Here is a 72,089-nt window from a genome sequence, read left to right on the forward strand (position 1 = left end):
ACCCTTTATTCCCTCTTGGATGCGAATCAGAGCTTTGTCTCGTTGCAGCAGCCCTGTCAGAAAAGTACAAGCCTAGCCCTGTGACCAGGAAGAACAGGAGGAATAGTCAGTCATTGAAATGTGCAGTTTCCTATATCACACATTCATTGCCAACAGAAAGCACCTAATGCAGGAGGACAGAATGACCTATGTTTAGAATGCCAGCCATATTCCTTCTTCAGTGTCCCAGTGTTTGTGCAATTACTAGATAGGCCATGGTGGCAGATACATAAGAAAGAGCTCAAAAACATAAGCTCCCCTTCACCAAGGCTGATCTAACAATTGTCACTGCCAATGCAAATCTGCCAGCAGCAAAGACCAAGGAGAAATTTCTCAAGGGTACCTACCAGGCAATCACTTACTAGCATCAGAATCCTTCTACTTTGGAGGAGGAAGTAATTTATCTTTAGTGCAATTGACACATACTCCAGATATTGGTTTAGCCTCCCTTCTTATTGAGCCTATCCCATTAGCACCATCTGAAAGCTTACACAAAGTCTTATCCATTGATGTGGGTCCAACACAACATTGCCTCTGATCAAGGGGGTCATTTTATAGCAAGGAAAGTGTGACAATTGGCTTATGATTATGAGCGTCTGGTCTTACTATACATTCTATCACGTAGAATCAGCCAGCCTGATATGAGAAGGGAATCACCTATGCAGACTCAGTTAAGGCGCTGACAGTGTGATGATACTTCACGATGTGGCTTATATCTTTGGTAGTACTTTGTCCTGTTTGACTAAAGTACATTGTTCTGGGAAATAAGAAATAAAAGTGGAAGTGGCCACCCCAACTCTCATGCCCAGGGATCCACTGTGGAATCTGTACTTCCATTCCCTTAATCTTAGGCTCTGTCAGTTCACAGAATTCCATTCCGTGGTGGAGGCAAACTCTTTTCCAGGGAATAGAGTTCTACTAAACTGGATGCTATAACTACCATCAAAACCCTAAGGAATCCTCATATATCAGTAGATCAATGGGCTGAGAAGAGTATTACTGTACTGACTACACTAATTTATCCTGTCACTATAAAACAAAAGGGTGACTACTATACTGAAGAGCTATATATAGAATCTAGACGAGTCACCGAGGTGTCTCTTTGTACTTCCATGCCTCGTTAAGACTATGGCCAATAATAGCAAACATACCTGAACAAAGGAGGAGCAACGAAGTATGCAGATCTCTTAGGGATTAGAGTCTGGGTCACTCTATTAGGCAAATAATTGAAACCAGATAGCATTCTAGATAAGGGTGGGAGGAATCTAGGATGGATAGTTGATGGAATTAATAAATATTAATTTTTCCTTCTAGAAAAACTACAGCAGTAAACTGTAGCTTGTTTCATAAACTCTTGCTTTAGTCTTTCAAGAGATCACAAGTGGCTATCATGTTGAATGACAGTCATTGAACTTGCACTTTACTGTTAGAGAATTAGCAAGAACAACTCCATTTTAAAAAATGGAGCTAGATTATACTCTTGGAGTTTCTTATGACACGAGAGAATGAATGGATCTGAGTAGTACAAGAGGTTGTCAGTACTCAAAGTAAACCTTTTTAGTAGTTCAACAGTACCTTGGACTTAACAGTCCCTGGTTGAACGTTCTCAATCCATTCCTGTTTTTCTTTGTGAATTTATCCCAGATGCTTGCAGCGAGCTCACACTATAACTGGTTGCAAACAGACACATAACCTAAGAATCTTTTGTTAGCTTACTAATAATCAGTACCCTAATTCAACCTCTATCTCATAACTATATAGCCTTGGTCTTAAAGGATACTTAGAAATAAAGCAGCACAGCAGGAAAGATAACACAGAACACTGATTTGCTTGTGGTACGTCACTAGACATTTTATCAATCATTAAGTGCCAGACATTGAATGTTATAACAATATACAATAAGGACAATTTCTACACATAATAAGGCAGATCTTACAAAGGTGATAAGAATAATGGCAATATAAGCTCAAAAGATTCATACTCTGTTACAGACTGGAGAACAGAGTACTTCAGAATTTCTCAGGGTCTCAGAAAAGACTACAATGGAGAGCTATTTAAAAAAACTGGCAGCTGTAAATATACATTTAATTGTTGGAGTTTTGAAAGATGACATGGAGATCCTAAGGTAGGCAGAAAGTTTCTATTGGCTAAAATGTTTCATTAAGACATGCTGGTGTACTTTGGAGTGTTGCGAGATCCTTCTGATCTTTCAAGTAAGAACAGCTACTTTCTGTGTGCTCTCCAAGGGACATTTATTGACATCTCAGACAGATAAGTCCTCTCATCAAGTTGTGTGCTGTGATGGGTAGGGGGAAGCTGAGCCCAGTGGCTCTCTAGCTGGCAGAGCCCTTCGTGTGAGCTGAAGAGACTCAGTTTTGAATCCTCATTAGCACCAGTTGCTGGTAGCCATTTCAGACCATTTCAGGTTTCATTGTTCCAGTTTGGAGCTTACGTAAAACTCAACATGAAGACAAACATTATAGGAGAAAGACTGGTACCAAATGTATCTTTCATACAGATAAGGAAAGGACATTTGACTACTGTTTCTTAATATAGCTTTCTAATTTCTATTTAGACTTACGAATTCGTTTCAAAGTTTACTTTTATTTCTCCCACCACCTCCTTTTTCATCAACATGTACATTAGACAATTAATTGTTATTACTCTGTTTTACCTCACCTATCCAACTCTGAGAATGATGGAATTGGAGGAGACAAATAAGAAAAGGTAAAAATCTGTTCATGGCAGAGTTAGGCAGGGTATGAAGTACAAGAAAGTTACCAGGATGTTGGCTCCTGCTTTAAGGCCATGTGGCTGCCAGCTAAACACTAGCTCTCATTTCACATTTATCACATCTGTGGGACACAGTTCTAAGAATGACCCAATGATCCTCATCCTTGTATAATACCCTTTCCCTTGAAGGTGGGTAGAACCTGTGGCTATAAGCTATCACTTCCATGATTATACTATATTTTTTTATGTGGCCAAAGGAAATGATCTGTGCGGGTCTAATATAATTATATGAGCCCTTTAAAAGTAGAGAGTTTTCTCTGACTGGTATCAGAAGAGGTCAGAGAGATTATAACCTGAGAAAGACTCGATGTACTGTTACTGGCTTGAGGGGCTCTATGATGAGAAATGTGGGTGGTTTCTAGGAACTGAGTAGAGCCCCAAGTGGCAGCCAGGGAGAAAATGGGACTTCAATCCTACAACTGCAAGAAATTGAATTCTACTAGGAATAAGGTTAACCTTGAAATAAGTTCCTGAGTTCCAATAAGAGAACATAACCGACTGATATTATTTCAGCCTGAGCAGAAAACCTGGCCATACTATACTAGATTTCTTCCCTCTGAACTCTGAGATAATGAGAGGGTATTGTGTTAATCTCCTAAATATTATGTTTGGGGTTTTTTTAGCAATGGAAAATGAATGCAATGTCCAAGGGTGGAAATAGCTTGACTTACAGATGTACAGTCAAACGTGGGTTAGTCTGAGCATCATTTCTTACACGCTGGATGACTTTGAATTAACTTCTCTAAATATTTACTTCCATATCTGTAAAAGTGATAGAATACTACTTATCTGATTCCTAGAATTGTTGCCACAACTAATTGAGATATAATTTATAGAATGCCTAGTACACAATAAATGTTATTTCCCATTCCCCAATAAGACTGAACATGGCAATCAATTCAGGACTGATAGAAACAGACCATGATAAATATTATGACTTACAGGAATTGGAACCATAGACTTCTCTAAAAGGGAAGCAGGAAGAGGCCCAGGAGAGGAACATTTGGGTTCAAAGTTGGAAAATCACATCATACTCCCCATGGTTTGGAACTGGTCTAGAACCCAAGAATTCTAGGGTCACTGCTGAAACTTAGTGACTCAAAGCCAGTTGTCATAGAGTCCCACATGTCATGGTCTAAATGTGACTGAGAAATCTACAGACTGGCAGTGGCTCCAGCTTGCTCCCCCCTGGGAAAAAGTTTATTTATTTACTTATTCTTCAATTTACCAAATATTAATGGAGCACCTATATGGAGCGTAGTGTGGTAACTGTTCAAGATACTGGATTACAGCAGTTAACAAAGCAGGTGAAATTATTTGCCCTCCTGAAGTTACACTTTAGTGAGGATAGGCAGGCAATAGACAAGATCTTTTGTCTCGTGGTGATAAGTGCTAAGGAGCAAAGTAAGTCCAGAAAGAGGAATAAGACATATAAGAGAAGAGTTCTCTTCATAACAATTGTAAATAAAGTAGTTAATGTATGTGTTACAAAGCAGGGACCATGAGGCAAAGACCCAGGGAGTGAGCTAGATGAGTTATTTGGGGGGGAAAGCCTTCTTTTTTTTTTTTTTTTTGTATTTTTCTGAAGCTGGAAACGGGGAGAGACAGCCAGACAGACTCCTGCATGCGCCCGACCCGGATCCACCCTGCACGCCCACCAGGGGCGATGCTCTGCCCACCAGGGGGCAACACTCCGCCCCTCCGGGGCGTCGCTCTGCCGCGACCAGAGCCACTCCAGCACCCGGGCAGAGGCCAAGCAGCCATCCTCAGCGCCCGGGCCATCCTTGCTCCAATGGAGCCTTGGCTGTGGGAAGGGAAGAGAGAGACAGAGAGGAAGGGGGGGGGGTGGAGAAGCAAATGGGCGCCTCTCCTATGTGCCCCGGCCAGGAATCGAACCTGGGTCCCCCGCACGCCAGGCCGACGCTCTACCGCTGAGCCAACCGGCCAAGGCGGGAAAAGCCTTCTAAAAAGAGGGCACCTGGTTCAAAAGGTTTGCATAATCTGGTTTCTGGTAAGCAAAAAAGTAGTATCAGAACCAATTCTTGTCACAGTGCCTGGACAAGCTTTACAGATCCATTGAAGTAGGTGTGTAAGCAACATTACCCAAGTTTAAGTAGAGCAAAGGATTGGGTTTTTGTAACATCTCCAAAGCCCATTCAGCTCAATATATCCTGTACCAGGCATTTATTACACTTGTTATGTGACAGACAGTGACATTAGTGCTGAGAACAACAGATAGGGTCGATTAAGGAGTAAACGAGACAGACATTTAAAAAAAATAACAAATTGTACTGATTGTGATGAAGACAGGAAACGAGAAAGAGCCTGGAATAGAGACTAGCAGGGCAAGGAACTGCTTTACACAGGAACTCTGAGACAATAAACTTGGAGCTGGTCCTGCAGCGAGGGAGTGGAGCTGGCAGCCGGTGCAATGAGGCCCTTGGGAAAAGTGGGGGGTTCTTAAAGCCTTTCTCAAGACCTGACAAATAGCTTTGAGCAGATCTAAAGTGATCTCTAAGCAGCACTAGTCATAATAACCAAGAGCTGGAAACAACCCAAATGTTCATCATGAACAAACAAAATGTTGATGAATGAACAAACAAAATGTTGAATGTCCATTTGATGGAATATAATTCAGCTATATAAAGGAACGAAGCACTGAATTGTGTGCTACAGTGTGGATGAATATTGAAAACATGGTGCTGAGTGAAAGTCACCAGTCCTGAAAGACCAACTATTGTATGGTTCCATTTATACAAAGTGCTCAGACTAAGTAAATCTGTAGAGGCAGAGGAGAGATGAGTGATTGCTAGGGGCTGGGGACAGGGAGAAATGGGAAATGACTACTACTGGATATGGCGTTTCCACCTGGGGCGAAGAAAAGTGTCTGGAACTCGGTAGTGGTTATGGGTGCACAACATTGTAAATGTTATGCTGTTGAACTATATAGCCTTCAAAATGGTGAAAATAGTTATGTATATTTTATCACAGTATAAGCATATTAAAGAAGTGATCTCAAAGGCAGACCTGTCCATAACAACTGTTGAACTCTCCAGTTTCCCTGAATTCTTACACTTCATGTCAGGCACCTGAGAGGCAGACAGCCACTGGCAGCGGAAGTGGGCAGACTACCTTTTTTGTCCCTTCCAAATCACTTCTTTCTTGACGTGAAACAAACTACAAAACTTTGAAACTAAAGAAAATGGTACAGTTTCCACCCCTTCGCTCATGAAAAAACATGTGAGCAGGGCAACACTGCACCTCCCTAGAATTGTAACACAAAGAGTGAAAGCCAGAAAAAGTTTATCATTTACCACTTGCTCATGCTTTATGTCTTCTGTGGGCACCTAGAAGCCTCTCCCAGGTCTTACTGGTTTTACTTTTATTGAACTGATTTTTTTTTAATGTTTGTGCCTCTAATTCTTAATTGGAAGGTCAACGTCTTTCCTGACTGGTACCATAAATGTTTAACCAGTATGAGTAAACTGTTTCTGGTTTTCTACTTTTATTTTCCAGCATGTGTCAGAAAGCATGCTGGCAGGAAATCAAACACCCAGGTTTAACGCTTTGAAGTTGATGTCATGGTAGATGTTGTAGAGGCAGAGACCCAATACCTTCTTGCAAGATGCTAAAACAGGAGAACGCAAGGATATTAACCCTATAGAGACTGGGCAGCCGTGTCTCCTTGATTCACATGTTCCAGGGCACCAGCTCTACCTTTTTCTGCATCAGCATGGGGCTGTGGAGTCAGACAGGTATTTTCTAATCCCAGTTCACTTACTCAGATAGCTGTTGGACAGTAGGCAAAAAACTAAATTTTCTTGAACAATTTCTTCCTTTATTATATGGAGAGGGTTGTTAAAAGAAGTAAACAGTAGGTATCAAAAGCAGCTAATATAGCATAATAACTTATAGAAAATACTCAATAAGAGGACTTAATAATTTTTTAAATTTATTTTTAAAATTTTTTATTAATTTTAATTTATTGGGTTAACATGGATTCAAATGTTCCACTCAATATAACACCCTCATCCCCCACCAATGTGTCCACCATTACACACCCTTAGATCCTCTCCTCCTAACTCCCTCCCACCTCCCATCTGGGATTTGCTGCCCTGTTATCTGTATTTATGTGTTATGTATATATAATTTCACTCATCCCTAAAAGGACTTAATATTGACCATAGAAATAATCAGGAACTTCTTTCCAGAGAAGAAAGTGAGTAGATGTTTGAAATGGTGAGTCACCAACGTAGAGCAGACAAGAACCAGTTCTAGCCAGACTCAATGTCCTTAATAGATGTAGGCCTATTCAGATTGTTTATTTCTTCTCCTGTGATTTTGGAAAATGTATCTGTCAAGTTACTGGCCCATTTCATCTAAGTTATCAAATTTGTGGGCATAGAATTAATTGTTCGTAGTGTTTTTGTATTTTTCTTTTAATTTCCATTGTCTCTATTGTGATATTCTCTCTTTCAAAATGGACTGTTCATTTAAAGATTAAGAGAGAAGGGATATACGAGGGGAAAAGCAAACTCCAAGTTTTGGACTGGTTAAATCTGAGGTATAAACCCCCTCCCCCCAAAAAACCAAAAAACAAATCTATCTAAATGGAGAAGTTGAGTAGAAGTTGAATAAATAAGTTGCCGTTTCGCGTGCCCTGTCAGCCGACTGTATTACGGAAGAGGGTGGGATGAACTACATCAAATGCTGCTGGTAGAGCAATTAAGATGCGAATAAGATTTAATCTTTCAATTTACCATTTAATCTTTCAGTTTAGCAATGTTGGAGTTAAGGATGTTCTTGACAGGAACAGTTTCAGTGGAGTTCTGGCTTAAAAACTTGATTAGAATGGAGAGGAATTGGAGACTGAGAAAAGTAAACTCTTTAAAGAAGTGCATTATTAGTCCTCTGAGGAGCAAGCTTCATGATGAGATTAAATGTGCAAGAGTTTTATTATAGGGTATACCTGTGTTAGAAAAAAATGGAGAGCGAGCTTTAAAAGATTAAAGTAGTTAGTCCTCTTACTGCCTTGTAAGTCTGATCCTGCATGTAGAATGGGACAGAGGTTGTATGGACACGTCATAGACTGCTATGCAGCTTAGGGACATTACCACAGGCTTTCAAAGAGTCCTTGAACCAAATTCAGGCATCAGAGGAATTCCATTTTAGTGAACGCAGTGTCCCCTGTTGTACTCAGCCATGAATTAAGAGTAGTTGGCGGGAAATACGGTCTTGGGGAAAATGTAGAGGTAGATTCAGAGCATAGCAAATGGGCTTTTGGTCAGTTATACTTCTTGTAGTTGGAGATCAGTACATGCTTTCTCATGGACCCATCTCTTTTATTTTATTTTTTTGTAAAAGGGGAGAAAATAATACAGTACATGAAGGAAAGCCTGTCCTCTTTTTAAAATGGGAAAATTTGAATGCCTATGTGATTATGAAAATTGATGATGTAGGAAATAAATGGAGAATTGCTGGAGCTGTGTCTTTGAGTAGTTGACAGGAAATGGGATCTGGTGTAAAGTGAAAGGGTTGTGGTCTAAACGGGGCATAAAGAGTTTATGTATCAAAACAGAAGCTAACGGAGAAATAAGTGAATATATTTTGTAATGTGAGCTTGTTAAAGGTATATTGTGATTACTTCTTTCTCCTGAGGGAAATAGTAAGCAAGGTGTTAAGCTGAAAGGAATGTCGGAGTAGGCAGAGTGACTTGAAGAGGGACAAAAGGGTGTGGAATTGTCATATTTATGAGAGTATGAAAGTGAGTGAAATCAACATGATTACCAAGCAAACTTTTTAGAATTGTGCTTGAGTTTAATTTATCTTTCTACTAGTAACTTCTCACTGTATTAGCCTCATTGTGGTCAGAGGATATATCACCTTTTTGGTGACCAATTGAAATTGGTTGAGATTGTTTTATGGCCTACACATAATTTTTCATAAAAGGTCCAAATATGCTTAAACAGAAGGTGTACTCTCTAATGTTGATGAAAGATTCTTTGTAAGTATGTTCTATCAAGTTTGTTAGTTGTGCTTTTCAAATTTTTAAAATATTTACCCATTTTTGTGCTTAATTTTACACAGATACTTGTTAAAATATTCTAATAGGTCTTAGATTTACCCATTTCTTTCTAAAGTTTCACTTTTTTTTTCTTATGTATTTGAAGGTCATTTTCTGAAGTGCATAAGACAGAATCATTAAAATTACAAAGGAATTAAAACTTTTAATATTCTATAGTAGTCTTTTTTATTTTTGAAAATGCTTTTGGCCTACATATAAGTTTTTTTTTAATTTTGATAAAGCTGACTTAAGTTTTTATTAGATAGTATTTACCTAAGAAATTTTATTCCTTCCATTTCATTTTAACTTTTTAGTGTCCTATGCTTTACTTAAACTATTTTTTTAATTAAAAAAAATTTTTTTCCAGACTTGATTCATTTTAAAGAGGAAAGAGAGAAGGGGGGAGGAGCAGGAATCATCAACTTCCATTTGTGCCTTGACCAGGCAAGCCCAGGGTTTTGAACCTGCGACCTCAGCGTTCCAGGTTGACGCTTTATTCACTGTGCCACCACAGGCCAGGCTTTTTTTTTTTTTTTTTTTTTTTTTCATTTATTGATTTTAGAGAGAGGAGAAGGAGAGAGAGAAAGGCTGGGGTGGTAGGGAATGGGAAGTATCACCTTGCTTCCCTTATGTGCCTTGACTGGGCAAGCCCGGGGCCTTCAACCTGGGACCTCAGCATTCAGGTCGACGCTTTATCCACTGTGCCACCACAGATCACGCCACTTCAACTATTTATAAATAAGTTGTATTAGCATTTTTAAAAATCCAATCTGAAAAATTTTGCTTTTACTTAGAAATTTTAATTCAGTCACAATTTTAGTTATTGATATGTTTAGATATAGGTTTAGCAACTTTTTATGCTTTTTGTTAATTTTACTTTTTCTATGTATTTATGAAATTTAAATATGGTCACTTTATGAAACTTAAATATGAATTTTAAAATCTAAATTATATTTAAATATTTATACTTGAAGTCTAAATTATAATTAATATGTTTATCCCCTTGAATAATATATGCATCTTAAAATATTCTAATGGTTTAACAACCAATTTACATGGTGTTTTTATAATATTTTAGCTTCAACTTATTTTATTTTAAACCTACAATTTGAAAATTATTGTTTCATAGAGTCAGTGTGTGCTTTTATTTTCCAAATGTTAACCATGTTCTTTGCTCAGTATTCCTTCTTATATCTTCAACTTTTTTGTAGGGCTAGTCTCCTTTTATCCTGACATACCTCTTTTATAAGTCCCTTTATGGAGATTCTGTGGGTGATAAACTTAGTTTTGTTTACCTGAAAGCCTAATTTTCCTTGATCTTGACAAATAGTTTCATTGGGTATACAGCTCTAAATTTCCAGTTATTTTCTCTTAGTCTTCTAGATATATTTTTCCCATTCTTTTTAGTTTTTGTAATGGTTTTTGAGAAGCTAAGTGTCAGTCTGATTACTGTTTCCTTGTAGATGAGTTAACTCTTCCCTTTATTTACTTTTAAGATTGGTCTTTATCTTTAATGCTCTTTTCTGTTACTATGACAGTATAGGTATAGATTTGTTTTATTTATCCAGCTTCAGATCCACTGGACTTCCGTCATCAACGTTCAGTAATTTCTAGTGATTGTCTCTTCAACTATCCTCCCCTCTTTTATTAAAAAAATTGTCTTTGACAGAAGTATAATTAGAAATATATTAGACCTCCTCATTTTATTCCCATGCTCTCATTTGTATTGTGCATATCTTAGTATGTATGTATTACATTGTAAGTAATTTCATTAGATGCTTCTCCAATTCATTCAGTCACTCTTTAACTATCTTATCTGATACTTAATATATTAAGTTTTTACACTCACTTATTATATATTCAACATTTAGAATTTAAAAAAAAAAGATTTATTGAGCCTGAACTATGGTGGCACAGTGGGTAAAGCATTCAAACTGAAGTGTTGAGGTCACCAGTTAGAAACCCTGGGCTTGCCCAGTCAAGGCACATATGGGAAGCAACTACTATGAGTTAATGTTGCTCACTCCTCCCCACCCTCTTTTCTCTCTCTCTCTCTAAAAATAAATAAAAAATATAATCTTTTAATAATTTTATTGACTTTATTGGAGTAACATTTGTTAATAAAATTATACAGGTTTCAGGTGTACAGTTCTATAATACATCCTCTGTATACTGCATTGTGTATTCACCATCCCAAGTCAAGTTTCTCTTCATCACCATCTATCCGCCCTTCCCAGCTCCGCCTCCCCCCTTTCCCTCCTGCCATCCCAACACTTGTCTGTATCCATGAGGTTTTTTTCTCTTTCTTTGCTCATTTCCAAGCCTCCTGGTTCATTTCTAATAATTGCTTGAACCTTACTTTAAATTCTTCTTTCATTTCTTTAAACATATTGAAAATACTTATGTATGAGGTCTTTGAGGGTTATTTTTGCTGTGAGTATTTTCTGCTGACTCTTACTCATATTGCTTTTGCTTTGTAATTTTTTGTGCTCTGTGTTATATGTAACTTAGGCATGTTTATTATGAACTTACATTTGTTGGGGTTTTACACTTGGGATTTCCATAGGACCTGGATAAAGTGTGTTTTTTTCAAGAGAGGAATTTTGTTTGCTTATTTTAAGTCCCTGAAAATACTCTTTATACAGCACAGCTTTAATTTAAATTCTTAAGTTTTGGTTCTGGGAATAATGATACTGTTGATATCCTTGAGAATGGCAACCACACAAAACTGGTGTTAAAATGAAAGGCAGAAACAGTCTTGGTACCTGATGACTGTGTGAAGTTACCATACTAATCCTGAATGCCTATATTATGATATATTTTATGTGAAAAATAAATTTCTATCAGTTATGCTGCTGATATGTCTATTCTGTGCTACCATCAGCCAGATACAGTTCCTAACTGATATATTCCGAATTCAGCATCCTTTGCAGGAATGTAGGTGACTAAACCCCTTACAAATGCTTATGCCTAGAAATTGCTATTGGGAAAATTCACAGAAATACCGAGAGAATTTTCCAGCTGGACCCCATTCCCAAGGTGGATCTCAAAGGCAGTTTTATACCAACCATGTAACCTGGAGGAATTCCAGATGCCTTTTAGAGAGAGAGTGGCTGCTGTTGCTGCTGATACGGCTGCAGTTTAGTGAAAACTGAAAGGCTGGAATGATGACCTTTCAAGAAGAACAAATGTTATTAAATAATGGATTTTGTCCCACCTCCTACAACAGTCAAGAGCAAAAGGATGAAAAGGGAATCCTATTCTTCTATTAATAACTTCTTAGTCAGTCTCATGCTGACAAAGCAGAAATCAACTGTAAAATTAGCAATTTTGCCTACAAATTAGCCCCTTGCAAAGCCATAAAAAAGAAGAAAGGAATTAAGAAAAATTCTATTAATGGAGTCAAGGATGGAAAAATCACAAGTGATAGAGCATAAATACCCAGACAACTGACACTTATTTTAAGGAAGATATTACCCAGGTTTTAAATAGCTGCTTATAGCTGTGTAGGAGGAAAGTGTTAATTTATAGCCCTTGGATCAGTGGCCTTTCTTAATGGCTCCTTGGAGCAAATCTATCAGAATTTGAGGAGCACAAGGTTTAAGTTGATGTTAATAAAAACTACCCCATCCACTCCTCTCTGAGATATTGCTATCTCACTTTAGAAAGGCAGTGCAGTCAGTGGGAAGAGGTTAAACTTCAGAGGCAGGCGGAGTTAGGTTTGAATCTTGTTGGGCTCCCTCACTGGCCTTGGGAATGTCTTTTCACCATTCTGGGCCGGGCCTCTTACTTTGTCTTTCCTCAAAGCAGAGGGTGACTGTGCTTCATTGTGTTAGTAGCATGTGAAGAATTTGGTTCCTAATAGGTTGTTAGCAAATGTTACTCTCTTTCTTCTCTCCCTTCAAAATCAGAGGACCAGGAAGAAAAAACCTTCTTGCATACCCATGCAAAGCAGTTCCATTTAGCTCTGTGACATTCTCCTCATAAGAAGATCAATCCATAAGGAGGAGCTAAACATGTTTTCATAATTTATGACTGGTCTCTGTCAACAGGCTCCCATTTGCAATTTTATGAAAATGATAAATCAATATCCAATAGTGGGAGCAGATAATCAAAAGAAAGAAACTGAGATCCTTTTAATACTGAAAAGGCAGGGGCCCCATTTCTAAGATGGGACATGTACTCACTCTGCTGGAGCCCCCTGGTCAAGGTAGATATGAGAAAGCAGTCAATGAACAGCTAAGGTTCATTAGCTGTTAATGCCTCAACAAAGAATTAATGCTTCTCATCTCTCTCGCTTCCTGTCTGTCCCTATCTTTCTCTCTCTCTCTGACTCTGACACGTGTGTGTGAACACACACACACACACACACACACACACACACACACACACACACACACAGAATGGCCCTATAAGGCTGGTGGCCATGGCCATGTAGGTTCCCATTGTATTAGGGCAGACAGTAAAGGAATTGTGGAACCATAGATGGTGGGCCATTCAGTTTATTAGACTCTTGCAACAGAGGGCCAGCAAGTAGGCAATAAAAACTGTTTCTCTCTCTCTCTTTCTTAGGACTCACAAGCAAAACAGGAGGAGGGTGGGAGGGAACCCTTCTCCAGCAAACAATGGCCCCTCCCAATGGTGGCAGGTAATCTGCTGCCCTGAGAGCAACCGTACATAGACTATACACACATGGTGCTGTCCAGTGCTCATGCACAATCAGGCAAAGTGCAAGCGAGCAAGCCTGACACACTTTTTGCCCAACAGGCCTTAAAGCGCAAGGGAAATGATGATGGCAGTTTGGATATGTCAAAGAAAAGCCGTAAGTTCTTCCTATAAGTGAAAAAGTGAGTATAGTATGAGAAGATTTTGAGAGAGACCATGTTCACATAACTTTTATTATAGTATTCAGTATTGTTTTAATTGTTCTATTTTATTATTAATTGTTTTTAATCTCTTATTGTGCCTAATTTATAAATTAAACTCTAACACAGGTATGTTTGTGTAGAAAACAATATATATATAAAATTTGGTACTATCCATGGTCTCAGGCATCCACTGAGGGTCTTAGAACATATCTCTGTGGTTAAAAGGGGACTACTATACCACAAACTAGGTGACATTAACAACAGAAGATAATTGTGTCACAGTTCTGAAGGCTAGATGTTGGAAATCAAGGTGTTGGCAGGACCATGCTTCCTCTGAAACCTGTAGGGGAGAGTGTCCTTAGACAGCTTTTCCAACCCCCTTAGTGAGCAAGACCAGGACATTCTGAGCATGTGTGGGTCAACATAAGAAACTTCCATACCTATAAGAATTTTTTCTGAGTTTATTTGAACCAAACTGTTGACAGTTGCCAGGAAGCAAAGTCTCAATGGATTGAAAAAATGCTCCAGAAAATGGTGGTTTCACCACTTATTTTATTTTATTTTTATTTTTATTTTTATTTTTATTTTTATTTTTTTCTCTTTTTCTGAAGCAGGAAACAGGGAGAGACAGTCAGACAGACTCCCGCATGCGCCCAACTGGGATCCACCCGGCATGCCCACCAGGGGCGACGCTCTGCCCACCAGGGGGCGATGCTCTGCCCCTCCGGGGCGTAGCTCTGCCGCGACCAGAGCCAGTCTAGAGCCTGGGGCAGAGGCCAAGGAGCCATCCCCAGTGCCTGGGCCATCTTTGCTCCAATGGAGCCTTGGCTGCGGGAGGGGAAGAGAGAGACAGAGAGGAAGGAGGGGGTGGGGGTGGAGAAGTAAATGGGCGCTTCTCCTATGTGCCCTGGCCGGGAATGGAACCCGGGTCCCCCGCATGCCAGGCCGACGCTCTACCGCTGAGCCAACCAGCCAGGGCCTCACCACTTATTTTATACATGAGAATCAAAGGGAGAAAAAAAAGTGGGGAAATCTCTGGGATTGGATAAAAAGTAAAAATGTACTGTATGGCCAGTGGCCGCCACCCTCGTGGCCATTCACGTGCAGGTTCACATTGGATTTCGGCAGACGGTAAAGAAACAGTGGAGCCAAAAAATGGTGGGCTATTCCTTTATTCTAGCTTTGAATGGGCTGATGAGTAAACACACACCCAGAGAAAACACTTCCCTTTCACTCAGAGCTCACAAAGCTACTGACACATCCAGTTTTCCTAGAATCCAAGGCCCCCACCAGTCTGTCACCTCTGGTTCTCCATCTGCACACCTTCTCCCTTCTCCTCTCTGCACAAACTGGCTTCTCCTTCAGCACCCTGCCATCCTGGCTTGCTTCTTCCTTCTCATTCTTCTTTTTTTCTTTTTAAAATTTTTTGGCGTGAAAGACCTCCTCCAGCAAACATTAGCATAACAGTGGTCCTTCCCAAGTAAGAAGGTGATCCACAATTTGCCATCAACTGCCCTGCTCTGAGGGCAAGCACACACATGGCTGCCCAGTGCCATTTTTAACAATAAAAGTGAGCAAACTAAAAAAACACAAATTTTAAAAACTTATTTGCCCAAGATGTATCCACTGAAACTATTTTTACACAGGCAGAAATAAGATAGTAGATAATTAATATGATAATAACAGTGAGGAGGTATGTTGGTTCCTGCTCAGGTGAGATGCCAGCCCCGAGAAGGGCCGGAAAAGATTATTACCCTTATTTCAAAGGCATGTTTTCAGGTACCTTATTGTAGATGCAAAAGACAATAGACAGGCTCAATTAAGGTAAGCACTGACCTTTGTTTAGAGAAAAATACCTCCCTAGGACGTGACTACCCACCACGAACTGCTTTTAGTTAGAAAGTTTTCATTTCAGACCATCCTGTGTGGTTACTTTAGGTCTCTGAGTTTGCAAGGCCACCATGCAGGGCTCATCTGAGCTTGTCAGGATTAGTCTGTGGCCCTGTCTTTTTTCTTTTTTTTTTTATCCACAACGGTGACAGTGCTGGGCATGGCCATGAAGCGGAAGGATGCCGTCAATCAGAAAAAGGTGAAATAGATCCAAAAGTTCTTTTTTTTTTTTTTTTTTTTTTTTGTATTTTTCTGAAGCTGGAAACCGGGAGGCAGTCAGACAGACGCCCGCATGCGCCTGACCGGGATCCACCCGGCATGCCCACCAGGGGGCGATGCTCTGCCCATCTGAGGCGTCGCTCTGTTGTAACCAGAGCCAGTCTAGTGCCTGAGGCTGAGGCCATGAAGCCATCCCCAGCGCCCAGGCCATCTTTGCTCCAATGGAGCCTTGGCTGCGGGAGGGGAAGAGAGAGACAGAGAGGAAGGAGAGGGGGAGGGGGTGGAGAAGCAGATGGGCGCTTCTCCTGTGTGCCCTGGCCAGGAATCGAACCCGGGACTTCCGCATGCCAGGCCAACGCTCTACCACTGAGCCAACCGGCCAGGGCCAAGATCCAAAAGATCTTGAGTGAACCCTTTAAAAAGTTTGGCAGTGTCTTCCCAAGCTTCAGTATGGCAATGAAACAGCCGAAGCAGGCCTTACAGGGCTGTAGGAGATTGAAGGCCAAGGTGGAGAAGTATAAGGAAAAGGAAAAGACAGAGCCAGTGCTGGCTAAACTCCACCAGGCCCAAGATGAGCTTCAGCTTCTGCAGGATAACTTGGAAGCCAAGCTCAAGCAGCGCCTGGATGAGATGCTGTGTTTCTACAACAGCCAACTTGACAACTTCCAGTCCAGCTTTGAGTTTCTGGTCCCAACACAGATGGTACACTACTCTAAAATGCCTGAGATCTTTGGAGACCTCACCCAACACCTTGACCAGCCTGACCACCCAGATAAGCAGCAGGATTGGGAGAATGTGATCAAACTGAGTGAGCCCAGAGCCCTCTTATTATGGCTAATGACTGAATGGCCTGTTACCCTGGGAAGACTCCTGGGACATAAATTAGTTTCTTTAGTCTTTTCAAGCTTAATTCCAGGCAGCCAAGCAAAAACACCATCCCCGAGGGAAAGGATGGCAGCTGGAGGACTGGGGACAGAGGTGGCTCCTGCTCTACCTCACCAGCTCTTTAGAATGAGCCCAGTACCAGGAACCCCAAGTAGGCTACTCTTTCTACACCCAATAGCAAAAGCCTGCTGACATAGGTAAGCTGTGTAGAAAATCCCCAGGGGCTTTCTTATTTCTTACTTCCCAAAATATTCATCCAAAATGCATCCTGGACCAGGGCCAAAGCTTCCAGCCTTTGAACGAACGGCATGGGCTTTGTCAGCTCACTTGAGGTCTTAACCTTGCTTGAATGGCTGGGATCACATCTATCTCCATAAGAGTGTTGTGGGGAGTCCACCCATTCTCATTTCCTTTTTCCACTTCAAAGGCCCTTTTTTTTTTTTTTTTCTGGGAGAGGCCTTGGATGCTACCCTGGGAAATGTGAGAAAACCTGGTCTTTCCATTTAAAAAGATTCAGCCTCCAAGGTCAACAAAGGTGGTTGAGCCCACTTCTATACCTTAGGTCGAGTATAGGGGAGAGCCCCAAGTCTTGCAGGTTTCTTAGGTAACCTGGAATTAACTCACATAAATGCCCAAGCACAGAAAATGTCACAGATTAATTTACAGGCCTCAACATGAAAACAGTGAATTTGTGCTGGGCCAAATAGACAGAATAATGCCCTGAGGCTGTTCTTCTGGGGAGGAACAGGCAGTGGTTGTTCCCTGGGAAGAATTCTAGATACCAGGGAGCAGCCGGGGGCAACAGCTGCCCCCAGGATTTGCAATGGATGGGTGCCTCAGTGCCTCAGATTAGAATCCCAGAGAACCTTGCCAGAAGCCGGTGTTGCTCCTCCCTCCTTGGGGCTTTGGCCTGCTGTGTTCTGTTGATTAACGACAATGAAGGAGGGGTTCTAGCCTAAAGGCCAAACAGCATCTTTGCAGTGACTGGCCTCACAAGGTCAAGACTGGGCTGACAACTTGCTCCATATTTTTGCCCCTAACCCCCACTTTAGGACCAACAGGGGAAAGTCAGATATGCTCCCCCTCGGCAATTATGTTGTATGCCTCTTTCTTTCTTTTTTTTTTTTTTTTTGTATTTTTCTGAAGCTGGAAACGGGGAGAGACAGTCAGACAGACTCCCGCATGCGCCCGACCGGGATCCACCCGGCATGCCCACCAGGGGGCGATGCTCTGCCCCTCCCGGGCGTCGCTCTGCCGCTACCAGAGCCACTCTAGCGCCTGGGGCAGAGACCAAGGAGCCATCCCCAGCGCCCAGGCCATCTTTGCTCCAATGGAGCCTTGGCTGCGGGAGGGGAAGAGAGAGACAGAGAGGAAGGAGGGGGGGGTGTGGAGAAGCAAATGGATGCTTCTCCTGTGTGCCCTGGCCGGGAATCGAACCCGGGACCTCTGCACGCCAGGCCAATGCTCTACCACTGAGCCAACCGGCCAGGGCAGTTGTATGCCTCTTGTAGTCAGCCCACCGCCTGGCGAACGACCTTGCTTTAGAACAGACCTTCCTCCTTTGCCACTCTGAAGCTTTCTTACTCCTCAGCCCACCTTCCATTTGAGTCTCAGCCAAATACAAATGCTAGCGGTCACCGATGCTCTTGCTGTCAATAAGTAACACTTGTGCTCATTGGGTGATCTTTGTTTAGCTCTGCAGAGGTTATTGGCTCAAGGAGCAAATAAAGCCCTCAGAAAAATACCTCTACCCTCCAAATAGGAAAAAAAACCCCACCCCATCTAGGTAGGTTTTATTATACTATCATTATTGATGAAATAGTTCCATTTATGAACTTTTATATGCCAAAAAGTTTTGAATTTGACCAGGCTATCTATTAATTCATCTCTGAAAAAAGTTAGTGGCATTTAATTTTAGCTTCTATATCCTACAGTATTGAAAAGCTTATGCGTTAGGACCATTTCTGAGAATGTTGTTCTGTGCAGTGGCCTAAGGCGGCGAAGTCAATCACCTGACCCAGATTCACACTGATAGGCCTCATTTGAGGGCTATTAGTGACAGAAGTACTCTCAGCCTGAGTTTCCTACCAGCAATGGGGACTTATTGCTCTGAGATCTGGTTTTCTCTGTCACATTTTGTAGTACCCATGAAGACATGCTGCTGATTGTAACTTTGCATTAGAGCACCACATCTGTCTGATGGTGGTGGCAGCCATTATGATTATATCCAGGTAAATAAAGGCCTATTTATTAAAATGCCAATCTGAGGTACAAGCTATGGGTTTAACATACTCACCATTGAGTTTTGAGCAATCTGGTGTCCCGAATGCTCCCAGGCTCTATCGGTTGCCAGCCACTGTTGGCATTCCTTGGCCTCTCTCCAGCCTTGGCCTCTGTCATCACATGGCCATCTTCTTCCTGTGTGTTTCTCTCCTCTTATTATAAGAATGCCAGTCATTGTGAAGGGCCCATCCTATTACAGTATGACCTTATTTAAACTAATTACATATGTAATAACTTAATTTCCAATAAGTTCACATTCTGAGGTACTTGGGTTTAGGACTTCAGAATGTCATATCGGGGACACAGTTTAATTTGCAAGAAGAGATAAAGATAATTAATGATTGGTTCTTGCTTTAGATAGCCCCTCATGCTTTAGTTTACAGACATGCTGGCTTAGAAGTTAGACAAACAAGGCTTTGGAGCTCAGCCAAACCCGCTTAGTAGCCATGTGACCTTAGCCAAGTTCCTAAAGCCACAGTTTTGTCTTCCAAAATATGGGACAGAATTTTGAGAAAATTAAATAAATCAAAGGCTAGAGAGTGTGTATCAAAGTGATTAGCAAAGGGAAGACACCGAATAAATGCTAATTTTTTCTTTCCCGATACCATAACTTTATCATCTAATCAGTTTATTCAACCATACTGACATTCTTTCAGCAAAGATTTATTTAGCACCCACTATATGCCAAGCACTAAGATAGCATTTGTATAGTATAGAAAAAGACAGACAGGATCCCTTCTCTCACAATGATTTCCATTCAACTCTAACCTGGATTTTAATTGAAAAGTTTATTTAGTAAAATACCAAAAAAATATATATATTCAAGATAATAAGAATGATCACTAACCCACAGCCTGAATATTGAAAAGTCAGAAAGAGAACAAGAATTAACATTTATTGAGTGTTTACCATGTAGCATACACTATTACTAGATGAGTTATATATTATCTCATTGAATCCTAAGTCAACCTGGGGAAGTAGTTGTTCAGTTTAGTAAACTGGGACTCAGGGAAGTGAAGAAACCTGCCTGTGAACACTCAGCTAGTAATTACCAAGAGCCTTTACCCCCATTGCTGCACCTAGGAGTCATGCTGTTGGTCAGACATTTTGTTGTCAACTTGAAAATAAATGCAGGATGCGGAAGTGAGTGAGGACAAACAGTGGCTTAGTCTTCCTTTGCCAAAACTATTGACTCTATGCTTTTATATGGCAGTTTATCTTCAAGGAAACTCCCAGGCCATTTTTCTACTCAGTTCTGACTTCTTCTCTTTCCAGATTACATATGAAAGCAATGCAAGCAAAGCTTAAATTGTGCCAAACTCTGTTTACTTTACACTGAGTGGATTTGGAGAGGTCCACCCACACGCTTTAACTACTGTCTCTTGAAATCAGAGTGGCAAGCGATGTAGTCAGTGATCACAAATCAGGACCCTTTGCAAGATGTTGTTTGCCTTAATTCTGTGTTCTAAGAAACCAGACACCTATGCATTAGCTGAAAGTGATTCCTCCAGCTTTACAGTCTTCCCCACTGACTGCCAGCATCTTCCCAAGGCCCTGCCTCGCTACCTAAGGCCTCATAAACACTAGTGCCAGGTAACAAGCTCTCCATATGGTTTGTCATTTCAGAGAAATCCTAGGAGATCAGCAGCTTGGAAGACCACGAAAGCCGTAGAGTTGACGTCTGTTTCTACATTCTTTTCCTTCATTTTATTGTCTGTGTGGTTTGTATATTCTCCTGGACGCCAGCAGGAATTTTAAAAGCCTTTCAAAAATAATATATTCCTTCTGTTCCTTGGGGTAATCTACTTCAAAACTCTTACAGGTATTTTATTCTGAATTTGCTGAGGTTTAACATGTAGGTTTTACTTGATTCATTTGTCCACATGCGGTGGTGAATCAAAGTCTATTCAATATTGAAAAGGAAGACTTCTTACTGGCCCTGTCAATGAGGATCTGCATTGAGAAACTAAGCAGCAGGAACCCTCTACAGCAGTGGATCCTAACCAAGGGCAATTTTGCCATGCCCATCCATGGGACATTTGGCAATGTTGGAAGATATTTTTGGTTGTCATAACTGGTATGCATATGGGTGCTATTGGTATCTATTGGGTAGAGGCAAAGGATGCTGCTAAACATTCTACAACAGGACACTCTTCCATAAGGAAGAGTAATCTGGTCCCAATATCAATAATACAACACTGAGAAACCCTGACCTAGAGGAATATTTTTTCTCCTACAGTCTTTAGGAATCACCTGGAAAACTCTATGACCTGTTCTCCAGGCTCAGATCAACTATTTATAATTATTTTAATATGGCCAAATGGCTTGATACTTTTGGACATCAGCTTGCTTGTATGTAAAACGAGGAAAGTGGCTTTGGGGAAATAAACTGGAACAAGTTGAGCCACTAACTGTATTTTATGGCCAAAGGAAAACAAATGTTTAATATTTATGGATGTTCATTGAAGAATTATTTGTCATAGTTAGTATTATAAAACAGCTCTGTTTAAATGAGAGCTCATTTAGTTCATAAAACATTGTGAGGACCATACCAAAAACGAAATAAACCCCACAAAGACCAGTTCTCATAATATGGAAAATGCCTTTACTGTAATGTTAAGAAAAACAGAAATGGGATTCAAATTTGTATGTAAAGTAGAGTAGAGAGAGATTTGTTACTTCATTTGCTGAGCTGCCTCTACCCATGTTTCTTACTCTTGCATTCATCACCACATCTGCGATACACTTGTTTATGTGTGTGTCTCCACGACCAGACTGTATACTCTTGAGTGGAGGATAGTGAGGTCTTCATCACCTCTGTTTCCCCAGTGTCCTGTGCATAACTGACTGCATGGTGTCTTGTGAGACAGGTAAGTGCTTCATGCTTTGGTCTTCTCATCTGAAAAAAGCAGACAAAATTTTGTATACCTCAGAGTTGATGAGAACAACAAATGAAGCAATACTTATAAAGATCATAACATACTATATCTGATACATAATAGCCATTCACTAAAATTAGTTCTCCTCATTACCTGTATACCAGCTCTGCCAGTAACAACATATGTAACCTTGGCAAAGTAAATTCAGATCTTGTCTTGTCTTTTTTGTTTTCTGACCCCCAACCTTGTAAGTGTTGACCTGTACTAGACTTTCTCAATTCTCTTTTCCAGAGTCTAGATTCTTATGTTCTTTGATTCTAAGTATTAAAGGTTTCAGGAGCCTTGTTGGAAGTCTATTCCTGTGCACACCTGATAGAGCTTAAAATGGTTCCATTAACCATGGTCCAAGGAGGCTTTGAGGCTGGAGCAAGTCATCAGGAGAGAGAATGGTGGCAGGTGAGTGGGACAGTGTGGTGCAGGGGGGAGAACACTGAGTTAGGTGTCAGAGAACTGGGATCTAACTCAGGTATTGTGTGGCTGCATATATCATTTCTCCACTGTAACTTCCAAATTTCTCACCAGTGATATCAGCACAAAACACATAGCAAAGTCAAGGACTCTCCCAGCTTTTACCTTGTCTGATTTTGCCATATTCATGTCCTGCCAGTCATGTTATTCTGAATTTGTTCTTATGAGTAGTGGTTTTCCCCCAACCCACCATGTGGTTGCCCTTCTCCCACAATCTGTGTCTCTAGGTTTTTAAGACAACTTGTGTTGTCTTCTTGTTTAGACGCTAGCTTATTAACTACTCTTGTCTGCTGCATAGAAATCCCAGACTATTACATGGTATTGGCCTGAATGTCTTAGGGTGCTTCCTTTCTGCATCAGAATGACTATAATGAGACTCAAGGGACTAACTTAAAGAAAAACATCTGATTCTGAGAAATCAAAGCAGTGGGAAAATCCTTCACGGGAACCAGAGATGTTACAGAAATAACAGATCAGAAGCCCCCTGGAAACTGATTAATAATAATGAATAAATCATTAAGTCTTTGACTTATCTAGTCTTACTCCTTAAAGAACAACAAATTGATGAAGGCAAATGTAGACTCAGTGTTTGAGTCAAATTTATAACAACTGTCATTGTATAAAACAATGAAACCAACTACCTTTCATGTAAGGAAGGAGACTCAGGCTAGAGAGTAGCAAGTTTTAATGCTGGAGAAGATTCTTGCTTCTGATGAGAGAAAAGATTTGTTTCCAGAGCCTTTTTTTTTTTTTTTTTTTTAGCTCTGAAACAGTGGTTTTGCCCCTGAATATAGCAATGCTCAGAGAGGACAGATCTTCCATGGAACAGCCTTGGTGTCAGGTGCCAGACAGGATGCTAGAAGAAACCTTGACATTTTTACAATGACTCTAAAAAAAGGGCTTAACAATTCCATTTTTGCAGGCAAGAAAATTATGGCTCAGACAGGGCGACTAAGTGTTTTTCCCAAGTGTGTCCGAGTTGCAGTAGGGCAAAGAATCCTTAAGAAGCCAGAAATCAGCAGCTCTCACTGATTGACTGCACTGGTTTGGGCTCCTGGACTTCTCATAGGCGCCCCAATTAAACAGCAGATTGTTAGCTCCTTTGCACATAGAAGAGGGAAGAATAAGTTTACTTCTTGACAATGAGGAAGAAGGAGGATTTCTGAGGTGAAATGTCTGTCTGGGAGCTCCTGCCACCTGGAGCGACTCATTTCAGCCCCTTGGAAGCTGGACTTCGGGCCCGTGCCTGCCTGCCAGTACAGAATCTGGCTAGCAGAGCACTCAGGCTCTCAGACACAAGAGCCGGCCCACAGGTTACCCTGCAAGATGGGGGACCCCGGAGCAGAGAGCATTGGCCAATCCCAGCAGTCAGCAGGGGAAAGAGGAAAAGGAAGGGAGGACTGAAATCTGTACATTGTGTCTACCTTGCGCTAAGCACTGAGTTGTGCTCAGTACTTTTTAAATATTTCCTCTTTTCATTCCTCTCCACAGTCCTATTAAGTAGGCATTATGTTCTTCATTTTTCTAAAGGAAGATGTTAAGACAAAAGCAGTTTAAGTAAATTGTCTTACATTATTTAGTAGGCCTTGGGGTTTAATCCAATTTTATTTGACTCCAAATTCCACGTTTTCTAACAAATTATGGCTTACCAAATTCTATTCGTGGCTGTTTCCTTTCATGTTTCACCATGTCTATATAGCATTTATTCTTATATTTAACACTTTCCTGTATATCAACTGCTCTCCTTAAATTTTATTTACATAAATGCATTTCACAAAAAAATAGATGTATAATGTCATCATAAATGGGAAGCAATTTTACTTGCCATAAATTATGAAAATAACAAAAATATATAAATGAAAACAAAATAGTGTTATTAAATTCTTGCAATAGAGTCTATGTCTGGAAGTCTCTGTGCCTAAGTTATACTTTCTTTGTGAAAAATAAAAATTAGCACAGTGTTAGAGAGGCACTAAAAATAGGAAGCACTGATCTCATGTTGTCCCCTTTGGTATGATTGAATGAATTGAAAGATAACCAAAATTCATATCATGTATTTCAGAGCTACTTTTGTTAACTCACCCTACACCATCTTGAGGACCATCAGTCCGTATTTCATGTGCACACTTTGGGAAGCTCATCATGATTGTAGTGATAATATCAGCTTCTGTTCTGATATCAAGCAAGTGCTCACTTTGAATACCATCTCCTGGAGTGAAACCACACAGATTATTAGATAGGAAGCAAAGGATGCAGAAAATAAATAGATTTGGATTGTTGCAGTAATTGCCTAAATTATTTCCTTACCCCAAGTCTTCCATCCAGTGTATTACAATTAAAGATCATGACAATTTTCTAGGCAGAAACGTGAGATGCTTTGTTGTTGCAAATATGAGAAATTCTCAAGCCCTTAGCTTGGAATTTCAGCTTTGCAGAGTTCTGTTACACCCCCATCACTAGCACTGTAGTTAGGGCAGAGTGAGCCAAAACGAACCACTCATCATTTCTCTTATGTGTCCTCAAAATGTCCAATCTCCATATTATTACTAATCTGTTCTTATCTTTAGCGAACCTCTCCCTATTCGTACATTGTACAAAATACCTATGTGTGCAAAGGTTTTGGACAGAGATAAAGAAGCCTTTAAGAGTAAGAACAGTGTAGTGTGTGAAGGTCTGAAAGATTACTGTTGGCATTTGTTAGTATCGAATTTCTGAGAAACTGTTGCTGGGATTATGTATGATGGGGATGCTGGTGGACGGAGGCGTAGATGGAAGCTGAGTCACTGGAGACAGCAGGAGCATGTGACTGGGACCAAAGATAAAAAATGAAGTGCTGGAGGAACACAGGAGAGCCTAGAGTAGGTTTTGAGGTTTCAATTTGGCTCCTTTTTGGAGGAGGCCAAAAGTTGGAGAGAAAGGAGCTAAGATCTCAACTTAGAGAACTGGGGAGGGAACAGAATCAAAAGGAAATGTGAAGGGCTGGGCCTTGTCCTCGGGGAAGGACACTTGGTGAAGCTCACAGCGCAGAGATGACTCTCTATAAACGGAGTTAGCACAGTGAATTTGTAATGTACACTTACCACCAAGTAGCCGGAGAGTCAGGCTCTCTCTGGATTGCTGCCATTCAATACATAATATTAGGAGAGTCAGCCTGCTAATACTCACGTGCACTCACAGGACACTGAAGGGGGAAGGAAGTCCCGTCCTTGACCTTGTGCTTGGATCTGCGTCACAGAGAGGAAGCTACTCTCTGAGCTTCAGTGTCAGGAGGTTCATTTCTGTACGAAACATTCCATTTTCAGAACGCCATAAGTAGCTGAAAGTCCTCTTCCTAAATAAAAGCAATGTTGATCTCCCTGTCAAATGGTGCCAGTTTTGCTCTCAAAAAACCCCCCAGGACTTGACTTCCTCCTCAAATGTTTCCCCTTAAACTAAAAGATTAGGTTATTCATCCCTTTTCCATATAAAATGATTTCAAAACCATTCACTGTCTCACGGATTCTTTTTTTGGATATACCAAGATCTGTTTAAGTTGTAATGTCAAAAATTAAAAATATCATCCCAACTATGGTTTGAGCAGGAAAAAATAGTGAAGTGTTCATTGTAGGCACAAGATTTCATTAAGCCCAGCCAAGTCGCTGCTTGAGATTTATGGAGTACTTATCACATGCAGGCAATTTCTTAAGAGTTTTAATGCATCATCTTATTTAATCTTTTCAATAACCCTATGAGATAGAAACTATTAATATTCCATTTTAGGAATTGATCATTGGGAGCCAAGATGGGCTAAATAATTTTCTCAGTGTCACTAACCCAGCAAGTAGCTAGGTTGGGATTTGAACTCAAGTTTGCTTGACTTGACTACATTATGATCTCCTCATGTATTGGTGCATTTTTATTCATTCCCCTTCCAGGTATAGGTTTTGTGAACCAAGTGCTTAGCAAAGAATATGGCATACTGAAACTCTTATTAAATGTGGGTTGAATCTTTATGGTGTAGATGTTACTAGATCCCATTTTGCCAGTGAGAAAACTGAGGCTCAGATTAATAACAAATACTTACTGAGAGCCTGCTAAGTACCAGACACAACACTGCTGACAACGGTATGACAAAAGTAAGCCAAGAGTTGTACTGAAAGAAACAGTCCTACCTCTAGACTTCAAAGTCAACACTATTTCCATAACACCACAGCTTATCATCCCACAAAATTGCTCAGAATCAGTCTATAAGAATGGAGCTTTCCCTCTTTGTGGAAAAAATTAAATAAAGAAACAACAGAAAAACTGTTCAGAAAAATGAGTATGTGTTTAGAGAGAGAAAAGGGACTCTAATAAGGGAAACACAATAATGGATATGTCAAGGGGTAGAGGCTCTCTTTACCCTCTCCTCACAAATCTAAGTTTTTTAATAATGCCCTCCCCCCCACCAGCAAATATGGTATTCTTTTAAGTATGCACTGAAAGTGTAAATCAGAGTAAAGACCATATTTCACGCCAAGTGGCTTGTATATCTATCAGGTATTTATGGCACTGATGTTAGCCAACTCCTCCATCTGGGATGTCTTGAGCCATCTTTCATCTGGTACACCTATTAGAAGAACTCCAGAGCCATCCATAACAAAGGGGCTCATCTTTTAGAACTCCTTTGGCAGGAAGGAGAAAACCAAAGTTTTCCCATAAAGCCTGTGTTTCACATTGTGTTTAAAGCAATAGTTTGATATGATAATGTCTTTAGGGGAAAACTTGGCCCTGCCTCTCAAGTATAATAGAACATGATTATTTTATTCTGCTGTGTCTAATGAGGAAACATCTATTAAAAGCACGAGGGTTTGTCTAATCTACAAATTATGAAGAGATTGCTGATCTTCTCTGCATTCCTCCTCCCTAACCCAACAAAGCTAAAGCTTTGGCCAAAAATAAATAAATAAAAGAAAAGTTTTTTTTATCCATTCTAAATGAATTAATGAATACCTGCTCTGACCTGAAGCTAGTTTAAAAAAGAACAGAAGAGAAAAGATTTAATGGACTCTCCCATTAAATATGATCAAATATTCCTGGAACCAAGTTGTTTCCCATATACTTTCCGCTTTGAGTCTGTTCAAGTAAAGCTGAAATCTGAAATCTAAACAAGAGTGCTTTCGTGTTTTTTTTTTAATTTTAATAATCATTTTGAAAGAGTGATTCCTATGCATCACTGGGGGAAAAAAAACAACAGCTTTAATTGTCACTTTGAACACCACAACACCATCTCATTAATCCCTTAGTGGAATGCCTCATTATTAAAATAATATGTGGGGAGTTTATAGTCCAAAAAAGCCAGGAGACAAATCCACTGCTAAAATGTTCCAGAATGTCTCAGAGAGAAATAAAACTACCAGAACTTTTATCCTGTTCCAAACATAGACACAATATCCATGAGGAACTATAATTCATTTTGACATGACTACTCAGATGGTTCCAAACACACGAAGTCGTGGTGGAAACCACTCTGACTGTTCCCACCTTCAGCCTGGATGCAGAGACACAGGGCTGCAAGTGTCTCTTATCAATTAGACGTTCAGAACACAGAAGGGCTGGCTAAATGCATGGGGGTCGAGGAAGCTGCAGGATTTTATGCCTTATTAATTGGACTTTGCTATTTAAACTCTCGATGACTCCAAATGGCTTTGGCATACAGTCAGAACCATAAAATAAATGGTCTTAAGAAGTGAAAAGGAATACTCTGAGCGAGGCCATTTCCTGTTCCTCCCTAGAATCCTAAACTGTAGCTGGTACCAGAATTTCAAGCTCAAATCTCAGCTGAGCACTCAGCCATCCATTAAATACTGCTGCAACTGTAATCGAGACTTTTCTTCCTCTACTTTTAGTTCTGGCCTCTTCAAGAGATGGTGAAATGAATAAATAACCACCTCGATTTATAACAGGTCAACAGGTACGCATATGTTGAAAGCATTTGCTCAGCAAAATAAAACCTCACTCCCCCCTCCCCTTTTTGTGGCTAGTATTTTTGTCAAGCAATAGTGCTTCTTCTGCCTATCATATCAGTCTTTTGGAGTAAATCACCCCAGAAAGAAGGTTACCTCTGGCATGAGAAAAATTCTGTTTTGGGAGAGAAGGTGGTGGGAGAGATCAGCGTACGTTTCCTTCTGTCCTTGCCTCCTTGAGAATGAAGACAGTCTCCTGAGACTAGATTGCTTTATTACACGAAAATGAGCAGGAGTCAGAACACAAAGCAGACACCTCTGTCATTAGCATCACCCCTATCACTGCCCCTCTTCATGCTTGTGCAGCACATTACGTTTCACACCTGGTCCATGTATGGTGGGCTAACAGAGACCTTGAGAGTAAAAGTGGGGAAGCCACATTATAGGTTGATGGCATGCTAATTAGAGTATCAAGAGATAAATTGACTGGAACTACTAGGAAACATTAGAGGTAAGAAGAACACTGCACCACTAAGTCCAGTTCAGGGGATCCTCAGTAGAGGCTCTGCTAAGGAAGATTAGAGAGGGAAGAAATAAACAACCTTTCTTACACACCTGCTGTACACCAGAGGGTCCCTTAAGAGCTTCACAGACATTGTCACATTTTAAAAATAAGTAAATAAATAAATAATTTGTTTATTTAATTTAGGTGAGAGAAGGGGAGATAGTGAGACAGACTACTGCATGTGCCCCAACTGGGATTCACCCAGCAACCCAGTCTTGAGCCGATGCTTACAACTGAGCTATTTTTAGTGCTTAAGGCTGATGCATTCAAACCAACCAAGCTATCCTCAGCACCCGAGGCCAATGTTCGAACCAGTCAAGCCACTAGCTACAGGAGAGGAAGAGAGAGAGAGAAGAGAGTGAGAAGCATGTGGTCACTTCTTCTGTGTGCCCTGACTAGGAATCAGACCAGGGATGTCCATACACCAGGCCAATGCTCTATTCACTGAGCCACTGTCCAGGGCCATTGTTATATTTAAACCTCACAACAGCATTTTGAGAGAGGCATGTCTGTCCCCATTTTATAGATGAGGAAACTGAGGCTTAGACATTTTAAATGATGTGCTCAAGGTGTGGACCTTAAGGTTGAAAAATATGTCTGTGTATCCCCCAAATCCTGGCAGTTACCTCCTCAGGCTCTTTGTGCCACGTCCTGTGGACACCAGCGCACGCAACCCCATGCTTCCCACTTTCCCTGGTATTTGTCTTCACCAGATCTCTTCTCAGTGCTTCATACTGGGGTCTGCTTGGTGTCTCAGACCACCAGGCCTCGGCTCTTTGTCTTAGTGTTGGTAACCAATATTCTTTTCCCTCCAAATAAAACTTCACATCGGCCCCAACATTCTGCTTCCCTGCACTGTGTTGGCACACTGTGAGCACGAATAAGCCCAGGCAACAGGCAGGAAAGTGTTCTGTAGTTTCCAACCTACCTCTAAATACTTTTATTAACTTACAGTATAGTTGTCTATTAAGACCATGGGCTTTGGGTTTACTCAGAACTGGGTTCAAATTCTGAAATCATTTCTCATTAGGTGGGTCACCTTGAACAAGTGTCTATGTCCATTGGCCTCAGTATTCTCATCCACAAATTGGGGATGGAAATGAATTTCTCACAGATCTATTAAATTATGTGAGACAATATCTAAAAGCACTAAGTTTAGTGTAGAGTGCTTAATGACTACTTAATAAACGGAAGCAATTATTTAGGGTAGACATTTAAAGTTAAATGGTCTCCATATTTATTTTAGAGTTGATAAATAATGCTAATATTCCAGGGAATGAATGAGACAATACGATTAGAAAATACTGACCCACCCTCCCTTTAGATGCTGCAGTGGCAATAATTCCTTGCACTGCATTTTTTCACGTCTTGCAAGGTGCAATCAATACAATTGATTTAATGATTAATTTATTGTGTTTCTTGGTAAAAGCCCTGCATTGACTTCTTAAAATGGAATCTTACTGCATTTCAGACAAACAAAACTAATTGGCAGTAATCATTTAAAGGGGAAGAACAAAGTGTTCTAAATACACATAAACAAAACCAATAATGAAAAAAAAAAAAAAAAAAGGAGCCTTGTACTATTTTGAGAATGCAAAAGTGGAGAGATGAGTTAGAGTGTCATAGTGGTTTCTGAGCTGCTGAGCCACCAAGAAAGCTCACGGGGGCCAGAGATGCTGCTCTGTGCACTGACATTATTCGTGACCTTCATGTCTTGCCTCCTCAGTGAGATTGTCAGGGTGGGGTTTTTTTCTGGCTGTTAGTATTAGGAATAGTTGTGTTCCTCTTTGACTTACGGTTTGTTTGTATCTCGTAGACTAACCAGTGAGGCCTCCATCCTTCCACTGGCTTGTAGAAGAACCTGAGACAAATATGTGTCCTTTCCATATTCCGGGATGGCATTTTGCAGTTATGCATCTTGTACACGTGTCATTGCTGGATCTGTGCTTCCACGTCTCCCACTGTCTACTTCGCTTCATCTTACCCACCCAATTATAAAATGGATAACCAAACTGAAGGTCCATGTGTCTTTTTAAGTGGCCTATAAGTATATTTGGAATAAGGTAAAAGATATATAAACTGGTGCATAAACAAAACAGAAATTAGCTGGGGTTGGGGGGGGAATTAATTTCCTGTTCACCCTTGTCACAAACCAGCTTTGTCATCAGTTGCAACAATATTTACCTTCTGAAGAGAACAAAGTGGACTCTACCAGCAGCTATCCTAACCCAGGTATTGGTTCCATCTGCTCAGGGGTGAGTGCCCCCTTTCTGAAAGTCTGAGAGGGCTGGTGGGCCCCCCACCTGAGGTGGTGGGAGAGGGGATCGGGGATGTCCCAGGGAGGGCTCACTTGGCCGCAGGGTGTCAGTGTTGCGGCACTGGAATGAGGCGGCTGGACCTCGTCTTTGGCAGCAGAAAATGCTTCCTGCTTTTCTCACACAGCTAAGTCTTAGGTGAACCAGGATAAAATAGCATACATTCGATTTTTATCCTGCTCCAGATAAGAAATCTCTTTGATATATGCTTTCCCAACTGCTGTGAGTGTTAAGTTTAAGGCAATGGAAGAGTCAGTGATTTTTAAAATTAATTTTTTTTCACCAGGAGGCTGTCTTGATGGGATTGTCTATCCAGCCCCACACTGACAGAGCCTGCTGAGACAGCCAAGTGCCTTAGCCAAATCCTATACTTAGGAGCCTGGCAGGCTTGGGTTTGCATTGGATATTCTTACCTCCACACACACTGGTACCCGTACTAGCAGTGTGGCCATAAACAATTTGAAACATTCTGTGCCTCAGTTTCCTCGTCTCCAAAATGTAATGAATCATACCTATTTCAGAGGAATTTTATGAGAATTAAATTGGGTAGGCATATAGAACAAAGGCTCATAATTGGTATTCAGTAAATTAGGCTATTATTGATAAAATGTGAGCTATTTGGTAACTCAAATATTTTTCCGTGTCCACAGACACTAGGCAGATGGTGTGTGTGTATATGTGTGTGTGTGTGTGGAGAGAGAGAGAGAGAGAGAGAGAGAGAGAGGATTGAAGAGAGAGGAGAGAGAGAGTGGCTTTCAAATACAGTGATTAAATAATTAAACACAGTTTCCCTAAAGGTAAGAATCAGGTATATTAAACCTATGCTGCACATCCTATATACTCATCTGGTCTTGGCCAAAATTTCCTAGTGCAATTATGTGATATGAGCCCTTTGGGATGCTTAGTTAGAAAAAAAAAGTTTTGGAAAAAGTGGAATGTACTCTCTCCCTTAAAGGCTCACAATAAAAATCGGCATATTAAAAGCTCTAGTTCTAAACAAATCTACTCAAACTTTGTATGTAGTTCAACTCCATATTTCCAAGTCATAACTGACCATGAAATAAAAAAAAAAAATCTTTCATCCCATAGAACAAGTGTTTTATGAATTTTACTTCAAATTTCAGACACAAACACTGTTCTGGATACTTTCTTGGTTTTCATCTTTGATCTTTGCCACCAGCCAGTGACATAGACATTATTTAAAATCATTTTATGATAAGAAAACTAGGACTAGGAAAGATAAGGGAATTTTTTCAGACTCACTGAGTCAATATGCCTTACTTTTCACTTTATGTTTTTAATTTTTCATATATCCGCTGTAAGTCCTTCTTCTGTACCTTCATTCACAGTGTTCCCACCTGGAATTCGGTTCTCGCCATTCCTGCCTGGGATATCTTCCTCATCGCTTCAGATCTAGGTCAGCGATCACCCCCGTTGTGCCAAGGGTTTCTCCTCTCTGCTCTCATGTCACTGTTTTTACTTCTATCTGAATATTGCCAACTTTATTTTGAGGGTGTTTATTTATGTACCTCCTCTTCCCAAAAAGTTATGAGCTCTGTAAGAGCAGGTGTGTGTCTTCATTTTTCCTTGTATAACTACTCACAAACTTAGTGTTATCATGTAGTCAGCTCACATTTATTAATACTCCTGGCATAGAGGTTTAATGTCTTTCTGTTGCACTGAATTGAACTGAACTGAACTGAAGCCAGTTTTCTCATCTTCAAAGCCTTAAACATTTCCCATTATACCTCACTGCCTCCCATCCTAGCTGTAAAAGTTCTACTATGTTTTGGCCCAAATAAACAATGGACCAGTTTTGCCCCCATGCTAGTTGGTAATATTGTGGAGAATTATAAGGAGCAAATTTGGAAAGAGACTTTCCACCTAAACTCAAATTTGTATTACATCAAAGATTGCAATAGGAGGCTATATATAAATCTCTTAGTGCAAGGCTAAGAACAAAAAAAAGCTCTCAGTAAATATTAGCTCTTATTTCAACTAATACAGTTTCAGAGAATGGGTTCTGTCATTGTCAATAATATATATATTTTTTTCATGCCTTGAGTTAAAGATTACAGGGTAAAAGGGGTCAAATACAAGGTGACAGAAAAAGACGAGACTTTGGGTGGTAAGCACACAATAGAGTATACAGATGTTGCATTATAAAGTTGTTCACCTGAATTTTACATAATGTTATTAACCAATGCTACCCCAATAAATGTAATGTAAAAGGTTAGATTACAGCATTTGTTGTTGATGAAATCCTTGGTTGGGTAGATTCAATCTGAAAGTTAAGATTCTAGTAGTGCTCAGAGTGAATACAAATGAATCAGAAGCCAGTGGTGGGGCTTCTGATACAAGCAGGTTTATTCTCTCTGATTGGGCCATCAACTAACACTGGGCACTATAGTATGAAATGGAAGTGTCATTAGGACTGGACAGAGGATTCCATCTGGAAGTCAAGTTCAATCTCCCTCTCTGTCTGCCTTGCCACACACTTGCCCATCAGGAGAACAGGAGTCTGAAGCGTAAGCTTGTCCATATCTTTTTGCAATGTTGCCAGAATAATTCTTTAAGAATAGATTTATAGAATTTTACTGTTTGCATATTTATGCATCCCTTTCCTTTTCACTGAAGGCTTTGAGGCATACTCTTCTCTCTCTGCTTCTTCTCTCCCCATATCTGTCACTAAACCATGAGATTATTCATAAATAGCCCCCACTCCTGGTCTCTGGCTTGTTCATAGTCTTATCTTATATTTTCTGAAAAATTGATAGAAGCTCTTGACTTTTCTTCCTGCCCTTGATTATATTACAATGAATCATGCCATTTATAAGACGATTAGTGACATTGAGTATCTTTTTATATGTCTATTGGCCATTTGTTTGTCCTCTTTAGAAAAATGTCTATTTAGGTCCTTTGCCCATTTTTTAATTGGATTGTTTTTTTGGTATTGAGTTTTTTAGTTCTATATATATTTTGGATAAAACCTCTTATCATATGTATTGGTGAATACGTTCTCCCATTCTGTGGGTTGTCTTTCCATTTTGTTGATAATTTTCTTTGCTGGGCCAAAATTTTCTAGTTTGATGTGGTACCATTTGTTTATTTCTTTATTTTAGTTTGTTTCCCTTGTCCAGTGTGATATATCAAAAAAATATCGCTACAAGAAATGTCTGAGATTTTACTGCCTATGTTTTATTCTAGGATTTTATATGGTTTCAAGTCTAATATTTAAGTCTTTAATCCATTTTGAGTTTATTCTTGTATATGGTATAAGAAAGTAGTCTAGTTTCATTTTTTGCATGTATCTGTCCAATTTCCCCAACACTATTTACTGAATAGACTATCTTTACCATATTGTATCTTTTTCCCTCCTTTGTCGAATATTAGGTGACCATAAAGGTGTGAGTTTATTTCTAGGCTCTCTATTCTGTTCCACTGATCTATATATCTGTTTTTATGCCAGTACCATGCTGTTTTGATTACTATGGCCTTGTAATATAGTTAGGGGTAGTGTGATTCCTCAAACCTTATTTTTTCTCAAGATTACTGTGGCCATTTGTGGTCTTTTGTAGTTCCATATAAATTTTTAGAGTATTTTTTCTAGTTCTGTGAAATATGCCTTTGGTATCTTGATAGGAGTCATATTGAGTCTATAGATTATTTTGGGCAGTATAAACATTTTAATGATGTTAAATCTTTTGATCCATGAAGATGGTATATGCTTCAACTTATTTGTATCTTCTTCAGTTTTTTTTTAAGTACAAGTCTTTTACATACTTGGTTAATTTTATTCCTAGGTACTTTATTCTTTTTGAAGAAATTGTAAATGATTGTTTTCTTGGTTTTTCTTTCTGGTAGTTTATTATCGGGGTATAAAAATGCAACTGATTTCTGGATATTTATTTTGTATTCTGCTACTTTACTGAATTCATTTATCAGTTCTAGTAGTTTTTTGGTAGAATCTCTAGGGTTTTTTATATACAGTATCATGCCATCTACAAATAATGACAATTTAACTTCTTTCCAATTTTGATGCCTTTTATTACTTTTTTCTGACTGATTGCTGCAGATAGGACTTCTAGTACGATGATGAATAAGAGTGGTGAAAGCAGACATTTCTATCTTGTTGCTGATAATAAAGGAAATGCTTTGACTTTTTGCTCATTGAGTATGATGTTGGCTGTGGGTTTGTCATATATGGCCTTTATTACATTGAAGTATATTGCCTCTATTGCCATTTTGCTGAGTGTTTTAAACATAAATTGGTGCTGGATTTTATCAAATGCTTTTTTCTGCATTTATTAATTTGATTATGTGGTTTTTATTTTTCATTTTATTTATATGGTATATCATGTTTATTGATTTGTGGATATTGTACCAACCTTGAATCCCGGGATAAATCCCACTTGATCATGGTGTATGACTCTTTTAATGTATTGCTGAATCTGGTTTGCTAATATTTTTTGTTTTGGTTTGGTTTGGTGTACTAGTGTTTTGTTGAGGATTTTAGCATCTGTGTTTATCAGGGATATTGGCCTATAATTTTCTGTCTTTGTAGTGTCTTCACAAAGCTGAATTCACCTCACAAGGTTGGTGTCTTTCAAGTTCTCCCTTTGGATATGCTGCTTGTGAAGCATATTGGATCCTACTCTGTTGTTTTCGAAATCTGGCCTCTGGGTATGTTATTTCTGGGACTCTTGAGAAGAACTTCAGTGTTGGCCAATATCAGACACTGCTTGTACCTGGTCCTTGGTAACCTGTTTGAAGCTATAAGCAATCCACAGTTTGTGGCTGCCTTTGCTGGGCTTGGGTTCATGTTAGAGAGATCAAGCTGTGCATCAACACCTGCTTTTATCAGCATTAGACCTGGGGGCAGGTCTGCAAAAGTCCCAAGGCACACCAAGATTTGCATTCAGCTGCTTCCACCAGGAGACTGCCTGTAAGACTCAGTCACTGAAAAAGCCTCTGGATTTGGAGGATGGTGCTTGTGGATTTTCAATTATTAGGAGTTGTTCATCTGACTCCAGTGAAGGTGGTGGGTGTAGCCTCTGCCTCAGAGTCACAGGACTCAGTCTATCCCAGATTTTTCCTCCAACCTCATCAGGGAAGGGCCACTAGGAGTTGGAAAGGTGAGGCCTCTGAAGCCCAGAGTATTGGTCTTTGGGAAGCCAGGAAGGTGGTTCTAACAGATCTCTTATGAGGGGGGAAATGCCAGTCAGATTTATGGGAAAGTGGGGGGAATTGCCCTTGTCTTGAAGCCAGACAACTCAGTCACCAACACGCCCCTGAGGCGGCCCATCCCTTTATGTCCTGGCTAAGGCAGCTGTCTCCTCAGCAAGCTCTACAGAGTGGGATAAGAGGGAGCACAGAGTGTGGAGCACTTGCTTTCCCTCTGGCTGATGCCACATAAAAGGGAAATAGCATCTGTGGTATTGAATAATGACTCAGCACAGGGATCCTGTGGCAGTCCCCCAAGGTTTCTCCTCAGAGCCACAAACCCCAGACTCTCCTCATACAACTCTAGTGAGTTCCACCCTTTCTTCACCAAAGACCAGGTGAGTGGCTACGAAGTAAATTTTTTGTGTTGACCTTTAAAGAGGGTGCTTATGTCTTTAGCAGTCTCCCTCCTCCTGGCTCTGGTGCTCTGGCTTAAGGTTTAGGTCCTGCACTTCTCAGGGGGAACCCCTTGCTCTGTGGGATCTCAGCTGCCACCTGTAGGAGCAACACCAGCCCTTTTCACATTTCCGTCCTTCCTACCAGTCTCAATATGGCTTCTTCTGAGAATCCTTGGTTATAAGATTCCTTTTCAGCTAGTCTTCAGTTGGTTATTCAGTATGACTGTTCTTTAATTAGTAATTCCAGTTTGGTCCTGGGAGAAGGTGACTGTAGCAAGATGGCCGCCTACTTTGCCACCATCTTGACTGGGATAGCAACATTATATGATACTTTCTCCCAACATTTCTATTTCCAGATCTCTTCTCACTTGCCTCCTTCTCCCTATCCAGGTACCTAGCTGCACATTGAAATTTTTTTTATTTCTTATTCTGTGCATCTAAACATTCCTGACAGTAGAATTCTCTTCTTTACTGTAAGTCTGGCATTTCCTACTTGTCCCTCAAATGCTCCTCATCTGTGCAGCATCTCCTTAAAGGCAGTGTGCATTGCCATTACTCTTGGCTTCTAGAGAGACCTCTGCACCTAGAGTCCTCTCCTCTTTTTAATTTTTTTAATTAGAAGGAGAGTTCTGGTGATGTATGAAGAACCTTTCATTGGTGGAAAAGAGAGGACAAAATGATTACTTGCCATGTGACACTCTCTCTCCTATTCTGTGGCTGGAATGTAAAAATTGGGCTGAGTAAGCCTTTTGCTAGGGAGTTTCTAAAACTCAGAGGGCAAGATGGGACCATCTGGCTACCATGAGCAATTGAAAAAGAAGAAACTAGTTACTTAGATTGATTCTAGGCTCTGTCTTAGAGTTACCCCTCAAGTTTACTTTTGATTCTCTTATTCCACATAGGATTTATCCCAGATATCTAGAGTAGTCAGGGATTCGGACAAAAACCATGTCAAAGAATAACCAGGGCACACATGGTTGGTATTATTCATGTTATAGTTTCTCAGGAGGATTAAGTGAGCAGGGATTTGGGATCCTGGCTCTCTTGCAACCACACATTATAACATCCAGCATATTGAGTGATATTTGTTTCTGTGTCTTTCTTCCCTATTAGACTATGACCTCATCGTGTGTAGGGTTTGGAGCATAATTGCCATCATTCTAATCTTATCCTGGGCTCTGAAGCTATCTCAGCAAAAAAAGAACAGAGCAAGGCTGATGGCTAACAGTGTGGACTTTGGAGATAGCCGAGATTTGATTCTCAGTTGTACCATTAATGAGATGTACATCAAACAGGTTATATAAGTTTTCTGTGCCTCAGTCTCTTCATGCATTTAGTGAGAATAATAATAGTCTTCCCATATTATTGTTGAGATGATCCAATGAACTGCACAGAAAATTTGTGCCTACCACAAAGCAGACATTGAATAGATGCTAGTTATACATAATTTTATTCTTCCAGGGCATAATATCTTATCAGCATATAGTAGACATTTCATAAATGTAAACAAATAATAGAACATTAGATGGAAAGTGTTTCAAGGCACTGTGTAAATTGGTGTGAGGCAAGGTGGTGTTCTCTAAAGAACATGGTTTGGCCTGACCAGGCGGTACACAGTGGATAGAGTATCGGACTGGGACACAGAGGACCCTGGTTTGAAACCCCAAGGTCACAGGCTTGAGTGCGGGCTCATCTGGTTTGAGCAAGGCTCACCAGCTTGAGTCCAAGGTTGCTGGCTTGAGCAAGGGGTCACTTGGTCTGCTGTATTCCAATGGTCAAGGCACATATGAGAAAGCAATCAATGAACAACTAAGGTGCTGCAATGAAGAATTGATGCTTCTCATCTCTGTCCCTATCTGTTCCTCTCTCTGTCTCTCTCTGTCCATGTCACAAAACAAAACAAAAATAAAAAGAACATGATTTGGAAGTCAGAATGATGAGTTTGAATTATAGCTCTGCCTTCTTCTACCTTTTTTATGAACAAGTCATGCAGTCTGTCTTAGCCTGCAGAATCCATTATTTAATCTTAGAGGTAGGTGTTATTTTTATCTTCTATTTTATTTGTGTCCCTGCACACTGTCTGGTGCCCTGTTCTCCAGACAGAAAGCCACTTCCTTATAAACTGGAGCTTTTGCGACAGGGCTTAAAGAGCAGGGAGCAGAGTGAGGCCAGTGCACATTTCCAATGACCAGGAGATGCCAGGACTCCTAAATTCTACCTTTGAAGTGGATACACTTTGTGTAACCATGCCCCATTAAAACAAAATTGGACATTGGTCTTAGTAAAATAGTAAACAGATAAAGCTTATGCATCTTACTTATCTCTGCCACCGCAGGTATTAGGGGTACCATTTACCAAAATTGTTCATTTTAACATATTTTAGAAAAGGGCCTTTTGATTTTGTTAAAACCTCTGAGAATGTTTAAAAAATGCAGTTATTGTAATTTTTTTTAATTTATTCATTTTAGAGAGGAGAGGGAGAGACAGAGAGAGAGAGAGGGGAGACAGAGAGAGAAGGGGAGGAGGAGCTGGAAGCATCAACTCCCATATGTGCCTTGACCAGGCAAGCCCAGGGTTTCGAACCGGCAACCTCAGCATTTCCAGGTCGACGCTTTATCCACTGCGCCACCACAGGTCAGGTGCAGTTATTGTAATTTTATCTTTATCCAGTAATTTTAACAATCCCAAATAGAGATTTTGGAAACTATTTTGGTGAAGAGATGAAACAGTTAAAACTAATTGGAGCCTGGGGGTGGGGCCCGGCGGTGGCTGGGTGTTAAGGCATTAAAGTTTATTGAGTGCTTATTTTATGCCAAGTCTTTTCATTATCTGTCATCCTAATGACCACCCTGTTAGGCATTATTAGGTCCATTTTATAGTTTAGGAAACTGGCATAAAATCACAGACTCAAATAGTAACAGTTTCAAAATTTAAAACCCGATTCCTGCTCTTTGGACTTGACCACATTGGTTTATGAAGCAGCAACTATGACTCTCTGACAGGACTGGCACATGGGAGGGGTTCCGTAAATACTTCTGGCATGATGGGTGAGTGGATTTGTGGATGGGTGGATGGGTGGATGGATGGGTGGATGGATGGATGGATGGATGGATGGATGGATGGATGGATGGATGGATACCTGGATGGATACTCCCAAAATTCCCAGCAAGGTAAAATGTGTTAAAAGTCACAAGAAGAACAAAGAGATTTAGAGAGGCAGAAAATGTTTCAGCCTCTAGGTTAAGTACCAAGTAACTGAGAGAAGGATGCTCCCAAGTTCAACAAGTGTGGACTGAACCCCCAGACATCTGTGAGGAAAGGAGCAAGCATTTCAGATGCCTCCCCTCCAGCCCCATTTGCTTAGTTGACAAGTTAATTACTCAGCTATCAGGAGATAACTTGGTAGTAGTAACACGTGTAAGTGTGTAATTATCAAGGGTTCCAGTAGTCGCTGTGTAATTATCAAGTAGTTTTCATGAAACAACATGTGTTTGCTTGTAAATATACAATTAAGTGGTGTTGCCACAGTTAACTATAAAACGAAACCAGCATCTGGCATTTAAGGTACCAGCTGTGGGTCCCTACAATTAAACTTACCTTTAAATAGGACTAACTTTATAAAAGGCGCCAAGTCCCCAAAATTCACAGAAGCACATTGGATACCACCATTCTGTTTCTTTTGCCTGACATGATACTTTCTATTTTCCTTTCATACTTTAAAAAATATAATCTGTTCTTAAGGTCAAGCTTAAACGCTCACTCTTTTCCTTGTATTTTGAAGATTTTTTTAAAACAAGATGTAATTTCTGCTTTCCTAAAGTCGCTAAATGTCTTTTTACCTCTTATGACTTTTAATACATTCTACCTAGCTGGGAATTGTGAGCATACCATATATCAATCATGTCACAAATATTCATTGCTCCCATTTATGTGGCAGGCCCTGGGCTAGGTAATGGAAATAGAATCATAGATATGGCCTTTGTCACCACAAACTTTATAGTATAGGAGGAAAGCCATGTATCAAATAATTACCAGTGTGATAAATCTTGGAAAAGATGAAGCAAGGTTTAGTGCTATGGATGTTCATTCTCATTTAGCCTAAGTTACTTGAGGGTAATGGTTCCAGGTTCCATTACCTCAATTGTTTAATAATTACTTGTTTAGCACATACTTTGTGCTATTTGCCATGTTATATGCAAAGGACTTCATAATATATAAGATAAGAATTACCTCTGCTTATATGTCTAAACTCCCAAGTTATCTACCTCAGAAACTGGAGCATATCAAGTACTCAGTGTATATTTGCTCTTGCTTCTGAACAAATATAATCTAACAACCCTAATATAAAATAATTAGCATCATGTTGACCAAGAGAATCTGGTAACATGTATTGTGAATATTTGTATTATTAATACTTATAAATTAATATATAGAGTATACCTTATATTATTGGTCATATGCTATATTGACCTAGAACTAAAAACTTAGATTTATAATTTGATAATATATTTTCTTAAAATTCCCCTACTTATTATAAAAGTCAAGACTTGAAAAAATATACAAAAATAAAAAATGATCACACAAAATTCTTTCATTCAGAGAGGCCTGTTAAGATTCATTTCCTCCCTGTTTTTAACTCATATTTTATTCCAAAGGTGAAGATTTCGTGTCTTTTTTTTTTACTTAGCACTAGAGTATTATCATTTCTTCATATTATTAAATATTATTTCCATTTTTATTAACTGTTTTGAATTCTATCATAAGTATGCCATTGTTTTTTAACATTTTCTTGATGCCTGAATATATCATTCATTCATTCGACTTTATTTAGTGACTTTGTCAGCTCTGTTCTGGACACTGGAACTATAGTAAAAGTTAACACTGAAAAGAACCCATAAGGCATTTATATTCTAGAAGATGGATCATAAACAAAACAGCAACTACATACTGTGGCAGATGATGTAAAGAAAGGTAGAGTATATTGGGGAGGTACTGTTTTCCATGGCGTGGTGAGAAGAGTGTCGCTGAGTAGGGGATATTTGAGAAAGACCTGGAGGAGATGTAGTTCACATGCAGGAGTTTGGGGCAACAGAGGGAAAAGCAAGTGTCAAGGGCCCATGGTGGGAGTATGCTAGGCTTGTTCCAGGTTCAGCAAACAGATCAGCATGTCTGAAGCAGAATCAGCTAAGAGAAGAGTAGTAAATGGTAGTGATGGTGTATGGGCCTTGTAGGCCACTGAGATCTTTATGTCAAAAGGGGAGCTAAAATGCTTACATTTTAACAGATCATTCTAGTTGTCATGTTGAGACTAGATCGTAGGAAAGAAGAGTGGCACAGGACGTACAGTTAGAAGACTATACCGAAGATGCAAAACTATTTCTCTTGCCTTTGAAATAGAAGTAACTTTTAAAATATTTGAGTAGAGCAAATAAAGACCTTTTTTAAAAAAAGCTTAAAAATGACACTAAAAACTTGAATCACACAGGAAATCAAAAACCAGCTAAAATAACAAGCTCTCCACCATCACCTCCTAACATTCTTCCCTTCAGCAAAACAAAGGGTATAAAGTGAGGGTGCAGGGAATGCTTATTCAGGTACTACTGGAGGGTAAGCAAACGGACTCGATGTAGCGGGACCTTTGGAATTATATTCCCTGTGATAGGAACTCACTCCACCCTTTTGGTGTTCCTTCCAGCATTATTTAGATTGCATAAAAATTGGACCATCGTTGGTGCCCAACTTCTTTGAGGTACTTTTACTTAGTGTTGAATCACATCCATGAATATGAATTATAGTCTGCCTGATGTTCTGTGATTCATCGATACTAGATCTGTCTTCCAGTCAGTCCCATCTCATGCATATAGTGGTACCTTCCCTGGAGCAAGTTGACTGTTTAATACTTGTCTAGATCTGCCAAACCTCTATTTGGAAATTGCAATTTGATTTCTGGTTCTCATCTTGATCCCCAAATGTCATCAATCAGCAGGTAATCTCTAGTCAGATTTAAAGCAGATAGTCATTGGGTGATATGTATATTTTCCCTGAGACCTAGCATTCCAGTGTTCAGAATCCATCTAGTCAGAAAGCCACAAATCTTGGTACTTCTTGGGGCCCTCCTCCCATATCTAATCCATTAACAATTCCTATTAAGTTTACCACTAAAATTTTTCCAGTCTGCTTACTTCTCTTTACCATTACCTAACTCTATTCCATCATCACTTTTTTCTCTAGATTACCTTCTAACTGGGTCTGTCTACTTGCACACATGTATTTCTTCAATCCATTCTCCATATGGCACCAGGAAAAATATCCTTAAATGCAAATCCAAATATGTTCCTCCCCTGCTCAAAACCATTTAGTGTCCTCCCATTGATCTTGGATAAAAGTCATGGTCTTAAGCCAATGTATGACCTGCCTTCACCTGCCTCTCACCCCAGTCCAGCCCGCCCCATCCCACCCCATTCCTTTCCACGCCACGCCATGCCATGCCATGCCATACCAATCTATCTTGTATTCTTGGCCAGCTCCAACCACTGTGCCTTCCCTTCAGTTTCTCATCCTGGCATCGTTCCCGTCTACCAGAGGAGCTATGTATATATTGGAACACTTTGCCCCCATCTAGTGTAAAGGACAATGCTAGTCTTACCCCTACTTCCTAGTAACGATTTCTGTCACTTCTTTGCACCTTCTCCTTCTGTGTGCTTTCACACCACACAGCACCTTCATCTCCTGTGGAGGATTGCCCTCTGGTTACTGTGGCTACTTTGCTGGCAGGAAGTACCTGTGAGTTTAAGCCCCCTTTTACAGGGGCCTTTAATCAATGCCTCTAAGTGAGAATTTGAAAGACCCATAACCTTTTCATAGATTGGGACAACTCTGAGGCAAGACTTAAAATCAGAGCCCCTGAAGAGTCTGGCTGAAGATGTTCTCTGCACAGCTGTGCCTAAGATCACACTAGTCAGACTTTCTCTTGTTCTCTGTCCTCCTCCTCCTGCCCTTGTCGTCTCTCTGTGATGAATCTTTAGCAGGAACCTGTGTCTCTGGGCCTGCTGATAGGGAGTCCCTTCTAAGACACCTAACAGCTTGTACTCATTCTTTAGATCTCAGGTCAAGTGTCACTTCTTAGGAATTCCTGACTATCTCATGTTCTCCTTCCATCCACTCTAACTGATGAAAGTCTCTCCTTCACAGCACATCCCAATAAATGTTTTATATGTATTGGTGAGAGTCTTTGATCATAAGCGACATAAGGCAAGGACTATGTGTCTTTGGCTTATCCTTGCATCCTCAGTGCTTGGCATAGTAGCTCAAGAACAATCAATAAAGATTTATTCAATAAATAAATAAAAGTTGACACACTATAAGTGATGAATGTTATAGTAACAGATAAAAATGTTGCATTATTCAAACTATTTTTACTGAGTGGCTGTTATATGCCAGGCACTGAAGTATTAAATACAAGTTTTCATATTTTCTTATTCATAGTAGGCACTCAGTAAATATTTGCGAAAAGAACAAATGAATACATAATGTATAAATGAGTCATATAACAAAAAATTATAATGTAGTTGAAAAACATAAAAACATAGTTATGGAAAATTTTTTTAAAGCTCAAGATTTAACATATCCCTGAGGTTGTTTAGTTGGTCTTAAAGTTACCTTAATAAGGGAAGAGTTTATTCTCTTTGAATGTCAGCCAAATGGGCTATTGCCAATGTTATTTGAACACATGTAGCTGAATAAGGTGGCTAAGATGGTAAGGCTCATTATGGCCCACGATTCTGTTCCTTCACCCTTACTTCTGAGGTTTTCCTCGGCAGAATCTCCCTTTACAACTGCCTGGAATTGAAAACAGTTGAAGTTTCATAAATTTATGGTTAGTTGTTTTTAAAGAGTATAGGTAAATTTGACAAACTGTTAGTTGTAAGATTCCCATACCTATATTTTAAGGTATTCTGATTGCTGAGGGAAAAATCAGCATCTTAAAATGTAAGGTAAAAATTCTCTCAAGTATAGATTAGTTCTGAATGTAGAGATTCCTGCTCCAACTTATGCTCCATCCCCAAAGCTATAAAAATGAGCTCTTACCTTATAACAATAATAACATTACAGACCTAATTCCAAGAAATTGTGGTTGGTTTTTAGATGAAAATATTAACACATTTACTGTACTGAGATGAAACTGGGCTGAACTAAAGGTGTTGAGGATAAATTCCAAGGCAACTCTTGTTGAAACTCTTCTCTGGATTATTGTATATTATGCTAAGGAAACACAGGCAGTTGGCCAACTGAATAATTACAAATTGCTTTGATTTATGCTCTATTTTGAATTTCTTGATATTACTCAGATTATGTTTTACAACATATACTTCAGTCATAACATCAGCAAAAATTATTGGGCATATATACCAAAGGTCGCATATCATTGTGTTAACCTAGACAAAAAATATCAAATATTTCATAAAGCACATCTATGCATCAATTCTACCGTACCTCAATTTTTAGGCACCCCCTCACTGACTCAGCCAATTCCAACCAAAGAAGGTCCAACAGAATTTGTACTTCCTTTCACTTCATGTTTAGGTTTTTGGGAAGTACTGCAGCAATATGGCCAAGTGCAGAGATTCTGTGTATTTAATTTCTACTTCTCTATGATTTACTGTCTGAGTTCAGATGCAAATCACTTAATCTCTAATTATTTTTATGACCTTGGTAAAGTCATCTACCTTTTTTGGTACCAAATTTCCTCATCTAAAAGCTGATGATGATAATAGGAATCACCTGAAAGCATTTTTTTAATAAGGATTAAGTGAATTTAATATATCTAAAGTGCTTACAATAGTGTCTGCAGCAATAAGCGCTATATAAAAATATCTTAAATCTTAAAAATTATCTATTATCTCATCTTTTCACTGACATTTGTGTAACACTAGAGAAAATTTTTAATGACTTTAAGTTCCACCTTTCTTATTTGTAAGATGGGCATAATGACAAAGTCCCCCACAGTGTTTTGTAAAGACTGAATGAGATAGTCTAGGAGAATATTGCTTTAACGACCACAAAACATGTGGCCTTGTACATATCAGGCATTTAAAATATTTATTATATAAACTAGCTGTACCCAGCCACGCATTGCTGTGGCTCAGTCTGGTTAAATGGAAAAGAAAGAAGAGAAAGTACATGTTTCTAATATGTTTAATTTCACAACGCTTGTGGGTATACAATATTTTTTGTTGTTCCACTGTCTGTGCAGATATAGAGATTGTCTGGTTTGCCGACTCTAGAACACGCAACATATAATCGTAAAATATTTAGTGTAGCGTGTGTTGCTTTTACATCCAACAGATGGCGCTGTTTTTCAAAAAAGCTTGTTTTTACCTGTCACAGGTGTGACATCTATATAACAGTAGGTATATAAAAACACGCAGGTATTCGAATGCAATGTTTTGTCAAAATTTCAAAGCAATCGGTGAAGAATTTTTGAAGATTTAAGTTTTTTTTTTTTTGTATTTTTGTGAAGCTGGAAATGGGGAGAGACAGACAGACAGACTCCCGCATGCGCCCGACCAGGATCCACCCAGCAGAAGATTTAAGATTTTGAACAAACGAACATTTACATTTTTATTTATATAGAAGATGATTGAAAGAAAAATTAATTTCTGTGCCCACCCCCATGTTGTATTCAATGATTCACTTCACAGAAGTTATTGAATATCTTCTAGGTACTAGATACTATACTGGGTTCTAGGGCAAGGGTCCCCAAACTTTTTACACAAGGGGCCAGTTCACTGTCCCTCAAACCATTGGAGGGCCAGACTATAAAAAAAACCATGAACAAATCCCTATGCACACTGCACAGATCTTATTTTAAAGTAAAAAAAAAAACAAAACGGGAACAAATACAATATTTAAAATAAAGAACAAGTAAATTTAAATCAACCAACTGACCAGTATTTCAATGGGAACTATGCTTCTCTCACTGACCACCAATGAAAGAGGTGCCCCTTCCGGAAGTGCGGCGGGGACCGCATGTGGCCCGCGGGCCGTAGTTTGGGGACCCCTGTTCTAGGGGATGCTGAGATAAACTAGATAGTCTCTCAAGGAGAATGAGAATCTGATGTGAGAGATGGATCTAACTCAAATCATTAAGCAATTCCATAAAAAATATGATATGTGCTACAAACCCTATAAAATAAGATATGTGACTATTAGATTCATTAGGTATATTTTTCTCACTTTATAGATAAAGAATGGCAGGAATTGCCTGACCTGTGGTGGCGTAGTGGATAAAGCGTCTACCTGGAATGCTGAGGTCACTGGTTCAAAACCCTGGGCTTGTACAATTCCCATATGTACAAGGCACATATGGGAATTGATGCTTCCTGCTCCTCCCCCTGTTCTCTCTATCTCTTTCCTCTCTCTCTAATAAAAATGAATAAATAAAAATCTAAAAAGAAAAATAATGGCAGGAATAAATAGTTGTGACTGGACCAAGGTCAAAGTGTTAATTTTTTTTAATTAAGACTGTTGTTTTACAGTAGTTTAAGGTTCACAACAAAAGTAAGAGGGAGATACAGAGATTTTGCATATGCCTCCTGCTTTCACACATGCATAACCTCCCCCATTATCAACATCTTCCATCAGAGTAATACATTATACTTGTTGCAATTGAACCTACACTAACACATCATAATCACCCAAAGTCCATAGTTTATATTAGAGTTCACTCTTGGTGTTGTATATTCTATGCATTTAGATAAATCTATAATAAAATATATGTGCCGTTATGACATCATGCACGTACAGATTCTCTGTGCTCCGTCTATTAATTTTTCCTCAACTCCTGCAACTCCTGGCAACTGGTGACCTTTTTACTGTCTCCATAGTTTTGCCTTTCCAGAATGTCATGTAGTTAGAATAATATGGTATGTGGCCTTTTCAGATTGGCTTCTTTCACTTGGCAAAATATGCATTAATATTCTTTTATGTTTTTACATGGTTTAATAGTTCATTTCTCTTGTTAGTACTGAATAATATTCCATTATCTAACTGTACCACAGTTTATTTATCCATTCACCTACTGAAGGACATCTTGATGAATGTTTATTTTTTTCTTTAACTTCATGTTAGATTAAATCGACTCATGGCTACTTATGGTGCCTAATAAGATGGAGTAAAATTCTGTTTTTCAGGTCAAAGTGTGGAACTTAGCAACAGATAAAAGAGGAGGGAATAAAAAAAAAAACCTACCTCAAATAAAAATATTCATGGTTTCCAAGTGTTAAATACCTCCCACATATAAAACACTTTATATCCATCATTTGATTAAATCCTTAGAACCGTGAATAATCATTAATGACAACTAAGGCTTAAAGGGATTCTAAGCAAGATTGCTTTAAGACCACATGGCCAGAAAGTGCAGCAGTCTCCTTGACAATAAAACTCATGCTCTTTCTAACACAGCAAGATACTCCACTTGGAAATAATTTGGGCTTATATCTGAGCCTCACAATGTGCAGTTTTGTAGATCTTCAGATTTTGTAATCAGCTCCTGAATTTCTGGCTGAGGAAGAATGTGTATATCGAAACATACATTTTATTGCTTTCTTCCATTGGCCACATAACTTACTTTTGTTCTGCATGTGAAATGCATGCATGACATGTTGGTATAAAGAAGAAAAGGAAAAAAAAAAGGATTAGAATATCAGCATCATAGAGAAATTGGGAAGTGAATGTAGAATCTTTTTGGTGTTCTGAAATTCTTTAATTTTTCCAGCCAGCATCAATATTAGATGGTGGGGACAAACTTGAGGGAAACTCCCATCAATCATGTTTAATGAACAACATTCTTGAGGAGTCAATGCTCTTTACTTTCCAGAGACCCTATTTCTGGAGGGATACACAATAATGTAAGAGTGTTATGATAGTCCCTCACCCCTGGAAGTTTCTGAAGAAGAGCAAAAGAGAACCTTTGTTCTCAAGAATAAACCTTAATTATGTAGAAGGGGAAGGGGTAAATAATATAAGCATTTTGGGGGGTCATGGCCAAGCACTATGCTAAGACTTTTTATGCATATTTTTTCACTTTATTTTCTTGATAATTCATTATATCTCCACTTATGGGTGAAGAAACTGAAGCACAGCGAAGGTAAAGGGATTGTCCAAACAAGCTGACATTCAGTTTATAGAGGTGAAGCTGAGACTGCAATCTGTATCTGAGTGACTCTAAATCCAGTGTTTATCCCCACCCCCACCCCTATGGAACATATCCAAGAAATACTTGGTTAAGTAGGAAAGAAGGCAGGAAGGAAGGAAAGAAGAAAAGCAGACAGACAAACCTGACCCACAGGCATGCTGTGTTTTATTTGTCCTTAAGTCTGGTTTCATTTTGCCCTACATCTCCTATTGATCCAGTAACAAACGCAAACTTAAAATGCTCCTAGAATGTTTGACTTATTCAGTGAATTCATTGTTAAAAGGACACTGGGAAGTGAAACAAGAGCAGAGTTTTCCAAGATCCATTACTATGTGCAAACTGTCTTTCCCCACATCTCTCTTAAAATACCACCCCTCATTCAGTTTCATGCTATCACAGGAGCGATAAAGCAGCTCTCTGCAAGATACATGGAAAGCCCATTATTCTCTACTCGGGTAGAGGACTTTTAATATACAAGGCCAAAAGGAAGAGGCATCACTGTGGTAAATTTAAGCTAAAAAAAATGCATATATATATATATATAGTGATTGCATTAACAATCATTTCACACGTAAACATTTAAAATGATCACAGCAGCTTTTAAATAGAAGATATGGGAGAATTTGGTCTCCTTGTTTTTTTGTTTGTTTTTGTGTGTATGAGAGAGACAGAGAGAGGGACAAATAGGGACAGAAAGATAGGAAGGGAGAGAGATGAGAAACATCAGTTCTTCATTGCGACACCTTATTTGTACATTGATTGCTTCTCATATGTGCCTTGACGGGTGGGGGTGGGGCTACAGCAGACTGAGTGACCCTTTGCTCAAGCCAGCGACCTTGGGCTCAAGCTGGTGAGCCTTGCTCAAACCAGATGAGCCCATGCTCAAGCCTGCGACCTTGGGGTTTTAAACCTGGGTCCTCTGAGTCCCAGCCCAACACTCTATCCTCTGCGCCACCGCCTGGTCAGGCTGGTCCCCTTGTTAATCAGACTTGCTTGAACATGCAAAAGAAATAAACAAAAACAAACCCAGAAGCAATAGTCACTGTAATTATTTTTAGAGGCATTTAGATTCTTTTCCCAGCTAACTCCAGAAATGCTAGAATTGACATAGTACAAATAATAGTAAACCTTTTTGTACTGTAAATGACTTATTCTGTATGCTCATTATTGCAACAACATAATTATTATCATGCATATCATGACAGAAACGTCATTATTTAATTTCCACCTTAAACCTTTCTCATATATTTGTCCTCTGTCGATCCTAGCATTCCTAGGGTTAATTGAATAAAGAAGTGGTTGTGGGCAGAGGAGCCAGGCCAGGGAAAGGAGACAGTGGTTTCTACCTATCTTCCTGTGGCTTTTTCTGCTGTTGGGTGGAGTCTCATTTTTTTCACTCACCTGTCTCTCCAAACAGATCTCATCACTCCACCTGAAGCTGAATTCAGACCTCCTCCTCCTGCCCCCAGTGCATGTCCTATCTCATTTATTTATTTATTTTTTTTGGAAGAGTCACACAGAGTCCTCATGTGACACAACTCAGTGCCTTGGAGAGGAAGTTCCTATTTCAGCAGGTAGATGGTATAGTATAGAGCAGTGGTTCTCAAACATTAGCATGGATCAAAATTACCTGAAAGATGTGTTAAAACCTAAGCCCCAAAATTTCTGATCCATTAGTTCTGGGGTGGGCCCCAAATTTTGCGCTTCCAACAAGTTCCCACATAGTGCTGATACTAGTAGTCCGGGATCACACTTTGAGAACCACTGGTATAGAGGTTAACTAAAATCACAGGCTTTAATGTTGGACAGACTGGTGTTCCTATTCTAGCTCTTCCACTTGCATGGCGCTGGGAAAGTGACATGACCCTTCCAAACTGCAGTCTTCTCAGCTGTAAAATGGGCCCAGCTCCCAGCATTAGTGTGTAGATTCACGAAGATAATGCAAGCAAATTTCTCATCACAGTGCTTAGAGTTTGGTAAACATTTTGTTAAGTGTTAGCAATGTTTTAATAATACTTTGTTGCCCTTCTTGGTAAAATATTGCCTACAAATTATTTTCTCCAGCTACCAGCTGGAGAGGAAAAACCAAATCTAGGGAGCACCAGGGCTGAGTAGCAGATATGACTTATGTTTAGGTCACAGCAAGTGATTAGATTTCGTTGTACATTAGTGCTGCACAGACTGTAAAAAATCATCTGAGAGACATGCTAAAAATATATATTCTAGATCCTACTTCCAGAAATTCTGATTCAGAAGACCTGAGACACACTCTAGAATCTGTATTTCTAACAAATATAGATTATATTTTCATATGTGTTTGTTACTGGCATTAGCCATTAGATTGCTTTCTTTTTTTTTTTAGTTTATTATTTTGTGCATTTAATACTTAAATAAGAACAATAAAAGGAGCACACAAAACTAGATGTTATAAAAAGTTTTAAAATATTAATGAAAAATGTTAAATAATACCTGACAAAAAATAATAAAACTGTTATTTGAGATATCCCCATATTGTTTTTTATTATTAATTTTAATTTATTGTGTTTACATGGATTCAAGTGTCCCACTAAATAAAACATTCTCACCCCCCATCCCCGTGTCCCTATTAATACCCCCTTTGCTCCCCTCCTCCTAGCTCCCTCCCCCCTTCCCTCTGGTATTTGCTGTCCTGTTATCCGTATCTATGTGTTATGTATATATAACTTCACTAATCCCTCCACCTTCTCTTATCCCATCCCCTCATCCCCCTTCCCTCTGACAGCTGTCCCTCTGCTCCCTGTGACCCCACCTCTGCCTCTATTCTGTTCCTCAGTTCACTATGTTCATTAGGTTCCACAAATAAGTGAGATCATATGATATTTGTCTTTTTCTGCCTGGCTTATTTCACTTAGCATAATAATCTCCAGGTCCATCCATGCTGTTGCAAAAGCTAATACTTCCTTCTTTATCATGGCCATGTGGTATTCCATTGTGTATATGTACCACAGCTTTTTAATCCACTCGTCCACTGATGAACACTTGGGCTGTTTCCAGACCTTGGCTATTTTAAACAATGCTGCAATAAACATGGGGGTGCATTTCTTCTTTTGAATCAGGTATTCTTAGGATATACTCCTAAAAGTGGGATAGCTGAATCAAAAGGCAATTTGATTTTTAATTTTTTGAGGAAATTCCATACTGTTTTCCACAGTGGCTACACAAGTTTGCATTCTCATCAGCAGTGCAGGAGGGTTCCCTTATCTCCACACCCTCACCAGCACTTATTGTGTGTTGTTTTGTTAATGAGTGTCATTCTGACAGGTGTGAGGTGGTATCTCATTGTGTTTTGTTTTTTTAATTGTGGTTTTAATTTGCATTTCTCTGATGACTAGTGACGTTGAACATTTTTTCATATGCCTGTTGGCTATCTGTACGTCCTTTTTGGAGAAGTGTCTGTTCAGTTCTTTTGCCCATTTTTTAATTGGATTGTTTACCTTCCTGGTGTTGAGTTTTAGAAGTTCTTTATAAATTTTGGTTATTAACCTCTTCTCAGAGGTATTGGCGAATATGTTCTCCCATTGTGTGGGTTGTCTTTTTATTTTGTTCATATTGTCTTTTGCTGTGCAAAAGCTTTTTAGTTTGATATAGTCCCATTTGTTCATACTGTTCTTTATTTCACTTGCCCGTGGAGATAAATCGGCATCAATATTGCTATATGAGATATTGGAGAGCTTACTGCCTAAGCTTACTGCCTATGTTTTCTTCCAAGATGTTTATGGTTTCACATCTTACATTTAAGTCTTTTATCCACTTTGAGTTTATTTTTGTGAATGGTGTAAGTTGGTGGTCTAGTTTCATATTTTTACATGTACCTGTCCAGTTTTCCCAACACCATTTATTAAAGACACTGTCTTTATTCCTTTGTACGCTCTTACCTCTTTTGTCAATATATTAATTTTCCATAAAGGCATGGGTTTATTTCTGACTTCTTTGTTCTGTTCCATTGATCTATATGCTTGTTCTTATGCCAGTACCAGGTTGTTTTGAGTACAATGGCCTTGTAGTATAACTTGATATCGGGAAGAGTGACACCTCCCACTTTATTATTCTTTCTCTAGATTGCTGTGGCTATTCATGTCTTTTTTTGGTTCCATATAAATTTTTGGAATATTTGTTCTATATCTTTGAAGTATGGCATTGGTATTTTAATAGGAATTGCATTGAATTTATAGATTGCTCTGGGTAATATAGACATTTTCATAATGCTTATTCTTCCTATCTATGAACATTATATATGCTTCCACTTGTTTGTATCTTGCTTGATTTCTTTTCTCAATGTCGTATAATTTTCCAAGTACAGGTTTTTTACCTCCTTGGTTAAATTGCTTTTCTGATATTCAACTTCCAAGTCATTGTTTTCGACCTCAGTTGCACATCAGAACCATCTGGGGAGCTCTCAGAGACTCCAGTGGCCAGGCTTTGGAACGTCTGTGGGTTGAATTCTGGCCTCAGGTGTTTTGTTGCTGCTGGTTTTGTTAGATCCCAGGTAGTTTTTATGTGCAGCCAAATTCGAGGATCATTGTTCTGAGGAAAGGAGTATTCTTGGATGACTATATACTGGGAAGAAGTAACTTTGAAATATTAGGTACTACTGTATTAGGCAAAACTTGATCTTGTTGATAAAGAAGGGTTACTCATCAGAGGAGAGTACAAAGGCATTAATAGTCCGGGCAGTGCATTAGGCATTAGAAGGTGGGAGAAGGCTACAGGAAGAATAGGCCCTAAGATCTGTTGGCCTGTTTGAAATCTTCTTAGGGCTGTCCTTGCCTCCTTTATGATGTTTCCTATTTGTTAGTCACATTTCCCTCATTACAAAATGTGAGTAAATGTTGTTATTTTGCCTGCAATGAGCTCAATACTTTGCTAAGTGTTTTCATATATGTAATCTCATTGAAGTCTCAAATTATCAGTCTGAATTACATATTATCTCTCTCCTTTAGTTATGAAGCCAGAACTCAGTCAGACAAGTAGTAACCTGCAGGGTTATCCCGAGCCTCCCACTACCTGCGCAGCTGAGCAGCAACAACTTCCTTAAAATGGCCTCCAATTTTCTTTCTCAAATTCTTCTTAAATATTTGCCAAATGTCTTTGAATAGGCCAGGATTAAAACTGAACGTCAGCAGAAGAGAGGAGGGGAGCTATTCTTGACCATCGGCAGAAAATCCGGTTTCTTCTCTTTCCCAGGAAGGGATTAAGAATACATATGATTTCACTAATATACGGAATCTTAAAACAAAAAACAAATGAACAAACAAAACAAAACAAAAACAAACGCATAGATACAGAAATCAAGCTGATGGCGCAGGAGGGGAGGGGAGTGGTGGCATGGGTGAAAGGGGAGGGGAGGGGAGTGGTGGCATGGGTGAAAGGGGAGGGGAGGAGAGTGGTGGCATGGGTGAAAGGGGAGGGGAGGGGAGTGGTGGCATGGGTAAAAAGGGGAGGGAGGGGAGTGGTGGCATGGGTGGAAAGAGGAGAAGAGGGGAGTGGTGGCATGGGTGGAAAGGGGAGGGGAGGGGAGTGGTGGCATGGGTGCAAAGGGGAGGGGAGTGGTGGGCATGGGTGCAAAGGGGAGGGGAGTGGTGGGCATGGGTGGAAAGGGGAGGGGAGGGGAGTGGTGGCATGGGTGAAAAGGGGAGGGGAGTGGTGGGCATGGGTGCAAAGGGGAGGGGAGTGGTGGGCATGGGTGGAAAGGGGAGGGGAGGGGAGTGGTGGCATGGGTGAAAAGGGGAGGGAGGGGAGTGGTGGCATGGGTGAAAAGGGGGGGAGGGGAGTGGTGGCATGGGTGAAAAGGGGAGGGAGGGGAGTGGTGGCATGGGTGAAAGGGGAGGGAGGGGAGTGGTGGCATGGGTGAAAGGGGAGGGAAGGGAGTGGTGGCATGGGTGAAAGGGGAGGGGAGGGGAGTGGTGGCATGGGTGAAAGGGGAGGGGAGGGGAGTGGTGGCATGGGTGGAAAGGAGAGGGGAGTGGTGGCATGGGTGAAAAGGGGAGGGAGGGGAGTGGTGGCATGGGTGGAAAGGGGAGGGGAGTGGTGGCATGGGTGAAAAGGGGAGGGAAGGGAGTGGTGGCATGGGTGAAAAGGGGGGGAGGGGAGTGGTGGCATGGGTGAAAAGGGGGGGAGGGGAGTGGTGGCATGGTTGAAAGGGGAGGGGAGGGGAGTGGTGGCATGGGTGAAAAGGGGAGGGGAAGGGAGTGGTGGCATGGGTGAAAAGGGGGGGAGGGGAGTGGTGGCATGGGTGAAAGGGGAGGGGAGGGGAGTGGTGGCATGGGTGAAAAGGGGAGGGGAAGGGAGTGGTGGCATGGGTGAAAAGGGGAGGGTAGGGGAGTGGTGGCATGGGTGAAAGGGGAGGGGAAGGGAGTGGTGGCATGGGTGAAAAGGGGAGGGTAGGGGAGTGGTGGCATGGGTGAAAGGGGAGGAGAAGGGAGTGGTGGCATGGGTGAAAAGGGGGGAGGGGAGTGGTGGCATGGGTGAAAAGGGGGGGAGGGGAGTGGTGGCATGGGTGAAAGGGGAGGGGAGGGGAGTGGTGGCATGGGTGAAAAGAGGAGGGGAAGGGAGTGGTGGCATGGGTGAAAAGGGGAGGGTAGGGGAGTGGTGGCATGGGTGAAAGGGGAGGGGAAGGGAGTGGTGGCATGGGTGAAAAGGGGAGGGTAGGGGAGTGGTGGCATGGGTGAAAGGGGAGGGGAAGGGAGTGGTGGCATGGGTGGAAAGGGGGGGAGGGGAGTGGTGGCATGGGTGAAAAGGGGAGGGAGGGGAGTGGTGGCATGGGTGAAAGGGGAGGGAGGGGAGTGGTGGCATGGGTGAAAGGGGAGGGGAGGGGAGTGGTGGCATGGGTGAAAAGGGGAGGGGAGTGGTGGCATGGGTGAAAAGGGGAGGGAGGGGAGTGGTGGCATGGGTGAAAAGGGGAGGGAGGAGAGTGGTGGCATGGGTGAAAAGGGGAGGGGAGTGGTGGCATGGGTGGAAAGGGGAGGGAGGGGAGTGGTGGCATGGGTGGAAAGGGGAGGGGAGTGGTGGCATGGGTGAAAAGGGGAGGGAGGGGAGTGGTGGCATGGGTGAAAAGGGGGGGAGGGGAGTGGTGGCATGGGTGAAAGGGGAGGGAGGGGAGTGGTGGCATGGGTGAAAGGGGAGGGGAGGGGAGTGGTGGCATGGGTGGAAAGGGGAGGGGAGTGGTGGCATGGGTGAAAAGGGGAGGGGAAGGGAGTGGTGGCATGGGTGGAAAGGGGAGGGGAGGGGAGTGGTGGCATGGGTGCAAAGGGGAGGGGAGTGTTGGGCATGGGTGCAAAGGGGAGGGGAGTGGTGGGCATGGGTGGAAAGGGGAGGGGAGGGGAGTGGTGGCATGGGTGCAAAGGGGAGGGGAGTGGTGGGCATGGGTGCAAAGGGGAGGGGAGTGGTGGGCATGGGTGGAAAGGGGAGGGGAGGGGAGTGGTGGCATGGGTGAAAAGGGGGGGAGGGGAGTGGTGGCATGGGTGAAAAGGGGGGGAGGGGAGTGGTGGCATGGGTGAAAAGGGGAGGGGAAGGGAGTGGTGGCATGGGTGAAAAGGGGAGGGTAGGGGAGTGGTGGCATGGGTGAAAGGGGAGGGGAAGGGAGTGGTGGCATGGGTGAAAAGGGGAGGGTAGGGGAGTGGTGGCATGGGTGAAAGGGGAGGGGAAGGGAGTGGTGGCATGGGTGAAAAGGGGGGGAGGGGAGTGGTGGCATGGGTGAAAAGGGGAGGGAGGGGAGTGGTGGCATGGGTGGAAAGGGGAGGGGAGTGGTGGCATGGGTGAAAAGGGGGGGAGGGGAGTGGTGGCATGGGTGAAAAGGGGAGGGAGGGGAGTGGTGGCATGGGTGAAAGGGGAGGGGAGGGGAGTGGTGGCATGGGTGAAAGGGGAGGGGAGGGGAGTGGTGGCATGGGTGAAAGGGGAGGGGAAGGGAGTGGTGGCATGGGTGGAAAGGGGAGGGAGGGGAGTGGTGGCATGGGTGGAAAGGGGAGGGGAGTGGTGGCATGGGTGAAAAGGGGGGGAGGGGAGTGGTGGCATGGGTGAAAAGGGGAGGGAGGGGAGTGGTGGCATGGGTGAAAGGGGAGGGGAGGGGAGTGGTGGCATGGGTGAAAAGGGGAGGGAGGGGAGTGGTGGCATGGGTGAAAAGGGGAGAGAGGAGAGTGGTGGCATGGGTGAAAGGGGAGGGGAGGGGAGTGGTGGGCATGGGTGAAAGGGGAGGGAGGGGAGTGGTGGCATGGGTGAAAAGGGGAGGGAGGGGAGTGGTGGCATGGGTGAAAAGGGGGGGAGGGGAGTGGTGGCATGGGTGAAAAGGGGAGGGAGGGGAGTGGTGGCATGGGTGAATAGGGGGGGAGGGGAGTGGTGGCATGGGTACAAAGGGGAAGGAGGGGAGTGGTGGCATGGGTGAAAGGGGAGGGGAAGGGAGTGGTGGCATGGGTGAAAAGGGGGGGAGGGGAGTGGTGGCATGGGTGAAAAGGGGAGGGAGGGGAGTGGTGGCATGGGTGAAAAGGGGGGGAGGGGAGTGGTGGCATGGGTGAAAAGGGGAGGGAGGGGAGTGGTGGCATGGGTGAAAGGGGAGGGAGGGGAGTGGTGGCATGGGTGAAAGGGGAGGGGAGGGGAGTGGTGGCATGGGTGAAAAGGGGAGGGGAGTGGTGGCATGGGTGAAAAGGGGAGGGAGGGGAGTGGTGGCATGGGTGAAAAGGGGAGGGAGGAGAGTGGTGGCATGGGTGAAAAGGGGAGGGGAGTGGTGGCATGGGTGAAAGGGGAGGGGAGGGGAGTGGTGGCATGGGTGAAAAGGGGAGGGAGGGGAGTGGTGGCATGGGTTAAAAGGGGGGGAGGGGAGTGGTGGCATGGGTGAAAAGGGGAGGGAGGGGAGTGGTGGCATGGGTGAAAGGGGAGGGAGGGGAGTGGTGGCATGGGTGAAAGGGGAGGGGAGGGGAGTGGTGGCATGGGTGAAAGGGGAGCGGAGGGGAGTGGTGGCATGGGTGAAAGGGGAGGGAGGGGAGTGGTGGCATGGGTGAAAAGGGGAGGGGAGGGGTGAAAAGGGGAAGGGTCAATGTCATAATATTGTGAGAACTTTGCACAGTGACAGTCACTAGATTTAATGTGGTGATCACATTCTAAGGTATATAAGTGTCAAGTCACTTTGTTGCATGACTGAAACTAATGCAATAATGAATGCCAACTTTATTTAAAAATAAGGAAGTGTCAGCACAAATGTCCTCTGGGAACTCTGCTTACTGTGCGTATGAGAGTGAGTTTTGAGAAGAATACAGCTTTTATTAAATTGATTTGCTTACTTTTTAAGATATTTGTTTAGCCTCAAAGGTTTCCATCATTTTCTCACCATTGGCAAACTGGACATAAAAGTCAAAACTTTTATTGAACAATAAAAATGCTCTAATAAAGTCATGGCAGTAACAGAGGCAGCTCCATGAAAGCAAGGAGCATGGACCAGCCTGGACAATGCAATTCCAGTTATGGGATAATGTTGACTCTTATTTCTAAAAATCAAAACAAATGAAACATTCTTGCATACAGAGACCAACAGCAGAGACACAAACTGCTGTCTGTGAGGGACAAAGCAAGGCTTTGGAATGTATAGAAACAAGCTTTAGCATTTCCACGATGTGTGTCTGGCATTGACACATCACGTTCAAAGTTATCTAAGGTCATTTTAATGGAGGGATTTATAAGATAGTGAATGGCCAGCTGATTTAAATGAGTCTCTGAAAATATACTTGGTGTAAACTTACCTGTCATAGACAAGAGCACCGTTTTAAGAGGGTTTTCAGATTCATCATACTCTACAGTATTTTCCTTTAATAATGCATCTTGAAAAATAAGATGTTTAGCTAAGGCTGCTAATTCTTTGAAACTCTCATCATTTAAGCTGTCTACCCTGTTCAGGGCAATTATTTCTATCCACTATCCATCATGCTAAGAAATGACAGCTCAGGGACAAAGAGACTTTTCAAGCAAATGCTTTAAGACAGTGTTTTAGTTTGCAGGCAGTGGCCAATGTTAATTAAATTATATAAACAATGACTCATGGTATAAATACAGTGCAGAGAAACGTGAAAGAAAAAAGGCAGTTCAATAACTTTAAAAAAAATTATTCTTCTCAAAATTTAAAAAAATAAAAGGAGGCCTTTGTTCTCTTGTCATTATTATTTTTTGTCCTAAATTTTAGGTGCTGTCAATATAAAGCCTCTCTGCAAACCTTACTTCCAAGATTAGCAGGGGAATCTTTCTGGATTATATTTGTGGAGTACATTTTGGATTGGAGAAAAAGAAAAAGGAAGAAAAGTAAGCTCCCTGAGGAGCCACAGAACCATGAGTGAAGGCCCTAGACATTCGCAAAGTGGGAATCGACCTCAGTGGATGGGAGATGTAACTGCTGTTAGTGTAACTGCCAACATTGCTTAGAACCTTGGTGGATCTAAGTTGTTTGAACTATCATATTTGCTCAAGGTAAAAGGCCTTCAATATTATAGCTTTACACATGATGGATGGAGAAAACTTGTGGGAATAAGCTTACAGCAAGGAAAGAGGACCATGTTGCACAAACTGTTTTAATGACAGGAGATCAGGATCAAGGTATGAATGATGTCTAAAAAATGCTTATAAAATGGGGAGAAATGTACCCATTTTGACAATCACATCAGATACAAAGAGTTCCCATAGGCTAGGCCATTGGACTAAATCTAACATGAGAAGTATGGAGGTATAAATTAAAAAAAAAAGCTTTTAAAAAACATATGAAAATGCAGTAATAAGAATTATATGATCTGTTCAAACAGAATAAAGTAAGTTGCATATTTTTTTGGTTATATTCTTAAGATTAAATCCAACTTATTTCTCAAATAAAATAAATTATATGCAGTTGCCTTTCCAATTCTTAGAAAACTACTGTTTTCTGGGACAATAATATGTATGGGTGAAGTTTGTGAGTTCTCTATATGTGGAAATCAGCTGTTGCATGCTAAGTGACGATGAAGAAGAGGGATAATCTTTAGTTGGAAGTTATTAGATTATTAAATGTGAAATTAAAACAAACTATGCCCTATATTCTCAGGATTTTTTTAAACATGCATTTGCCTCAGGCAAATTTCCAAATGTTTGAGGATTTTCCAGATATTTTTCTTATGCTGATGTTTGATTTAATTATGTTGTGGTCAGAGAAGATAGTCTTTGTAATTTCAGTCTGTTGAAATGCATTTAGACTTGTTTTATAGCCCAGAATATCATCTAGTATAGTGAATGTTTCATGTGCAATTGAAAAGAATGTGCATTCTGCATTGTTGGGTATAATGTTCTATAAATGTCAATTAGGTGAAATTGGTTGATAGTGTTGTTCAATACTTCTATATTCTTACTGATTTTCTGTCTACTTACTCTACCAATTATTGAGAGAAGGCTTGCTGAAATCTTCAACTATAACTGTGGATCTGTTTATCTTTTTAGATCTCAGGGTTTGCTTCATGTATTTAGAAGCTCTATTATTAAGTGCATACAGATTAAGACTATCTTGATGAGTTGGTGACCCTTTTGTAACTATGACTGACCCTTTTTATATCTGGCAATATCCTTTGATGTCTATTTTGTTTGATAGTAATATAACCATTCTAGTTTTCTTCTGATGCTTGTATGGTATATCTTTCATTCTATTTTTACTTTTAATTTGTGTCTTTCTATTTAACATGAGTTTCTTGCCGGCAATATAGAATAATCTTGCTTTTTTACCCAGTCTGACAATCTCTGCCTTTTGATTGGAGTTTTTAGGCTATTTAATGTCAATATTTCTATGACTGAGTTTAGATATATCATTTGCAATTCTTTCTTTATTTGTTCTTGTTACATTTTTCTCTTTCCTGAAGAAATTCTTATATTTGTTCTCATGTATATAAAGTGTCTATTCCCCAATCCCTTCCTGGCTGCCTTCAAGATTTTTCTCAATAACTAATTTTCAGCAATTTAATTATTATATATCTTGGTGTGATTTTGTTTTTGTTTATCCTGCTTTGTTTTTTGCTTTGTAGATATGTGGTTTTATAAAATTCAACCATTATTTTTTTAAATGAGTTTTATGACCATCCCCATTCCTTTTCTGGGACTTAAATATATTATACATCAGCATACAGAATATTGCTTCTTATGTCATTGCAGCTTTAATCATTTTTTCAGCCTTTATTCTTTGTCTTTCAGTTTGGATATATTCCATTGCTATGTCTATAAGTTCACTGTCCTTTGCCATGTCTACTCTGTTGTTAATATCATCCAGTAATTTTAAAACATTTTTAGGTATTATATTTTTTACTCTAGGTATTAATTTTTATATTCCATTTCTCTCTTTGTTCAATTATTTTTTTAATCCTTAGTCTTATTTATAATAACTTTTTAAAATCCCTATCTGCTAACTTTTTGGTTCTTACACTCCTGGATTTGTTTTATCAACTGCTTTCTTCCCCTTGTTATGGGTCAGGTTTTTCTCTGCTTCTTCACGTGTATTATACTTTTTCTTAAATACTAAACTCATGGACATCACATTGTTGAACACATGGATTTTGTTGTCTTCCCCTAACAATTGCTGAATTGGGTCTGGGCAGGTCATTAAGTCTTTTGCAGATCAGCTTAATTCTTTTGAGTTTTATTTTCAAGATTTTTATGAGGTGACTAAAAGTAGCCTTTACTCTATGTCTAATTTAGACTTCCTAAACAGACATGACCCTTGTAAGGTCCCTACTAAGTGCCCTGGGTGTTGAGCTAATTTTCTCCACTCTGGATGGTTAGATCTTGAAAGTCTTCCAGCCTGGTATGAGCTATAGAAATTGTTCAGCATACGGCCTTAAGGTAATTATTCTTATTTATTTATTTATTTATTTATTTATTATGGAGTGGTTTTGGACATACTGCTTAGTGGTTAGACATCATATACTTACACAGTGTTCCCCTCGATCTTTCCAACTGGTATCATAAATTATTCTTTCTGTGACAGTAATTGTTTGTTTGGTCTCAGGTAGTCTCACATTATACATATGCAGCTTTATGTTTAGCCGGACTCAGGGGACTCAATGCAGATTTATTCAGCTTTCTTTTTCTGTATACCTCATTTTCTGTTACTTTCCCTTGCAATTACATGTGCTTCAGCCTCTCAAATTCATAGATCTGTCTCATTTTAGAGAGCCCATTATTCTGTTTGGGTCCCCCCTGTATCTGTAGTGATACAAAAGATACATTCATGTAGAAAATATGGACAGCTACAAGACTTACTTTGTTTAGTTCCCTTTTTCATGGATTACATTCTTGTGCTGCCTGTTGTTCAATGTCAAAGAACAGCTGTTCACATGGTGCAGTTTTCTAGTTGTATGCCATAAGAAGGCAGATCTGCTACTAGTTATTATGGTTGGTACAAAGTTGATAGTATAGGTTTTAATCTGTTATCTTGATGTAACACTTTCAGTTTTTACATTCTCACTGAACAAAAAGATATTAAAAAGTTTTTATTTTATTTCATGTGCCTTTGGACAGTTCAATTGTATACGTCATGCTTACAAGTTGTATGAACTTAAGTAAATTCTTAAACATATCTGAGACTCAATTTCTTTACTTATAATGTGGGAATAATAGTATTAATCTCACGAGGCTGTAAGGTATATAAAGCCTGGTCCTTAAAAGAAGATTGATAGATGGTTCTGACATATAATTAACAGTAACAGAAACTATAGCTTAAAGAGGTAAGATTTTATAGTTACTTATATTTGTCTCCAGTCAATTGTAAAAAATCTTATTTTCCTATAAATCAAACAACCAAGTAGAAACAAGAAAAACAGTAATCATATATCACTATATTTTAATTACTACTCCATATTACCAAAGATTAAACTGGTGTTCCCTTGGTGCCAAAATTTAATTGACTTCTTAGGTTAATAATAATTTTATATAGCACCTTTCAGAAACCACAAGGAATTAAAAATTACACATATAGGATCATTTAAATATTTTCTACCACTAGCTCTTGGCCCCCACTTTATGACTTGATCCCACACAGAATTCTAAAATGATATTCCAATTTCAAAGCCAAGATACACATATTATTCTTTTTCTTCATTAGTAAGATAGAATACAGACCCCAGTAAACCAGCCAACAAATATTCTGAATGCCAAACAAAGCTTATTGACTTCCAGAATAACTTGACTTCGTTACTCTGTTAGGTGAACGAAAAAATAAAACCAAGTGAGAATAGAGGAGGACCCCCGGGCCTGGGAAAGGGGTACAGCAATGAGAAAGAGGTCAGTTCAATCCACTGCATCAATAATTCAAGAGTGTTTTGGATGGTTGGTATCTTACAGATCACCTAGTTCTACAGTTTTTCAAACTCTACTCCAAGAATGGAGTGGGTGGGGTGGGGCAAATGGAAAAAGGAGTTGGAATTGACAGGGCTCTAGACAGTCTTCTTTTCCCATACAGAATAGCGCTAGTGTTTCATCTGGACTTTACAGTATAATTTCATTGAAAAACAAAAGTGTTGCTGCTAATCGAAAATATTGACCAATTATGATTTAGTCAAATAACCTCATTTATAGATGGGGAATGATAACCAAAGAGTGACTTTCATGCAAGTATACACAGCTAGTTAGTGTCATTTCTATTGACTAGAATTCAAGTTTCAGGCTGCTGTTTCTTATGAAGAAAAAGAATGTCTCTAAAGGGTATGTTTTATCTTTCTTATTGGTTTTTCACACTGTGTTCCAGTTAATGTGCTAGGTTCTAGCAAAAAGAAGGTTAATGTCTGATGGGGAAAAAGCACACCAGCACAACAATAATTATAAGAGAGTGTTGTCTGTTTTGAAGGTAAACACAGGGTGGGTGCTATAAGAATGCAAAGGAGGGACATATATATTTGATTACGGGTAAGGCAGTAGGTGATCTCAAGACAGATACTTGAAGGATATTTAGCAGAAAAAGCGGATAGATTTCCTTCCCAACAGAGGAAACAATATATGCAAAAGCATGAAAATGAGAGAAAGAACTGTGTTCCAGGGCCATGATGTCAATAAGGGGAAGGAATAAGAAGCCTTGCACCCTCCTTCTCTTCATATGCACACCTGTTGAACAATATTACAAGGACCATTCCCTTAACGGCCAATCCACAAACCTATTGAGAGGCTCCTATACTCCAGGCAAGCATGAAACCAACTGCAGTCAAGAAGCTGATAGCAAAAGCCAAGACACTTATCGTAATCCCTGCCTACTACACAGCATCATATGAGTAAGAGGAAATCCCCAGGCCCCAGATTCTCCTTGTGAGGGAAGAAAAAGACTGGACCAGACCTCCAGTGCTCTGATTTTCATGGGTGTTGCCTGACTGGTTTCTGTTTTGCCTGCATCTGAGTGCTGACAGGAAAGGATCCCAAGTTGAGAACTCCTGAGAACAGGGAGGGTGGTTTGAATAGTATGTAAGCATGTGCCATTAGCCCCTCTTCCCTGTTCAGCACAGAACACACAGAACACCTTCTCGCTGGGGAGGGAAAGAGTTGAACTTGCCCTCTCTTTTCCAGCTTTTCCAGGGACTGCCCAAGGGACTGGCTCTGTCTCGGCTGTCTCTGAGTGCTGACAAACCTGATATAATCTAGAGTCTGGAGAATGTTGATGGCAAATAGGGCAGTTTTGACTAACAACTAACATCCAAGCACTCACTATAGCCCCTCCCACTGTCTCAGCACAGAGCAAGAGGGTTAAATATCCCAGGTCCCAGATTCTCCCTGGAGAGAGGAAGACTTGGGCCATGTTTCTAAATGTTCCAGTGTCCCAGGGAGCTACCCATGTTGGCTTCTGTCTCATGTCCCTCAGAGCACTGAATAGATTGGACCTCCTCTAGATGACAGAGGACTGCTGAGAGCAAAGATGAAGCTTTGGACTAGGACAAAATCACTCACCAAAGCTCCTCTCCCCAGCTCAGTGCAACATGTTCAGCAAGATTCCCAGCCCCTGGCTTATCCCTGGAGATGGAGATAAAAGGCTGAATCATGCCAATGCTCAGACTTTTTAGGTAGCTGCCCAAGGGGCAGGCTTTAGTCACCAGTCTCAGAGTGTGGATGGCCCCAGCATTCTCTCGGTGCCTGGAAACAACTGAGAACACAGAAAGAGTCTGGGCATGCTGTTGCTCCAGAAGACCTCTGGTGCAATAGACAGACACCAAAGGAAACCAGAAATCATGAACTTCTGAAAAAGAGAAGAAAAAAAGAAAACCAGCAAATCCCTCTAAATGGGACATAAGTCCAGAGAAGATGCATACATAGAGCAGGTTTGAGAGGACTCCATAAACTCCAGTCAAGCTGAGTGGTGGGGGCTTCTCCTGGACAAGGCCTAACCATGAAGACTGGGAGAGGTGACTATTTTCCTAATGCACATATACCAACACTAAGCAGAGAATGAATGAATGAAGGAATGAACAAATGAATGAATTCAACATAAATAGGACAATATTGAATTCTTATACTATGTACAAAAATCAACTCAAAATTAATTAAAGATAAATATAAAACTAAAACTACTAGAAGAAAACATAGAAGAAGGGCTTCATAGCATTGGTTTTGACAATGAATTCTTAAATGTGACACCAAAATCACAGGCAATAAAAGTAGAAATAAGCAAAAGGGATTACATCAAACAAAGGAATTTCTACACAGCAAAGGGAACAATCAACTGAGTGGAAGGGTAACCTCTGAAATGGAAGAAAATATTTAGAAACCATACAACTGATCACAGATAATCCAAAATACATACCTAATTCCTACAACTCAATAGCAAGAAAAACAAATAACTTGATTAAAAATGGACAATAGACTTGAATAGACATTTTTCTAAAGAAAACATACAAATAGTAAACAAATACTGTATATGAAAAGATGTTGAACATCACTGACCATCATGGAAACACAAATTAAACCACAATTAACATCACTTCACACCCATTAGGATGGCTAATGTAAAAAAAGTTTTGGAGAGGATGTGGAGAAACTGGAATCCTTATGCTTGAGAAATAAAAAATAGTAGCCATTCAGCAAAAAATAAAATTAAAATAGAACTGCTATATAACCTAACAATCTCATTTTGGGGTATTTATTCAAAACAATTACAATCAGAATCTCAAAGAGATATGTTCATTGAAGCATTATTCACAATAGCAAAGATATGGAAATGACATAAATGTCCATTGAAGGATAGAAGAGTGAATAAAGAAAATGTGGCATGTACATAAAATGTAATACTATTCATTCTTAAAAAAAAGAAGGAAATTCTTCCATATGTGACAACGTGGATGATACTTGGGGACATTATGTTAAATGGAATAAACCAGTTACAGGGAAAATACTGCACAGTTCCACTTATGTGAGGAAGGTATCTAAACTAGTCAAACTCAAAGAAACAGACACTGGAGTGGTGGTTGACAGGACCTGGTCGGGGGGAATGGGAGTTGCTGTTCAAAGGGTATAATTGCAGTTATGTAAGATGAATAAGTTCTATAGGTATGCTGCACAACACTGTACCTATACTTAGCAATACTGGATTGTACACTTAAAACTGTTTTAGAAAGGCAAATCTCATGTTATGTGTTCTTACCATTAAAACAAAATCGTGTTTCAGAAAGGCAAGCAGTTAGTGGTAGCAGGGAAGCAGGCTACAAAGGAGGGAATAGCCTGAGAATTGAGAGGTATACAGAGGTCAGGTCAAAGAGGCCTTGAAGTTATTAGCCCAAAGAAGCTGAGGAAGCAGCCACAGTCACCACCACTTGCTACTCAATCTCTCTGGACCCCACACTTTCTGATCACTTGCCTCATAAGGAACAAACCCTATTTCCAGGCCTTTGTCTACTTCCTCGTGACGCTGCCTCTGCTCTACTGTTCCTAAGGGGCATTTCTTCAGCTGTAATCTCATGACAATTGATTAGTGAACTACGGAAAGGGGCTTAAGAAATGTATAAATTAGATATTGGTTTCCATTGAGTCTTTCTGTGCTCAGCTATAAAAATATTTCAGCGAAGAGAAAAATAGTTAAGGCATTTGCACTTGAAGACAGATTATATCATCAGCTGAGCATGGGTCAGATCTTTAGCCATACCATCCATGAAAACAATATTTTGAACCAGAGCTCTGCTTTTACACCACTCTTGAGATGCAAAACATAATCAACAGCAGTAATAACACAGGTGCTAAAGGTAAAAGTATTAATATAATCTGAAATAGGATCCTCTTACAATGAAATGTCTATAACAGCAGTGATGTTATAGTTCCCAGTGGAAAAACGTTCACACGCGCATCTACCCACAGAAGTAGATATGCCTGTGGTGACACAGTCACATCGCAAGCTGGCAAGTTTTGTTTCTCTTTCACTCCTGCCTCGCTATGATCCTGGAACTCCGTGTCCTCCAGGGTCAGCGTGCTTTGGGGTATACATACCCACGTTAACATTTCAGTCTTGTTCCTTGCTAACAAGTTTAGAAACAGGTTATGTAACCCTTTGCATTTCAGTGTTTATATCTACCAAATAAAAATAATTTCTTATTTCCTGAGAGTAAATTAAATTTATTTAATTAAAAAAAAAGATACCGTCTTATTTTTAGTTTTATTTGAATGTAGGCAACATATCCGAAGGTATAGGGTTAAGATTTGACTGGGATTGTTCTGGGACTGGGACTGAGAGTGGGTCAGAACTAATGTTTCCACAAGACTGACTCCTGATCCAGTACTCAAGCCCCCCTCTCTGGTGGTTGTGTGCTGATTTAACTGACACGTTACAACTGGCAGGTTTGAGGAGGCAGCTGCACGACGACTACAACAGTCAGAACCATTAAATGTAAATCCGTAATTTAAGTAAAAACCCCATGACTTGGCCTGGCACCAGTGGCGAACGATGGATATATTACATAATCTGAATCCTTTACCTTAAAAAAAAAAAAAAAAAAGTAAAAGAAAAAGACAGTAATTAGCTGTTCACTGCCACATAAACCTTAGGTAATTACAGATTCTGAAAAATTAAAATAAACATCGTTAAAAATTTGAGAAAAGTAATGAGAACTATCTGCATGGCCCCTGAAGTGCTTTCCAGCAGACCAGTCTAACAGAACTGTCAAGATCACATCTCAAATCATGTTAATGTGAACATTTATCACTCAAACCTCATCCCTACATTAGCTAATTGAAGCCATTTAAATTAAGCAATAGGGCAATTTAGGCTAGACACAGGGCTTAAAACTTGTCAGTGAAGTTCAAAATAACTCATCTAGCTCCTTGCTCCCATAAAATCATAGACTCTTTGTGTTGGAAGGGATACAGTATTAGGGTGTCAGCTAGCTTAATCTCCCACCCATCCAGGAAATCCCACTGTAATATCTGTTCCTGTGCTTTGTCAGAATTTTCTTGAGTACTTTTGCAGATGCAAAACTTACTAATTAAAAATAAACTTTTGTCAGTTCTAACTGTTAGAAAGATTTTTCTGTACTTTATATGAAGTCTTTTTTTTTTTTTTTTTACTTCCTTTCATTTGTTTTCATTTTGGCTCCGGACCACAAGACACTCCTTCTTTCCAAGCACCTTTCAGCTGTCTGGGGACATGGCTCATGCCTTCCTCGGATCTTATCTTCTCCCAGCTAAGTATCCCAGTTTCCCATGATGCACTTCATAACTTGTAGTTTGCATATTAACCTCCCAGTTGTGTTGTCCTTTGCTCAGTGTAATATAGTTTGTCAGTGGTTATTCTTAACAAATGACCTTAAATATGAAACATGACCTCATCAATATACCTTTTTTGTTGTTTTGTTTATATTTTGTTTTATTTGTCTTTGGTTCTTTCAGTCATCTGTTGGACTGCTCAAATTTCTAGACAAATAATAATTAGCTCTTGGGTAATCGAGCAGTTGTGTTGCAAATCTCCTTGAAATAATGCCCCTTGAAAACCAGTGTAGATTTTCTGAGTTAATCTAGCTGCTGGAAAACAAACAAATAAATATCAAAAGAAATGAGGATTGTTTAGTTTAGTATGATTAATTTTTTAATATAGAGCCAGTTTTGCATCTATGAAATAAAGTTGCTAATTTCTATTTATTAGTGTTTTGTTAAGGAGTTTTGTGTTTATATATATGTGGGATATTCTATCCTTCCTTCCTTCCTTCCTTCTCTTCTGTCTTTGCCTGATTTTGGTATCAGAGAAATCTGAGTAGCATAAAATTAATTGAGATTGTCTTCTATTTTATTAAAGAGATTTTGTAGAACTGGTGGTAATTATTCTTTAAAAGTTAGATAGAATATTCTCATGAAACTATCTGAACCTACCTCACACTATATTATTAAATTAACACAAAATGAATCATAAACCTAAATAGAAAAGGTAAAATTATAAACCCTCTAATGGAAAACACACAAGAAAATCTTTGTGACTGTGAGGAAGGCAAAAATTCTTTGGATAGGACACAAAAACCACAATTATTCTCTCTGTGTGTGTCTGACAGTTATCATTAATGGTAAATTGAACCAATTTTTATTGGAAAATTTAACCAAAAAACTGACAGATAAATTGCCTGATGTACTTACATTGAAATAAATAGGTCCTGGCCATTTGGCTCAGTGGCAAAGCCTTGGCCTGGCATGTGGATATCCAGATTTGATTCTTGGTCAGGGCACACAAGAGAAACACCCATCTCCTGCCCCACCCCTCCGCCTCTCTCTTCTTGTGTTCTCTCTCTCTCTCTCTTCCCCTCCCACAGCCATGGTTCGAGTGAAGTTAGTTGGCCTATGATGGTGAGGATGGCCCCATGGTTTCCACTTCAGACACTAAGAAGAACTCAGTTGCTGAGCAACAGAGCAGTGCCCCAGATGGGCAGAGCTTTGCCCCATAAGGGGGCTTGCTGGGTGGATCCCAGTTGGGGCGCATACAAGAGTCTGTCTCTTCTGCCTCCCTTTCTTTTACTGACTTAAAAAAAAGAAAGAAATATACAAGGGTCCTTGGGTTATGACAGTCTTGACATATGACATTTCAAGTTTACAATGCTCATTCCCATATAAACTTAAACAATTGAGACATGAGTGTTTTGGCTTGCACCATTAGCCTTGTACTTATGAACTACATGAACAAACTAGATTTTTTGCTCATGTACAATGTACAGTACAGTATATTTATATCCTTTTCCTTTTCCTGTAGCTTAGTTGTGTTTTTATGTTCTAGATTATGATTTTATAATTGTGTTATGATAGGTAAGTGTCTTAGGCTAGGGTGTTTCAACTTACACCAAAATTTGGGTTATGTCATGTCTTAGGAATGATACTGTGTCATAACCTGAGGACTCCCATACTTTTGTTGGAGGTTTAGGTCTGATTTCAGGTTTGATTATCAGAAAAATCAGGAAAATAAAAATCTAAGTCAACTATTAACTCTAATAAAAAATTAATTTTTACAATATGGGAAAACATAATTTTAATATTAAAATGGCTTCAATATGAACAATACTATTTTTGTGACAGTGACAGAGAAAGAGACAGAGGGAGGAATAGATACGGACTGACAGGAAGGGAGAGAGATGAGAAGCATCAATTCTTTGTTGTAACACCTTAGTTGTTCATTGATTGCTTTCTCATTTGTGCCTTGACTGGGGGGGGGGGGGCTACAGCAGAGTGAGTGACCTTTTGCTCAAGCCAGCAACCTTGGGCTTAAGCCAGAGACCTTAGGCTTCAAGCCAACGACTTTGGGCTTCAAGCCAGTGACCTTTGGGCTCAAACCAGCGACTATGGAGTCATGTCTGTGCTTCCATACTCAAGGCAGAATCCCCACATTCAAGCTGGTGACCTCAGGGCTTTGAACATGGTTTTTCATGTCCCAGTTTGATGCTCTATCCACTGCTCCACTGCCTGGTCAGGCACAATATGAACAATGATTTAAAATGATGTACATATTAACTATTCAATTAATTTTTAAAAATTTATTGATTTTAGAGTGAGAAGAAGGGGGGAATGAGAGAGAGAGAGAGATAGAGAAGCATTGATTTGTTTTATCCATTTATGCATTCATTGGTTACTCCTTGTACATGCCTGTAACCTTGGCATTGGGACAACTGAGCTAACCAGCTAGGGCTTGACTATGCCCTTAAACAGAACTATTGATAGCTATGCATCTGGTGAGAGTGCAAACAGAAGGAGAATAGGATTGGTGGAGCAGGTTGCAAAAGTGTGAAATGGTACCTTCAGTAGTAAGGAGTCAATAATGTCTAAAGTTAAAAAAAAAAGAAAAAAAATCAATATAATTATTATTAGAAATAAGTAGCTAAGTAGAAGAATGTGGAATGAAACTGACAAAATAAAAGTTAGGTGTAAGTTCATCTATGGAGTAAATTGAGGATGTATGTAACACAGGAAGGGTGTGGAAAAGCAAAAAAGAGCAAAGCCTGGGACTGCTACTTAAAAATATATATTAGTAAATTTTACCTTTAGATACAATAAAAGGAAAATGGGGAGAGAGGGAGGAAGAGTGAAGGGGAAAGAAGGGAAAGAGCACTATGGAACCTGCTTCATTGTGCAGATAAAGAATGTAACCTTGCAGGATAAATGAACTTAAACTAGCTGAATATTATGCAAATGGGTATTTATTGCTCAGAATAAAAAATCAAGTGACAGTATATTATAGTTGTAAAAGAATCTCACATAAGTTAGGCAGAAATGAAGATGCTTGTTAGATGATTTCATATGTATCACTATTGATAACTAAGACATTAAAATGCAAGATGTATATATAGAAACTAATACTAATAGCTAATACTTATTTGGCACTTACTATAGGCCATGCTATTGTCCGACATATAAGCTTTACCCAGTCCTAGTGATAGTAATTATTATCACCACTTTACAGTTGATGCAACTTGTCCAAGGTCATAGCTATTTAGTGATAGAATCAAGAGTCAATCCCAGAAAGTTTAACTTGGTATTCCATGAATATTAAATGGAATAAAGCAATATTTATAAT

The 72,089-nt window shown here is 40.1% G+C and overlaps 1 protein-coding gene across 1 annotated transcript; it reads left to right on the forward strand.

Moving 5' to 3' along the window:
• Positions 1 to 4,082: 4,082 nt before the first annotated feature.
• On the forward strand, positions 4,083 to 23,480 carry LOC136398317 (bridging integrator 3-like). The gene is made up of 6 exons (XM_066372658.1): positions 4,083 to 4,236; positions 11,871 to 11,935; positions 14,111 to 14,172; positions 15,796 to 15,858; positions 16,260 to 16,909; positions 23,371 to 23,480. The coding sequence occupies exons 1-6, from the start codon at positions 4,083 to 4,085 to the stop codon at positions 23,478 to 23,480; spliced, it is 1,104 nt and encodes a 367-aa protein (XP_066228755.1).
• Positions 23,481 to 72,089: the final 48,609 nt, after the last annotated feature.

Source organism: Saccopteryx leptura, chromosome 3 (assembly GCF_036850995.1).
Source record: "Saccopteryx leptura isolate mSacLep1 chromosome 3, mSacLep1_pri_phased_curated, whole genome shotgun sequence".
Classification (NCBI taxonomy): Eukaryota; Metazoa; Chordata; class Mammalia; order Chiroptera; family Emballonuridae; genus Saccopteryx; species Saccopteryx leptura.

What these genes read in the sequence shown, in the direction of transcription:
- LOC136398317 (XM_066372658.1), top strand. Translation starts at nt 4,083, where the DNA reads ATGGAGCGTAGTGTGGTAACTGTTCAAGATACTGGATTACAGCAGTTA. An exon ending in GATAAGTGCTAAGGAGCAAA is followed by an intron (nt 4,237 to 11,870) that starts GTAAGTCCAGAA and finishes GCTTATGCCTAG; the next exon opens with AAATTGCTATTGGGAAAATT. An exon ending in CCCAGTACCAGGAACCCCAA is followed by an intron (nt 16,910 to 23,370) that starts GTAGGCTACTCT and finishes CCATTTTTGCAG; the next exon opens with GCAAGAAAATTATGGCTCAG.